Here is a 72,089-nt window from a genome sequence, read left to right as displayed (position 1 = left end):
AGCAGTGTTAGAGAGAGCAGTGTTAGAGAGAGCAGTGTTAGAGCAGTGTTAGAGAGAGCAGTGTTAGAGAGAGCAGTGTTAGAGCAGTGTTAGAGAGAGCAGTGTTAGAGAGAGCAGTGTTAGAGAGAGCAGTGTTAGAGAGAGCAGTGTTAGAGAGAGCAGTGTTAGAGAGAGCAGTGTTAGAGAGAGCAGTGTTAGAGAGAGCAGTGTTAGAGAGAGCAGTGTTAGAGCAGTGTTAGAGCAGTGTTAGAGCAGTGTTAGAGCAGTGTTAGAGCAGTGTTAGAGCAGTGTTAGAGAGGTGTGAGTGATGTGAACGCCAGCAGGTCCGCTCCTTCCCAAGTATGTTGCCGTGTCCTACTGCACTTATAACAAGTAAACTACACATACATGAATAATTAGTTATATATTGTTCTTAATAATGAATAAATGTGAGAATGAACTGCATGGATTTCGTATCACTCCACACCTGTACAAATCACTCCACACCTGTACAAATCACTCTACACCTGTACAAATCACTCTACTCCTGTACAAATCGCTCTACACCTGTACAAATCACTCCACACCTGTACAAATCGCTCCACACCTGTACAAATCACTTCACACCTGTACAAATCACTCTACACCTGTACAAATCACTCTACTCCTGTACAAATCGCTCTACACATGTACAAATCACTCTACTCCTGTACAAATCACTCCACACCTGTACAAATCACTCCACACCTGTACAAATCACTCTACACCTGTACAAATCGCTCTACTCCTGTACAAATCGCTCTACACCTGTACAAATCACTCTACACCTGTACAAATCGCTCTACACCTGTACAAATCACTCTACACCTGTACAAATCGCTCTACACCTGTACAAATCACTCCACACCTGTACAAATCACTCTACACCTGTACAAATCACTCTACACCTGTACAAATCACTCCACACCTGTACAAATCACTCCACACCTGTACAAATCACTCCACACCTGTACAAATCACTCTACTCCTGTACAAATCGCTCTACACCTGTACAAATCACTCTACTCCTGTACAAATCGCTCCACACGCCATGAAAAACGTTTAGAAAATAACTGAGGTTAGGTTAGGTTAGGTTAGGTTACGACTTAAACTGCAACTGGTTGAAAATATACTTAGCGTAATATATGGGTGTCATCCACCTCCCGTAGGCCAGCTGGGTGTCATCCACCTCCCGTAGGCCAGCTGGATGTCATCCATGTTACTGAAGGTTAAGCCTGGCTGTGAGGTGCCCCCCCCCCCCATTACCTTAGCTTGACACACATACATAATCACTACCAACAAGTTCTTACCGGAAGATAACCTTTACCAGTTGTGTCAGCAACCACCCGCCTCCATTATTGTACAAACAACATTCTCCAGGAGGCAGAGTAATTGAGCAACCAGCGGTGCCGCCACACTGTGCAGCTGCGACGTTAGTGAGAGCTGGCACCGCCGCTCTCACCCATCAACAAGCCAACTGCTGCATGCGGCTGCCACACCAACACAGTTAGCTAGTCTCATACTATCCCCGGATGCTTCTATATATTATATACTCTTTCTGAAGTCCCATAAATTACATTGACATATTTATAACATTTCAGAACTCCCTAAGAGTGTGCCAATTAAGACAATGACTGTCAACCGTCTGACTGTCAAAGCAGTCACCCCCTCACCCTTATTTCTCTACACAAAGCTACACAAGAGTAAAGCGTGATTTGTATACCATTTGACAGTACTTACAGAGATCTTGTAAGTACATTACCAAGATTGTCACTTGCTGATGAAGATCTACCTTGAGGTGTTTTCGGGGCTTTGCGTCCCCGTGGCCCGGTCGTCGACCTGGCCTCCTGGTTGCCGGACTGATCAACCAGGCTGTTGGACGCGGCTGCTCACAGCCTGACATATGAATCACAGCCTGGTTGATCAGGTAACCTTTGAAGGCGTTTATCCAGTTCTCTCTTGAACACTGTGAGGGGTCGGCCAGTTATGCCCCTTATGTGTAGTGGAAGCGTGTTGAACAGTCTCGGGCCTCTGATGTTGATAGAGTTCTCTCAGAGTACCTGTTGTACCTCTGCTCTTCAACGGGGGTATTCTGCACATCCTGCCATGTCTTCTGGTCTCATGTGATGTTATTTCTGTGTGCAGGTTTGGGACCAGCCCCTCTAATATTTTCCACGTGTAAATTATTATGTATCTCTCCCGCCTGCGCTCAAGGGAGTACAGTTTTAGGCTCTTTAGTCGGTCCCAATAGTTTAGATGTTTTACTGAGTGGATTCTAGCAGTAAAGGATCTCTGCACGCTCTCCAGGTCAGCAATTTCTCCAGCTTTGAAAGGTGCTGTCATTGTGCAGCAGTACTCCACTCTAGAGAGCACTAGCGTCTTGAAGAGTATCATCATCGGTACAGCATCTCTAGTGTGAAAAGTTCTTGTTATCCAACCTGTCATTTTTTTTTTGCAGTTGTGACGGCTACTTTATTGTGTTCTTTAAAGGTAAGGTCTTCCGACATGAGTACACCCAGATCCTTTACATTGCCTTTTCGTTCTATGTTATGATTTGACTGAGTTTTGTGCGTGGTTTCCGATTTTATATTTTCATTTTTTCCGAAGTGTTGGAGCTGGAACTTCGTTAAACACCATATCATATTCTGTAGCCCATAGAAAGATCTGATTTACATCTGATTGGAGGTTTGCCGTGTCCTCTATGTTGTCTACTCATAAAAATCCTGGTGTCATCTGCTAAGGATGATACAGTGCTATATATTGTGTTCTTGTCTATGTCCGATATGAGGATGAGAAAAAGTACTGGAGCAAGCACAGTACCCTGGGGGACTGAGCTCTTCACGGTTGATGGTCCGGATTTTATTTTGTTGGCAATTACACATTGGGTTCTATTAGTCAGGAAATTATAGATCCATCTGCCTATTTTTCCGGTAATTCCTTTTGCACGCATTTCATGTGCAATAACACCATGGTCACATTTGTCAAAGGTTTTTGCGAAATCTGTGTAAATTACATTAGCGTTTTGTTTGTCTTCCATAGCATCTACTGCCATATCATAGTGGTCCAGCAACTGTGACAGGCAAGAGCGCCCTGTTCTGAACCCATGTTGTCCCGGGTTATGGAGATGCTGTGATTCCATGTATTTTGTGATCTTACTTCTGAGCACTCAAAGACTTTTAGGGTATGTGATGTCAGTGGTATTACTAGCAGGTAGCAGGTAGTTAGTACTACCTTCACAAGGAGATCATACAATATGCCCCGCGTGCTCCACAGTGTGCGTGCTACACCTGCACACGCCTCAACAGTGTGCGTGCTACACCTGCACACGCCTCAACAGTGTGCGTGCTACACCTGCACACGCCTCAACAGTGTGCGTGCTACACCTGCACACGCCTCAACAGTGTGCGTGCTACACCTGCACACGCCTCAACAGTGTGCGTGCTACACCTGCACACGCCTCAACAGTGTGCGTGCTACACCTGCACACGCCTCAACAGTGTGCGTGCTACACCTGCACACGCCTCAACAGTGTGCGTGCTACACCTGCACACGCCTCAACAGAGTGCGTGCTACACCTGCACACGCCTCAACAGAGTGCGTGCTACACCTGCACACGCCTCAACAGTGTGCGTGCTACACCTGCACACGCCTCAACAGTGTGCGTGCTACACCTGCACACGCCTCAACAGTGTGCGTGCTACACCTGCACACGCCTCAACAGTGTGCGTGCTACACCTGCACACGCCAGTGCACCTGGGGACATAAGATAAATGTGCGATAAACGAAACTAGAACAAGAAATATTCACCAAAATATATATGTGTGTGTGTATAGAGCGAGGTATTTACTCACCATTAAGGAGCCGTGAAGGGCGGACGGCCTCGCGGCAGTGATGCTACACACACCGCCGGAGAATATATTTTTAAACATGGTAACTAAAGACGAAATTGTGGTTATGCAAGTGGTAATACATGCGACGAGGGCTGGCCTAGCCCAGCAGGGTCGGTGCAGGGCTGGCCTAGCCCAGCAGGGTCGGAGCAGGGCTGGCCTAGCCCAGCAGGGTCGGAGCAGGGCTGGCCTAGCCCAGCAGGGTCGGAGCAGGGCTGGCCTAGCCCAGCAGGGTCGGTGCAGGGCTGGCCTAGCCCAGCAGGGTCGGTGCAGGGCTGGCCTAGCCCAGCAGGGTCGGTGCAGGGCTGGCCTAGCCCAGCAGGGTCGGTGCAGGGCTGGCCTAGCCCAGCAGGGTCGGTGCAGGGCTGGCCTAGCCCAGCAGGGTCGGTGCAGGGCTGGCCTAGCCCAGCAGGGTCGGTGCAGGGCTGGCCTAGCCCAGCAGGGTCGGTGCAGGGCTGGCCTAGCCCAGCAGGGTCGGTGCAGGGCTGGCCTAGCCCAGCAGGGTCGGTGCAGGGCTGGCCTAGCCCAGCAGGGTCGGTGCAGGGCTGGCCTAGCCCAGCAGGGTCGGTGCAGGGCTGGCCTAGCCCAGCAGGGTCGGAGCAGGGCTGGCCTTGCCCAGCAGGGTCGGAGCAGGGCTGGCCTAGCCCAGCAGGGTCGGTGCAGGGCTGGCCTAGCCCAGCAGGGTCGGTGCAGGGCTGGCCTAGCCCAGCAGGGTCGGAGCAGGGCTGGCCTAGCCCAGCAGGGTCGGAGCAGGGCTGGCCTAGCCCAGCAGGGTCGGAGCAGGGCTGGCCTAGCCCAGCAGGGTCGGAGCAGGGCTGGCCTAGCCCAGCAGGGTCGGAGCAGGGCTGGCCTAGCCCAGCAGGGTCGGTGCAGGGCTGGCCTAGCCCAGCAGGGTCGGTGCAGGGCTGGCCTAGCCCAGCAGGGTCGGTGCAGGGCTGGCCTAGCCCAGCAGGGTCGGAGCAGGGCTGGCCTAGCCCAGCAGGGTCGGTGCAGGGCTGGCCTAGCCCAGCAGGGTCGGAGCAGGGCTGGCCTAGCCCAGCAGGGTCGGAGCAGGGCTGGCCTAGCCCAGCAGGGTCGGTGCAGGGCTGGCCTAGCCCAGCAGGGTCGGAGCAGGGCTGGCCTAACCCAGCACCAGCCTCAGATGTCGCCCCTCACCACACTGGACTCACCAGCCTCACATGTCGCCCCCTCACCACACTGGACTCACCAGCCTCACATGTCGTCCCTCACCACACTGGACTCGCCAGCCTCACATGTCGCCCCCTCACCACACTGGACTCACCAGCCTCACATGTCGTCCCTCACCACACTGGACTCACCAGCCTCACATGTCGCCCCCTCACCACACTGGACTCGCCAGCCTCACATGTCGTCCCTCACCACACTGGACTCACCAGCCTCACATGTCGCCCCTCACCACACTGGACTCACCAGCCTCAGATGTCTTCCCTCACCACACTGGACTCACCAGCCTCACATGTCGCCCCTCACCACACTGGATTCACCAGCCTCAGATGTCGCCCCTCACCACACTGGACTCACCACCCTCAGATGTCGCCCCTCACCACACTGGACTCACCAGCCTCAGATGTCGCCCCTCACCACACTGGACTCACCACCCTCAGATGTCGCCCCTCACCACACTGGACTCACCAGCCTCACATGTCGCCCCTCACCACACTGGACTCACCAGCCTCAGATGTCGCCCCTCACCACACTGGACTCACCAGCCTCACATGTCGCCCCTCACCACACTGGACTCACCAGCCTCACATGTCGCCCCTCACCACACTGGACTCACCAGCCTCACATGTCGCCCCTCACCACACTGGACTCACCAGCCTCACATGTCGCCCCTCACCACACTGGACTCACCAGCCTCACATGTCGTCCCTCACCACACTGGACTCACCAGCCTCACATGTCGCCCCCTCACCACACTGGACTCACCAGCCTCACATGTCGCCCCTCACCACACTGGACTCACCAGCCTCACATGTCGTCCCTCACCACACTGGACTCACCAGCCTCACATGTCGCCCCCTCACCACACTGGACTCACCAGCCTCACATGTCGTCCCTCACCACACAGGACTCACCAGCCTCAGATGTCGCCCCTCACCACACTGGACTCACCAGCCTCACATGTCGCCCCTCACCACACAGGACTCGGGTAGGACCGCACACCCGAGGTGGGACCTCGGGTGTGCGTGATATATTCATTATGTACATTATCAATAAAGTCCTTGACGAACGACAGTGTGTGTGTTCTCTACAGTGCCAAGCAAGTTCCAATCAACCAAATAAGAGCCATTAGTGGTAGGAGCAGTGTTGGGTGCTGTAGGACCCGGACCAGTCCGCGGTCCAGCCGTCAACCACTGTTCTGGGTCAACGTTCTCAGCAGTAAGGCACAATAGTTAGCAGCAAGACCGTTAATACGTCAGTGTGGGGAGAGAATAATTTCCGCACCAGCCATTTTGAATTTCCGGTGCCCGATGCCCGCCCCAAGCCACCTCACCACCCACCACAAGCCGCCTCACCACCCACCACAAGCCGCCTCACCACCCACCACAAGCCGCCTCACCACCCACGAAAAGCCGCCTCACCACCCACGACAAGCCGCCTCACCACCCACCGCAAGCCGCCTCACCACCCACCACAAGCCGCCTCACCACCCACCACAAGCCGCCTCACCACCCACCACAAGCCGCCTCACCACGCACCACAAGCCGCCTCACCACCTCACCACAAGCCGCCTCACCACCCACCACAAGCCGCCTCACCACCCACCACAAGCCGCCTCACCACGCACCACAAGCCGCCTCACCACCTCACCACAAGCCGCCTCACCACCCACCGCAAGCCGCCTCACCACCCACCACAAGCCGCCTCACCACCCACCACAAGCCGCCTCACCACCCACCACAAGCCGCCTCACCACGCACCACAAGCCGCCTCACCACCTCACCACAAGCCGCCTCACCACCCACCACAAGCCGCCTCACCACCCACCACGTGCTGTGTGTGTGTGTTCGTCTGTACTGTTCCAGCTAGGGCTATCGTCGTCAATCGTAGTCCCCAGTTTCAACTGCTCATCGGATTGTGCAGTTTTTGATGAACAATTTGTGGTTGTGTTTGACTAGTGAGGCCACAAGCTCCTCCAACGTTACTGCTCCATCACCCCATCAGTCAAGTTTTTGCCAAAGCTAGTGTCACCTATGCTACCTTCGCCATCATCGTCTCTGCTATATCGTCGACCACCTGACAACATCACTTCTACTGTGGGGTCCACCCAAACTTCGTACCACTGCCACAAGTCGCGCTGCTGTCTCCCCAGATGTAAACAATCTCCACGTGTGCCTCTTTACACACTCCACACCGTTTGTCTTATTTTGGTTACTGTTGATTCTTGTGTCCCGAACTCCCGAGATAAGTAATGGGTAGACAGCTTTTACATTGTTATACAATAACAGTGTTTTAAGGAGAAATAAACTCCATTTAGTGTGTCGTTCACGGCCATTGACTTAGTAAATATTGGAGTTGGTAGCCACTACACACACACACACACACACACACACACACACACACACACAGTAGCCTGGGGCTTCGTAGCCTGGTGGATAGCGCGCAGGACTCGTAATTCTGTGGCGCGGGTTCGATTCCCGCACGAGGCAGAAACAAATGGGCAAAGTTTCTTTCACCCTAAGTGCCCCTGTACCTAGCAGTAAATAGGTACCTGGGAGTTAGTCAGCTGTCACGGGCTGCTTCCTGGGGTGTGTGTGTGTGGTGTGGGGAAAAAAAAAAATAGTAGTTAGTAAACAGTTGATTGACAGTTGAGAGGCGGGCCGAAAGAGCAAAGCTCAACCCCCGCAAAACACAACTAGTAAACACACACACACAGCTTCCATGTGTCATTTCAAAATTTTCTGCTTCAACAGTACAATTAATGCACAATTCCATTGTGCATTAATTGTATTCCTAGAATGTTGTTAGTACATTTGAATTTTAGAGAAGTAAGAAATAATTGTTTTTCCAGCAGTTAAGGACTTGCACAACAGAAATGTGTGTGTTTCTCCAGACCTTACATTGAAGTTTGTTTTCAGTATTGACATTTTTGTTACCATAGCATGTTGACAATTTAAGTGTTACTCACATATACCTGTGTCTAGTTTTTTTTACCAGTTTGTTTTAGTGAATTATTTTTTTTTTAGAAAATTGCAATTACACTTTCCAGTTTTTATAATCTAATTTGTTGTGCCTAGCCTGGTTGAATCACTTACATAACTCCAGTTTCAAGTAAGAGTCAACTAACACAACACCTATACCCCCTATTACACTATTTTACAGGAACTTCTTTTCCATAGCTCATAAAACGGTGGAAAGGGTCCTGAGAGATATTGTTAATAGGAACGTTATCCCTACAGACAAAAATCAGAAGATACAATTGACGATTTACTATAAAACCAAAAAAACTGCCAACCAACTCATGAAAAACTCTCCAGACATAAAGCAGAATGCCTTACAAGAGACCAACGTCGTCTTTGCCTTCAAATGCCCACTTTGGGACTGTAAGCCCTAAAGAACTCAATATATAGGCAAGACAACAACATCTCTTTTCATGCGATTAACAATGCATAAGCAACAGGGCTCCATTAAGGAACTTATAATCTCTTCCTACAACCAGACCATCACCAAAGAAGTCTTGACAAACAACACAGAAATCATCGATAGATACAGAGATAGCAGGCGGCTTGATATCTGCGAGGCACTACACATCAAAAAGTCAACACCAGCAATCAACAGCCAAATAATGCACAACTATATTCTATCCACTTCAAGACTCCGTACCAATATAGAAGCATCAAGAGGAAGTATGGGCCAATAGGCCCTTTGTAGTTACTTCCATTCTTCCCTCTCATTTATCCAATTAATACCCATTGTTCCGAGTTCTGTCTTGTGTTGGTCAAAAGTTTGTTCATCTTATCCAAAACTGTTGCAACATATCGCCTCACCCAAATGCGAGTATATAAGACAAGCTGTTTAGCGTTAGAATAAGTAAAACTCTTAAGTGTTTTCATGTTACAAGTTGTGTGTGTATAAACTAAAGTCTTTGAAAATGTGATAAGTTATTACGAAACACGTTCAAGCATCGCGTCAGACTAGAAATAAAAATGAATTTTGGAGAATTAATTTTCAATTACCATCGATAGTAAAAAGACACATAAGAAATATTGAGAAAATTCGTGTTAGAATTATTAGTCTTACTTTTTCGGTCATATTTAACAACATATGTTTACAAAAAAGACTGCTACCAAAATATACTATATGTGTGTGTATATATATATATATTATATATATATATATATATATATATATATATATATATATATATATATATATATATATATATATATATATATAATATACCTCCAATATAGAAGCATCAAGAAATATGGACCAATAGGCTTTCTACAATCACTTCTATTCAATACCCATTATTTCGTGTTCTGTCTTGTGTTGATGAAATTAATACCCTATTAAATACCACCTCACCCCATCCACCTCACTCAAATGTAGATATAAATAAATCGGAGATGTGTAAGTTCTATTCAGTTGTGTATGTGTAAACTAAAGTCTTTGGAAATGTAATAAGTTTTACGAAACGCGCTCAAGTGTCGCGTCAGACTAGAAATAAAAATGAATTTTGGAGAATTGATTTTTGAATTACCACCAACAGTGAAAAGAAATGTACGAAAGATTGAGAAAATTCGTGTTAGAATTATTAATCTTACTTTTTCGATCATATTTAATAATATATGTCTACAGGAAAGACTGCTACCAAAATATACTAATATATATATATATATATATATATATATATATATATATATATATATATATATATATATATATATATATATATATATATATAATGTACATGTATGTATGAGAATGTGTACATGTATATATAACATTAATAATTTAGTAACTAGCAACAATTTTTTATTTGCTTAGCTAAACGAACTAGAAGGTTCAGTTCCTGAACCGATTATGCGCTTCTGTAACCCTTTACACCACCGCCCACGGGATGGTTATGGGGTGCATAATAAAGAAAGAAATTGAAATTGAATTGGCAATACTTTGAGTTGTATTGTTTATGTCTGATACTAGACATGCATATGTTCTTCATGCTCTGGTTCAGATTACCAGGATTTTTATTACCATAATTTTCTAATGAGTAAATTATGTTCTTATTTTACTGCACATGCCAAGTGGTGTTAGTATTAACGCACACCTGATCCATCCTTTAATGTTGAATCTGCACTTTCACATGTAAGCTATTATTGTATGCCACCAACGTTCTTTCAGTATCACTGAAACTAGCTAGATAGAGATCGTCGACAAGGGATGTCGACTTGGTAGCGTGTCCGAGCGGTGTTAGCCCTCAAATTGTAGACGGGTGGTATATAACCAATCACAGAGGCAGTTAGACCCATGATGCCACATGCCATAGAGCCGGCACTGGGCGCTCTCAAGTAGGCATCGGTATTCTCATAGACCAGAGCTAGGTAGGACCTCGGGTGTGCTGGATATTTACATTACGTATCTTTATCAATAAAGCCCTTGGACAACAACAATGTGTATTCTCTTCAGTCCCAAGCAAGTTCCAATCAACAACCAAACAAACAGTAATATTTGGATGCATAATGTCTATGTATCTCTGGCCCACATACCTGCTTGATGGGGGTTCTGGGATTCTTTTACTCCTCAAGCCCGGCACAAGGTCAAACTTGTGAGTTTGGTCCACCAGGCTGTTGCTTGAAATGGTCACAGGCCCCACATATCCTCCAAAACCTGGTTGGTCCGCACTCGTACGATCCCTTCTCATACTAATGCGCGTACCAAGCCTTGTTTGGTCCCGCTTTGTGGGCCAAATACTTTGATTTCCTCCCTCTGGATTCTACACCTGACGATCCCCCCTCCCCATCCGGCCCGTTGGCGTCGTTAGGGGGGCTTAATGGACGGCTGCTGGAGTGTGATGCTCCGTGGGACAGTCCTCTGTCTTTTGGTGGCCGTGCACTCCTGCTGCTGTCTTCTCTAGTTGTGCCGGATCGCTTTTCCTTTTGTTTCGTTTTTCTCCCCCCTCTTCTCCTATCTGCTTGTCTTTTCCTGCCGACCTTTTGCTTGATTTGGTTATTCCTTTAGACTACTTCTATTTTGACGCCCGGGTGCTTGGGGAGGCGTACTCTTGCACCCGTAGAACTGTAGTACCCGACGTCTCGAGTGAGGGAAACCTTTTATTGTCAATCCCCCTTTCGTCGCTGAACCCGATCTCGACGGACTGACAGTTCTTAAGGTGGCGTTTGTGGGGCGTATACTCACGACACATTCCTAGGGGGCCCCGGCATGATCGGCGATAGCTTCCTGTTGGGTGTCCTGCCTCTAATTGTGGCTCCATGGTGGGTATGGGGGCACATTCGTGGATGAATTTCTTTCTCTTCATCTGTATATAGTTGAATGTTTCTGTTGTACCCTCTCAGGCTCTTGGGGTAGGCGACCAAGCCCCCGAGTCGGCCTGTATTGGAAGACCGGGCTCTGTAGCCCCAGCTGCATTGGGCCCCGACCTTGCTCCTCCTCTGACAGTCCTGAATTCTTCCCCCAGCTTCCCTCCCTCCTCTGTGGTTGGGTCGAGCTTCACGCCCCCAGTGGTGACCACTTCGTCCCCTGATGCGGCTAAGTCTCTCGTTGTGACTACTGGGCCTTTTGACCCCTCTCTCTCTCTGGGGGTTCTCAACGCCGTCGGTGCCACGGCCGCACTCGCTCGTTTCCTTCCTGTACTGATGCGCATCAAGCCTTATTTGGTCCTGCTTCGTGGGCCAAATACTTTGATCGCCTCCCTCTTGATTCTGCGCCGCCTGACGATTTCTCCCTCCATCGGCATCTCGTTGAGTCCGTGGATGCGTCTGTTACTTTCAACCCCACTCGTCTTGGTACACGTGTCGTTGCTGCTCCTTCTCAGGATGCAGCTTCCCACTTGGCTGCCTTATCCTGCCTTGGCGAGATCCCTGTTCGGGTCTCAAAGAACACTCGGTTGAATGCTAGTGTTGGCACTATTCTCCTCCCGCCCCATGTTGCGACCGGTGTTCGGAATCTGCAGGACTGCCACGATGACATTCGGCATATCCTTGATGTCCAAGGTCATTCTGTCGCCCAGGTAGACTCGTTTACTCATCCCCCTCGTGGTCATCGCCGTCAACCCCTTCGAGTTGTGAAGATCACCTTTGATGGTAGGACCCCTTCCTTCCTCTGTCATTCTTGCTGGTGCCAGGTGCTCTGTCCACGAGTATATTCCTTCCCCTCGGCTCTGTAACAAGTGCTGGAGGTTTGGGCATGGTGCCCTCTGCTGCTCTGGGACTGTCTCTCTCTGTCCTTTGTGTGGGGCTGAAGGTCACTCTTAAGTCGGAGTGCACTTCTCCCCAAGCTCGCTGCCTCAACTGCGGTGAGGCCCATCCTACCTTCTCCCGTGCGTGTGTCCATTACAAGCTTGAGGCAGCTGTCCTCAACCTGAAGCACCGGGAGTGTTTATCTTTTCCCGAGGCAAGGCACCAAGTTCGCCGGCTCCCACCTTATGCTAACGTCTCTTATGCTCGCGTGTTGCGCTCTTCCTCTCCTCGTCCTTCCCACCTTCCTCAGACTCACAACCGTTTCCGGGCCTTTTTACCCCTGATACGCCCACTGCCCCCTCCTCTGTTCCTTTGAGTTCAGTCCCAAAGGGTCCCCTTCCTGGTCCTCTGTCTGGGGTTCCCCTTCTTTCTACCCTGTCTGTCATGTCTCCTGTGTCTTCCTCGTCTCCCTCTGATCCTCCTTCCCATCCTTCTCCTTCATCTATTGACTCTCCCCGCCGCCTGTCGATGCAGGCGGATGTCCATCCCTCTCCTAACGGCCATCGTGTGTGCTCTCGTTCAGCTTCTCCTGTTGAGATGCTGGAATCCGTTGCCCAGTACATAGTTGCTGGGACACCGGTCTCTTTACGTCAGAAGCATAAGACTGGCTCCTCTCTTTCGTCCTCCCCAGCGGGTAAGAAGGCTTCGCTTTCTTCCTCGGCCCATACTACTGGCTCTATTGCTCCTTCCCCTCCCATTTCAGTGGTTGCGCCCCCTGTTCCTGCTATAGAGGTTTCTTTGGCCCCTGCTTCCCTCTCGGTTGCTGCCATTGCTGAGGTGCGCTCGCCTCTTTCTACTCCCCCTCTTCCTGCTCCTTGACTGCTCCTCTCTGTTGTCTCCTCCTCTTCCTCCTCCTCCTCTGGATCCCGCCCACCCACCTCTGGTCTGTTCTCCCGCTTCCTTTTCTCCATCTTTGCTCAGTTTACCCATGCCCCTAACCCTGACTTTGCTGACCCTGATATTCTTTAACGTGCTATGTTGCTCTTTCGCCTTTGTTTCTTCCTTGTTCTCTGTTGTTGTCCTTTCTCTTCTCGTTGATGTCTATTCTTCAATGGAACGTTTGAGGTTATTACGCCAATTTCCTCGAACTCCAACTTCTAATTTCGCGGTTTTCGCCCCTTTGTGTCTGTCTCCAAGAGCCAATGCTTGGTGCTCGTCCTGGTCGTTTTCGTGGCTATTCCTTTCTCTCCCCTCCCCCCCCCCAGTCGTTGCTGGGGCTCCTAATTCTTCTGCTCTCTTGATTCGCGCTGATGTTCCCTTTGTCCCCTTACTTTTTCCTTCGCCTCTCCATTGTTCTGCTGCTCGTATCTTTGTGGGGAAATGGTACACAGTTTGTTCCATTTATCTCCCCCCAAGTGTCCCGCTTTCTCTTACTGATTTGAAACACCACCTAGACTCCTTGCCGGAGCCTGTGCTCCTGCTGGGTGATTTCGATTGTCGTCATTATCTTTGGGGTGATGTTCCGACGAATACCCGAGGTCGCCTTCTTGAGCCGTTTATCCTCTCTTCTTCCCTGTCTCTTCTGAATTCTGGTGAGCCCACTCACTTGGACTCTCAGACTCGCACCCTTTCCTGTCTTGATCTTTCTCTCTGCTCTTCTTCTCTTTACTTAGATTTCATGTGGCAGGTTCTTGATGACCTCCATGGCAGTGATCATTTCCCCAGACTTGTTTCCTTTTTCTCTTTTCGCCCTTCCCTCTCCTTCCCTAGGTGGCAGTTTGCTAAGGCGGACTGGAACCTATTTACCCTCAGTGCTGCTCTCTCTGACCTCTCCCTTCTGCCTCTCCCTCGTGCTCTCCTCCTTTTTTATGACACTATCTTCGACGCTGCCCTCCGCTCTATTCCTCGCTCTTCCTCTCGGGGTCCGTGGAAGTGTGTTCCCTGGTGGAATGCGGATTGTGCTCGGGCTGTCCGCTGTAAGTGTGCAGCCTAGAAGAGGCACCGCCGTCGGCAGACGGCCGATTCTTTTCTTTCGGAAAGCAAGTGCGGTGGCCCGTAGGGCCATCCGTACGGCTAAGTGTGAATGTTGGGCATCTTATGTCTCCACAATTACGTCCGAAACTCCTCTGCCACAGATCTGGAAGCGTATCCGCAAGATAGCGGGTAAGTTCGTTCCCGATGTTTCACCGGTCCTTTACCTCCATGGTACTCTTGTGGCGGACTCATTGCAGGTCGCTTCCGAACTGGGTTCCCACTTTTCTTCTGTTAGCTCTGGTCTTCATCTTCCCCAATCTTTCCTTCTTCGTAAACCTGTCCTTGAGTCTCGTCCTTTAGAATTCTACACTCGTCTTCGGCTTCCCTATAATGATCCCTTCTCTCTCTTTGAACTTCGTTCTGCCCTGGCCCTCTGCGGTTCTACGGCAGCGGGCTTCGATGATATTCATTATGAGATGCTTCGCCATCTCCCTCCGTGCACGTCTCAGTATGTATTTACTGAGTCTGTGTAATCGGATCTGGGAGCCGTCGTCAGTCCCTGAGGACTGGCTCGATGCCGTTGTCCTCCCTGTTCGCAAACCGGGGTCTCTGAGTACTTCCCCTAAGGACTTTCGCCCTATTGCCCTCACAAGTTGTCTGCAAACTCTTTGAACGTATGGTTAACGTTCGTCTGATGTGGTTCCTGGAACACCATCACCTCCTCTCCCCTGCTCAATTTGGTTTCTGCAAGTGCCGCAGCACGACAGATGTCGTGGTGAACGTGGAGGTCTATATTCGTACTGCTTTTGCTGCGAAGACCTCCGTTGTTGCCGACCTTTTTGACCTGGAAAAGGCTTACGACACCACTTGGCGATATCATATTCTATCTCAACTTCATTCTTTTGGCCTTCGTGGTCATCTCCCTCTCTCTCTCCGCAGCTTCCTCTCTCGTCGTTCCTTTCAGGTGCGCCTTGGTACCGCTCTCTCTGCCTCTTTTCAGCAATACGAAGGTGTGCCCCAGGGTAGTGTTCTGAGCACTACTCTTTTTCTGGTTGCCCTCAATGGTTTTCTTTCCTCTCTTCCTTCAGGTGTCTTCTCTGCTCTCTATGTCGATGATCTTACCCTTTGCTGCCAGGGTGATGGTTCGCCTCTCCTTCAACGCCGGCTTCAACTTGCAATTGATGCCGTGTCGTCTTGGGCCACCGATCATGGCTTCACGTTCTCACTTCTAAGACTTGTGCCATGACTTTTACTCGAAAACGGGTCGTTCTTCGTCCCTCTTTGTCACTTTATGGTCATCCCCTTGAGTACAAAGTTTCTGCGAAGCTTTTGGGATTATTCCTTGACACTCGTTTGTCTTGGTCTCCCCATATCTCTTACCTCCGTGTTGAGTGCTCTAAGGCCCTTACCCTCCTTTGGGTATTGTCCCATACTTCTTGGGGGGCAGATAGGCGCACTCTCCTTGCTTTATATTCCTCTCTCGTCCTGTCTAAGCTCGATTATGGTTGCCCTGCTTACTCGTCTGCTTCTCCTCCTACTCTTCGCTGTCTTGATGCTTTGCACCATACTGGGTTGCGTCTCAGTTCTGGTGCCTTTCGTTCGACTCCTGTCCTTAGCTTGTATGTTGACACTGGCTTCCTGTCTCTCCAGGACCGCTGTGTTTGCTACTGTCTTTGCTACCTTGCGCGATCCTTACATCCTTCCTCTCGCCTCTGTCGTGCTTTAACTTTTACCCCTCCTACAGTTCCTGTTCCTCTTCACCACCTCCCTCTTTCTGTCCGGTTATCTCGCCTACAGGATTCTCTTTCCGTTCGTATTTCTAATATTTCTCCTCGTGTTGTTCCTTCTTTGCCCCCATGGAGAGTCCCCCTTCCGCGGTTTTGTACGTCCTTGACCCGCGTCACTAAAGCTTTTACCCCTCCTATGGTTCTAAAACGCCTTTCCTTGAGCACTTTTCTTCTAACTCCCGCTCCGTTTCTGTCTTCACCGATGGGTCTAAGTCTGCGGACGGTGTTGGCTACTCTGTTGTTTTTCCTGATCGCACTTGTGTGTGTCGCTTAGCTCTGGAGACTAGCATCTTTACAGCGGAGCTTTATGCTATTCTCTCTGCTCTTCGTCTCCTGCTTTCTCGTTGTCAGTGTTCCTTTGTAGTTGTTGTTGACTCTCGTAGTGCCCTCATTGCTCTCGGGTCCTTTAATCCGGTTCATCCAGTAGTTGTCGAGATCCAGCAGGTAGGATGCTTTATCCTGTCTTGGCAAGACATCTGTTCAGGTCTCCAAGAACACTCAGTTGAATGCCAGTGTTGGCACTGGCATTCAACCGAGTGTTCTTGATGTGTTCTTGGTATGGTTCCTGTTCTCCCACCCCATGTTGCAACCGGTGTTAGGAATGTACAAGACTGCCACGAAGATATTCGGCATATCCTCGAAGCCCAGGGCCATTCTGTCCTCCAGGCAGACACGTTTACTCGTCCCCCTCGTGGTCGTCGCCGTCATCCCCTTCGGGTTGTGAAAATTACCTTTGATGATAGGACCCTTCTGCCCTGTCATTCTTGCTGGTGCCAGGTGCTCCGTCCAGGAGTACACTCCCTCTCCTCGGCTCTGTAATAAGTGCTGGAAGTTTGGGCATGGTCCCCTCTGATGTTCCAGTACTCTCTGTTCCATGTGTGGAGACGAAGATCACTCTTAAGTCGGAGTGCACTTCTCCTCGGGCTCGCTGCCTAAATTGCAGTGAAGCCTACCCTACCTTCTCCCGCACGTGTGCACATTTCAAACATGAGTCAGCCGTTCTCACCTTGAAGCACCGGGAATGTTTGTGTTTTCCTGAGGCGAGGCGCCAAGTTCGCCGTCTCACCCCTTTCGCTGGGGTCTCTTATGCTTGTGTGTTACGCTCTTCCTCTCCTCGTTCTTCCCACCTTCCTCAGTCTCTCAACCGTTTCCAGGCCTTAGACCCAGACATACCCAAAACGCCCTCCCCCTCTGTTCCTTTAAGTTATGTCGTCAAGGGTCCCCCTCATGGTTCTCTGTCTGGGTTTCCCATTCTTTCTACCTAGTCTGTCATGTCTCCTGTGTCTTCTTCCTTGTCTCCCTCCGATCCTCCTTCCCCATCCCTCAACTCTCCACGCTGCCTGTCTGTGCTGGCTGATGTACAACACTCTCCCAGCGGTCATCGTGTTGTTTGCTCTCGTTCTTCTCCTGTTGAGAGGCTTGAATCTGTTGCCCAGTACGTTGTTGCTGGGACGCCTGTCTCTTTGAGTCAGAAGCGAAAGCCTGACTCATCTCCTTCCTCCTCCTCTAGCGGGTAAGAAGGCTTCGCTTTCTTCCTTGCCCCCTATCTCTGACACTCGCTCCATCCCCTCTCGTTTCGGTAGTCACGCCCCCTGTTCCTGCTATGGAGGTTTCTTTGGCCCCCGCTTCCCTCTCGGTTGCTGCCCTTGCTGAGGTGCGCTCCCTGGTTTCTGTCCCTCCTGCTGCTGTTCTTGACCCTCAGCTGTCCCCCCCCCCTCCTCCAGACCCTGCTCGTCCGTCTCTGGTCAGTCCTCCCACTCCCTTCCCTCCATCCTTACTCATCCCTCCTAACCCTGGCTTCGCTGACTCTCATCCTGATCCTGCGCTTCTTTAACATGCTGTGTTCCTCTTTCACCTTTAATTCTTTATTGTTCTCTGTTGCTGTAATATCTCTTCTTGTCGATGTCTATTCTTCAATGGAAATTCGGATATTATGCCAGTTTCCATGAACTCCAATTTCTGATTTCACAGTTTTCGCCCCTTTGTGTCTGTCTCCAGGAGCCGATGCTTGGTGTTTGTCATAGTCGTTTCCGTGGGTATTCCTTTCTCCCCCCCCCCTCCTGACTTTTGCTGGGGCCCCTTCCTCTTCTGCTCTCTTGATTCATTCTGATGTTTCCTTAGTCCCTCTACTTTTCCATCGCCTCTCCAATATTCTGCTGCACATGTCTTTGTGTGTAAATGGTACACGGTTTGTTCCATTTATCTTCCCCCCCCCCCCCAAATGTCCTATTTTCTCTTCTTGATCTTCCCCCATCTATTCTGAATCCAGATGAGCCCACTCATTTGGACTCTCGGACTCGCGCCCTTTCCTGTCTTGATCTTTCTCTCTGCTTGTCATCTCTCTACTTGGATTTCACACGGCGGGTTCTTGATGACCTGCATGGCAGTGACCATTTCCCCATCCTTGTTACCTTTTTTTTCTTTTCGCCCTCCCCTCTCTTTCCCTAGGTGGCAGTTCAACTCCTTTGAACGTATGGTTAACATTCGCCTGATGTGGTTCTTAGAACACTATCACCACCTCTCCCTTTCTCAATTTGGTTTTCGCGAGTGCCACAGCACAACAGATGTCCTTGTGAACTTGGTCTATATTCATACTGGTTTTGTTGCGAAGACCTCCGTTGTTCCCATCCTTTTTGACCTGGAAAAGGCTTACGACACCACCTGGCGATATCATATTCTGTCCCAACTTCATTCTTTTGGCCTTCGTGGTAATCTCCCTCTCTTTCTCTAAAGCTTCCTCTCTCGTCGTTCCTTTCGAGTGAGGCTTGGTGCCACTCTCTCTGCCTCTTTTCAGCAATGCGAGGGTGTGCCCCAAGGTAGTGTTCTGAGCACTACTTTTTCTATTTTCCCTCAATGGTCTTCTTTCATCTCTTCCTTCTGGCGTCTTCTCTGCTCTCTATGTTGACGATCTTACCCTTTGCTGTCAGGGTGATGATTCGCCTCTCCTTCAACATTGGCTTCAACTTGTGATTGATGCCGTGGCTTCAGGTTCTCTACGTTAAAGACTTGAGCTTTGACTTTTACTCGAAAGCATGTCGTTCTTCGTCCCTCTTTGTCACTTTATGGTCATCCCCTTGTGTATAAGGATTCCACTAAGCTTTTGGAGTTAGTCTTTGACACTCATTTGTTTTGGTCGCCCCCATATCTCTTGCCTCCGAGTTGAATGCTCTAATTCCCTTACCCTCCTTAAGGTTTTGTCCCATACTTTTGGGGAGCGGATAGGCGCGCACTCCTCGCTCTACATTCCTCTCTCTCTTGTCCTGTCTAAACTCAATTATGGTTGCCCTGCTTACTTGTCTGCTTTTCCTGCTACTCTTCGCTATCTTGATGCTTTGCACCATACTAGGTTGCGCCTCGGCTCTGGTGCCTTTCGTTCAACTCCCGCCCTCAGCTTGTATGTTGACACTGGCTTTCTATCTCTCCAGGACCACCATAATTGCTACTGTCTTCACTATCTTGCGTGATCCTTGCAACATCCTTCCTCTCGCCTTTGTCGTGCTTTAACTTTTAACCCTCCTGTAGTTCCTGTTCCTCTTCACCTCCTCCCTCTTTCTGTCCGGTTATCTTGCTTTCAGGATTGTCATTCAGTTCGTATTTTTAATATTTCTCCTCGTATTGTTCCTTTCTTACCCCTATGGAGAGTCCCCATTCGGAAGTTTTGTTCATCCTTGACCCGCATCACTAAAACTTTTACCCTCCTACGGTTTGAAACGCCTTTTCCTTGAGCACTTTTCTTCGCAATCCTGCTCCATTTCCATCTTCAACGATGGGTCTAAGTTTGCGTACAGTGTAGGCTAATCTGTTGTTTTTCCTGACTGCACTTATATCAAATCAAATCAAAGTCAAATCAAATGTTTATTTAGGTAAGGTACATACATACAAGAGATTTTACAAAGAGTGATGGATTTATAGATTGGGCTAGTACATACAATGCCTAAACCACTATTACGCAAAGCGTTTCGGGCATGAAAAACTTAAATGACTAAAGCTTAATACTAATTGAACATAAAGAGTAAAATGAAAACATGGAATGAAAACATAGCTGAAAAAGCAGTACAAATACAATTCTGTCGATAAACAGCGCTCTTTAAAAAAAACAGACATTGGTTGACAATAGAGCGGTAAGGTAGGTTACAGGGAATTTATTAGGTATAGCTTCGTTTTTATCTTAAACTGGTTGAGACCTTCCCAACCATGTCTTTAACATGGTTGGGAAGGTCATTCCACAATCTGGGTCCCTTGATTTGTAGAGCATTTCTAGTTTGATTAAGTCGTACTCTAGGAATATCAAAACTGTATTTATTTCTGGTGTGGTGCTCATGGGTTCTGTTACAACCTTCTATGAAGCTTTTGAGGTCAGGATTGGCATTACAGTTTAGCGTTTTATATATGTATAATACACATGAGAGAATGTGCAGTGACTTAATGTCTAACATATTCAGAGATTTGTGTAGGGGTACCGAGTGATGTCTGGGGCCAGAGTTGGATATTGTCCTAATAGCAGCTTTGTGTTGAGTAATTAGAGGACGTAAATGATTTTGGGTAGTAGAACCCCAAGCACAAATACCATAGTTGAGATATGGATAGATAAGGGAGTAATAGAGAGTCACCAGGGCAGGGCGGGGTACATAATATCTGATCTTAGAAAGAATGCCAACAGTTTTTGAAACTTTTTTTGATATGTTTAGAATGTGTCCCTGGAAATTCAGCTTGTGGTCAATGAGAATGCCAAGGAATTTACCATCTAATTTGTTACAAATTTGGGTATTGTTTATTTTGAGATTTATTTGATTAGAGGATTTATTTCCAAACAGAATATAGAAAGTTTTGTCAATGTTAAGGGTGAGTTTGTTGGCAGTTAGCCAAAGATGGACTTTATTTAGCTCAGTATTTACTGTGGCATTTAAAGCAAGGGGGTCAGGACTGGAGTAAATGAAGGTTGTGTCGTCAGCAAATAGAATTGGTTTGAGGTGTTGGGAGGCATTTGGAAGGTCATTAATGTAGATGAGAAAAAGGAGAGGGCCAAGTATGCTGCCCTGAGGAACACCAATGTTAATGGGTAGGGTGGGAGAAATTGAATTATTCACAGAAACATACTGGAGCCTGTCAGTAAGGTAGGATTTGAGGTATTGCAGGGAGTGTCCTCTGACTCCATAATGATGTAATTTAAGAAGAAGGTTTTGGTGGTTGACAGTGTCAAAAGCCTTACGCAGGTCCACAAATAACCCAACAGGGAACTCATTTTTATCAAGAGCTGTATGAATCGAGTTAAGCATACTAATAAGTGCATCGTTAGTGCTATTTTTGGGTCTGAAGCCATATTGGCAAGGGCTAAGTATATCGTGTTTGGCTATATGTGTCGCCTACCTCCGCAGACTAGCATCTTCACAGCAGAACTTTATGCTATTCTCTATGCTCTTCGTCTCCTGCTTTCTCATTGTGAATCTTTGTAGTTGTCGTTGATTCTTGTAGTGCGCTCATGACTCTCGGGTCCTTTAATCCGGTACATCCAGTGGTCGTCGAGATTTAGCATTGCTGTTTCTTATTTCTAGTAAATTTAAGTCAGTTAAGTTTTGCTGGGTTCCCATCCATAGTGATGTTTCTTTGAGTGTGCGGCAGCATACTGCACACTTTTTTATTATGTGAGATGTTAATGCAACTGGCCTATAATTGTTTGCCGAAGCTTTACTCCCCCCCCCCTTGTGCAGAGGAGCTATATCTGCAGATCTAAGTGCTGCTGGTATCTCCCCTGTATCCAGGCTCTTTCTCCATATTGCGCTGAGTGCTTTACTGGTACTTTACGTTTCTTTATGAATATTGAATTTCACATGTAGAGTCATAATGTTTATATATCTCTGACCAACATAGGTTCACAGCGGGTCACTCCTGCCTTGCACAAGGGGCTCAAGCATTATTACAGTACATTGTGCTCTCTTCCACTGCTTTAGATGTGCAAGTTTTCGATAAATTGCCAAGAGAGAGACGCCTGATCATCAATTTCCCGAATTCATTTAACAAAACGTATGGTTTATTGGGACAACTTAAAACCCCCCTAAATCTTACGAGTCAAGAAGGTGTGTCAGAATGTGCAAATAGTTCAAGAGTATGGGAGCAATAAGTTCTCTTATAAGACAGTTTTGTAACATTAGCCTTCCACTCCCCATAACTCAGGCGATTTTCATGAAGTTTGAAATGAATTGCAGACGAGTTTACCGTACAGTTTACTCCCGCCGTTTACCCGAGCATTTTCATGATTGATCAATTTAAAAAGAATTCATTTGGATTACAGTGTTGAAGATGGTAGGGAAGATGAATACAGCTAGCTGTCTGTGGTGATATAGTATATATTGGGAAAATAATATGAAAGAAAATATGTAAGAAAAGGGGAGGACAGGGGGGGGGGGGAATGAGGAAGATGCGGGGGAGAAGGGGGATGATGATGATGGGAGAGGATGGGTGAAATGGGGGAAGGAGGGGAGGGGAGAAGTGAAGTAAGACCCAAGTAAGACCCGGGTGCCGTCGGGTACCCAACTGTAGTACACATGAGAACGGTCTTAAGCGACAAAACTCCCACACAGGGAATAGCTCAACTGACAGCTGAAGCTTACAAGGTCTGCTTGAAGCACGCGCCTGTGAGGAGGGGCAGAAAGAGGACCACTCTAGAAAGAGAACACAGACGACTGTACAGGAGAAGGAAAAAATCAAGGAAATACTTAAGCAGACATAACTATTACAAGTTTGGAAAATAAACCTAAACAGGGAGAGTGAAGAAATAGAGCAGATGCTGAATCAATTATACGAGTCTGAGCAAATGGAATTGGAACAGAAAGGTATACAAGAGATAAAGAAAAAATACAAACTATTTTGTTACATAATAAAATCCAAAACCTCGACCAGTATTGGACCGTTAATTACAAGCGAAGGTACGTACACAGAGGACAACAACTAAATTAGTGAAATTCTAAGAAGCCAGTATGAGGCTATGTTTAGCACACCAATAAACAACATGAAAGTTGATGACCCAGACAGCTTCTTTATGAATGACATTCAAGCTGCAGATAATATAACGGATATTAACACGAACTCGGAAGACTTTGAAAGAGAAATTGACAATATGCCCATGCACTCAGCTCCTGGGCCTGACTCATGGAATTCAATATTCATAAAGAAATGTAAAGTACCAGTTGCCTGAGCCCTCAGTGTAATATAGAGAGAGAGCCTGGATACAGGGGAGATACCAGCAGCACTTAAATCTGCAGATATAGCTCCGCTGCACAAGGGGGGTAGTAAAGCTTTGGCCAATAATTATACACCAATTGCACTAACATCACACATAATAAAAGTGTTTGAAAGAGTGATTAGGAATCAAATTTCTAGTTTTATGCAAAATAATGAACTTCACAACCCAGGACAACATGGATTTAGAGCGTGAAGATCCTGTCAGTCACAGTTACTCAACCACTATGACAAAATCACAAAAGCTATAGAAGAAAAGCAAAATGCAGATGTTGTATACACAGACTTTGAAAAGGCATTTGACAAATGTGACCATGGGGTGATAGCTCATAAATTGAGATCAATAGGAATAACGGGGAAAGTGGGGCGTTGAATTTTATACTTTGTCAAACAGAATGCAGAGAGGGAGAGAGAGACAGCCTTGCACCGCTGCTATTTCCCATTCTTATCGCGATATAAACAAAAACACAAGTCACAGCTTCGTGTCGTCTTTTGCAGATGATACAATAAACAGCATGAAAATTTCTTCTTAGAAGACCTTGAAAAACGGCGGGCAGATGAGGTTAAAGTGTTCGATTGCGCAACTGAAAATACCATGATGTTTAACAGGTATAAGTTACAGTACTGTGAAGATCTGGTGGCAGTACTGTGCAGGCTGGTGGCAGTACTGTGCAGGCTGGTGGCAGTACTGTGCAGGCTGGTGGCAGTACTGTGAAGGTCTGGTGGCAGTACTGTGCAGGCTGGTGGCAGTACTGTGCAGGCTGGTGGCAGTACTGTGAAGGTCTGGTGGCAGTACTGTGCAGGCTGGTGGCAGTACTGTGCAGGCTGGTGGCAGTACTGTGAAGGTCTGGTGGCAGTACTGTGCAGGCTGGTGGCAGTACTGTGCAGGCTGGTGGCAGTACTGTGCAGGCTGGTGGCAGTACTGTGCAGGCTGGTGGCAGTACTGTGCAGGCTGGTGGCAGTACTGTGCAGGCTGGTGGCAGTACTGTGCTGGCTGGTGGCGGTACCGTGCTGGCTGGTGGCGGTACCGTGAAGGCTGGTGGCAGTACTGTGCAGCCTGGCACCGTGGGGTGGGCAACACTATACCTCACCTCGTGACGTCACACGAGGTCTGCACTGTTTGGGCGCCTCGTGTGACGTCACTGATTGACGTCATGTAGTGGTGATAAGACGCAGTTTAGGGGCGGCGTGGTGGGCTGGTCCAGAGGTGGGCTGGTCCAGAGGTGGGCTGGTCCAGAGGTGGGCTGGTCCAGAGGTGGGCTGGTCCAGAGGTGGGCTGGTCCAGAGGTGGGCTGGTCCAGAGGTGGGCTGGTCCAGAAGTGGGCTGGTCCAGAGGTGGGCTGGTCCAGAAGTGGGCTGGTCCAGAGGTGGGCTGGTCCAGAGGTGGGCTGGTCCAGAGGTGGGCTGGTCCAGAGGTGGGCTGGTCCAGAGGTGGGCTGGTCCAGAGGTGGGCTGGTCCAGAGGTGGGCTGGTCCAGAGGTGGGCTGGTCCAGAGGTGGCCTGGGCTAGAGGTGGGCTGGTCCAGAGGTGGGCTGGTCCAGAGGTGGGCTGGTCCAGAGGTGGGCTGGGCCAGAGGTGGGCTGGGCCAGAGGTGGGCTGGTCCAGAGGTGGGCTGGTCCAGAGGTGGGCTGGGCCAGAGGTGGGCTGGGCCAGAAGTGGACTGGGCCAGAGGTGGGCTGGGCCAGAGGTGGGCTGGGCCAGACAACAACAACACACCAGGGGGGACAACAACAACAACACACCAGGGGGGACAACAACAACAACAACACACCAGGGGGGACAACAACAACAACAACACACCAGGGGGGACAACAACAACACACCAGGGGGGACAACAACAACACACCAGGGGGGACAACAACAACAACACACCAGGGGGGACAACAACAACAACACACCAGGGGGGACAAGAACAACAACAACACACCAGGGGGGACATCAACAACAACACACCAGGGGGGACAACAACAACACACCAGGGGGGACAACAACACACCAGGGGGGACAACAACAACAACACACCAGGGGGGACAACAACAACAACACACCAGGGGGGGACAACAACAATAACAACAACACACCAGGGGGGACAACAACAACAGCAACACACCAGGGGGGACAACAACAACACACCAGGGGGAGAACAACAACAACACACCAGGGGGGAGAACAACAACAACACACCAGGGGGGAGAACAACAACAACACACCAGGGGGGACAACAACAACACACCAGGGGGGACAACAACAACAACACACCAGGGGGGACAACAACAACAACACACCAGGGGGGACAACAACAACACACCAGGGGGGACAACAATAACAACACACCAGGGGGGACAACAATAACAACACACCAGGGGGGACAACAACAACAACACACCAGGGGGGGACAACAACAACAACACACCAGGGGGGGACAACAACAACAACACACCAGGGGGGGACAACAACAACAACACACCAGGGGGGGACAACAACAACAACACACCAGGGGGGGACAACAACAACACACCAGGGGGGACAACAACAACAACACACCAGGGGGGGACAACAACAACAACACACCAGGGGGGGACAACAACAACAACACACCAGGGGGGGACAACAACAACACACCAGGGGGGGACAACAACAACAACACACCAGGGGGACAACAACAATACACCAGGGGGGAACAACAACAACACACCAGGGGGGACAACAACAACACACCAGGGGGGACAACAACAACACACCAGGGGGGACAACAACAACACACCAGGGGAACAACAACAACAACACACCAGGGGGGACAGCAACAACAGCAACACACCAGGGGGGACAACAACAGCAACACACCAGGGGGGACAACAACAACACACCAGGGGGGACAACAGCAACACACCAGGGGGGACAACAACAACAACAACAACACACCATGGGGGAGAACAACAACAACACACCAGGGGGGACAACAACAACACACCAGGGGGGACAACAACAACAACACACCAGGGGGGACAACAACAACAACAACAACACACCAGGGGGGAGAACAACAACACACCAGGGGGGGACAACAACAACACACCAGGGGGGACAACAACAACAACACACCAGGGGGGACAACAACAACAACACACCAAGGGGGGACAACAACAATAACAACAACACACCAGGGGGGACAACAACAACAGCAACACACCAGGGGGGACAACAACAACAACAACAACACACCAGGGGGAGAACAACAACAACACACCAGGGGGGAGAACAACAACAACACACCAGGGGGGGACAACAACAACACACCAGGGGGGACAACAACAACAACACACCAGGGGGGACAACAACAACAACACACCAGGGGGGACAACAACAACACACCAGGGGGGACAACAACAACAACACACCATGGGGGACAACAACAACAACACACCAGGGGGGACAACAACAACAACACACCATGGGGGACAACAACAACAACACACCATGGGGGACAACAACAACAACACACCAGGGGGGACAACAACAACACACCAGGGGGGGACAACAACAACAACACACCAGGGGGGACAACAACAACAACAACACACCAGGGGGGAGAACAACAACACACCAGGGGGGACAACAACAACAACACACCAGGGGGGACAACAACAACAACACACCAGGGGGGGACAACAACAACACACCAGGGGGGGACAACAACAACACACCAGGGGGGGGACAACAACAACAACAACAACACACCAGGGGGGACAACAACAACAACAACAACAACAACACACCAGGGGGGAGAACAACAACAACACACCAGGGGGGGACATCAACAACAACACACCAGGGGGGACAACAACAACAACAACACACCAGGGGGGAGAACAACAACACACCAGGGGGGACAACAACAACACACCAGGGGGGGACAACAACAACACACCAGGGGGGACAACAACAACAACAACAACAACAACACACCAGGGGGGGACAACAACAACAACACACCAGGGGGGACAACAACAACAGCAACACACCAGGGGGGACAACAACAACAACAACAACACACCAGGGGGAGAACAACAACAACACACCAGGGGGGACAACAACAACAACACACCAGGGGGGACAACAACAACAACACACCAGGGGGGACAACAACAACAACACACCAGGGGGGACAACAACAACAACACACCAGGGGGGACAACAACAACACACCAGGGGGGACAACAACAACACACCAGGGTGGGACAACAACAACAACAACACACCAGGGGGGACAACAACAACAACAACACACCAGGGGGGACAACAACAACAACAACAACACACCAGGGGGGAGAACAACAACAACAACAACACACCAGGGGGGAGAACAACAACAACACACCAGGGGGGGACATCAACAACAACAACAACAACAACACACCAGGGGGGGACAACAACAACAACACACCAGGGGGGACAACAACAACAACAACAACAACACACCAGGGGGGGACAACAACAACAACACACCAGGGGGGACAACAACAACAGCAACACACCAGGGGGACAACAACAACAGCAACACACCAGGGGGAGAACAACAACAACACACCAGGGGGGAGAACAACAACAACACACCAGGGGGGACAACAACAACAGCAACACACCAGGGGGGACAACAACAACAGCAACACACCAGGGGGGACAACAACAACAGCAACACACCAGGGGGGACAACAACAACACACCAGGGGAGACAACAACAACAGCAACACACCAGGGGGGACAACAACAACAACACACCAGGGGGGACAACAACAACAACAACAACACACCAGGGGGGAGAACAACAACAACACACCAGGGGGGACAACAACAACACCCCAGGGGGGACAACAACAACACACCAGGGGGAACAACAACAACAACACACCATGGGGGAGAACAACAACAACACACCAGAGGGGACAACAACAACAACACACCAGGGGGGACAACAAGAACAGCAACACACCAGGGGGGACAACAACAACAACAACAACACACCAGGGGGGAGAACAACAACACACCAGGGGGGACAACAACAACACACCAGGGGGGACAACAACAACAACAACAACACACCAGGGGGGACAACAACAACAACACACCAGGGGGGACAACAACAACACACCAGGGGGGACAACAACAACACACCAGGGGGGGGACAACAACAACACACCAGGGGGGACAACAACAACAACACACCAGGGGGGACAACAACAACAACACACCAGGGGGGGAAACAACAACAACAACACACCAGGGGGGACAACAACAACAACAACACACCAGGGGGGGACAACAACAACAACAACACACCAGGGGGGGACAACAACAACAGCAACACACCAGGGGGGACAACAACAACAACACACCAGGGGGGACAACAACAACACACCAGGGGGGGGACAACAACAACAACAACACACCAGGGGGGACAACAACAACACACCAGGGGGGGACAACAACAACAACAACACACCAGGGGGGACAACAACAACAACACACCAGGGGGGGGACAACAACAACACACCAGGGGGGGACACCAACAACACACCAGGGGGGGAAACAACAACAACAACACACCAGGGGGGGACAACAACAACAACACACCAGGGGGACGACAACAACAAACCAGGGGGGACAACAACAACAACAACACACCAGGGGGGACAACAACAACAACAACACACCAGGGGGGACAACAACAACAACAACACACCAGGGGGGACAACAACAACAACAACACACCAGGGGGGGACAACAACAACAACAACAACACCACACCAGGGGGGACAACAACAACAACAACACCAGGGGGGAAACAACAACAACAACAACACACCAGGGGGGAAACAACAACAACAACAACACACCAGGGGGGACAACAACAACACCACACCAGGGGGGACAACAACAACAACACACCAGGGGGGAAACAACAACAACAACACACCAGGGGGGACAACAACAACAACAACACACCAGGGGGGACAACAACAACAACAACAACATACCAGGGGGGACAACAACAACACACCAGGGGGGAAACAACAACAACAACACACCAGGGGGGGAAAACAACAACAACAACATACCAGGGGGGACAACAACAACACACCAGGGGGGACAACAACAACAACACACCAGGGGGGACAACAACAACACACCAGGGGGGAAACAACAACACCACACCAGGGGGGGAAAACAACAACAACACACCAGGGGGGACAACAACAACACACCAGGGGGGAAACAACAACAACAACACACCAGGGGGGGACAACAACAACAACACACCAGGGGGGACAACAACAACACACCAGGGGGGAAACAACAACAACAACACACCAGGGGGGGACAACAACAACAACACACCAGGGGGGAAAACAACAACAACATACCAGGGGGGACAACAACAACACACCAGGGGGGGACAACAACAACAACACACCAGGGGGGACAACAACAACACACCAGGGGGAAACAACAACAACAACACACCAGGGGGGACAACAACAACAACACACCAGGGGGGGACAACAACAACAACACACCAGGGGGGGACAACAACAACAACACACCAGGGGGGGACAACAACAACAACACACCAGGGGGGACAACAACAACACACCAGGGGGGACAACAACAACACACCAGGGGGGGACAACAACAACAACACACCAGGGGGGGACAACAACAACAACACACCAGGGGGGGACAACAACAACACACCAGGGGGAAACAACAACAACAACAACACACCAGGGGGGAAACAACAACAACACACCAGGGGGGGACAACAACAACAACACACCAGGGGGGGACAACAACAACAACACACCAGGGGGGACAACAACAACAACAACACACCAGGGGGGAAACAACAACAACACACCAGGGGGGGACAACAACAACAACACACCAGGGGGGACAACAACAACAACAACACACCAGGGGGGAGAACAACAACACACCAGGGGGGACAACAACAACAACACACCAGGGGGGACAACAACAACAACACACCAGGGGGGGACAACAACAACACACCAGGGGGGGACAACAACAACACACCAGGGGGGGGACAACAACAACAACAACAACACACCAGGGGGACAACAACAACAACAACAACAACAACACACCAGGGGGGAGAACAACAACAACACACCAGGGGGGGACATCAACAACAACACACCAGGGGGGACAACAACAACAACAACAACACACCAGGGGGGAGAACAACAACACACCAGGGGGGACAACAACAACACACCAGGGGGGGACAACAACAACAACACACCAGGGGGGACAACAACAACAGCAACACACCAGGGGGGACAACAACAACAACACACCAGGGGGAGAACAACAACAACACACCAGGGGGGACAACAACAACAACACACCAGGGGGGACAACAACAACAACACACCAGGGGGGACAACAACAACAACACACCAGGGGGGACAACAACAACAACACACCAGGGGGGACAACAACAACACACCAGGGGGGACAACAACAACACACCAGGGGGGACAACAACAACACACCAGGGGGGACAACAACAACACACCAGGGGGGGACAACAACAACAACAACACACCAGGGGGGACAACAACAACAACAACACACCAGGGGGGACAACAACAACAACAACAACACACCAGGGGGGAGAACAACAACAACAACAACAACAACACACCAGGGGGGAGAACAACAACAACACACCAGGGGGGGACATCAACAACAACAACAACAACACACCAGGGGGGGACAACAACAACAACACACCAGGGGGGACAACAACAACAACACACCAGGGGGGACAACAACAACAACAACAACAACACACCAGGGGGGACAACAACAACAACACACCAGGGGGGACAACAACAACAGCAACACACCAGGGGGACAACAACAACAGCAACACACCAGGGGGAGAACAACAACAACACACCAGGGGGGAGAACAACAACAACACACCAGGGGGGACAACAACAACAGCAACACACCAGGGGGGACAACAACAACAGCAACACACCAGGGGGGACAACAACAACAGCAACACACCAGGGGGGACAACAACAACACACCAGGGGAGACAACAACAACAGCAACACACCAGGGGGGACAACAACAGCAACACACCAGGGGGGACAACAACAACAACACACCAGGGGGGACAACAACAACAACAACAACACACCAGGGGGGAGAACAACAACAACACACCAGGGGGGACAACAACAACACCCCAGGGGGGACAACAACAACACACCAGGGGGAACAACAACAACAACACACCATGGGGGAGAACAACAACAACACACCAGAGGGGACAACAACAACAACACACCAGGGGGGACAACAAGAACAGCAACACACCAGGGGGGACAACAACAACAACAACAACACACCAGGGGGAGAACAACAACACACCAGGGGGGACAACAACAACAACAACACACCAGGGGGGACAACAACAACAACAACACACCAGGGGGGACAACAACAACAACAACAACACACCAGGGGGGACAACAACAACAACACACCAGGGGGGACAACAACAACACACCAGGGGGGACAACAACAACACACCAGGGGGGACAACAACAACAACACACCAGGGGGGACAACAACAACAACACACCAGGGGGGGAAACAACAACAACAACACACCAGGGGGGGGACAACAACAACAACAACAACACACCAGGGGGGGACAACAACAACAGCAACACACCAGGGGGGACAACAACAACAACACACCAGGGGGGACAACAACAACACACCAGGGGGGGGACAACAACAACAACAACACACCAGGGGGGACAACAACAACACACCAGGGGGGGACAACAACAACAACAACACACCAGGGGGGACAACAACAACAACACACCAGGGGGGGGACAACAACAACACACCAGGGGGGGACAACAACAACACACCAGGGGGGGAAACAACAACAACAACACACCAGGGGGGACAACAACAACACACCAGGGGGGGACACCAACAACACACCAGGGGGGGAAACAACAACAACAACACACCAGGGGGGACAACAACAACAACACACCAGGGGGGACGACAACAACAAACCAGGGGGGACAACAACAACAACAACACACCAGGGGGGACAACAACAACAACAACACACCAGGGGGGACAACAACAACAACAACACACCAGGGGGGGACAACAACAACAACAACAACACCACACCAGGGGGGACAACAACAACAACAACACCAGGGGGGAAACAACAACAACAACAACACACCAGGGGGGAAACAACAACAACAACAACACACCAGGGGGGACAACAACAACAACACACCAGGGGGGACAACAACAACACACCAGGGGGGACAACAACAACAACACACCAGGGGGGACAACAACAACAACACACCAGGGGGGAAACAACAACAACAACACACCAGGGGGGACAACAACAACACACCAGGGGGGGACAACAACAACACCACACCAGGGGGGACAACAACAACACCACACCAGGGTGGAGAACAACAACAACACACCAGGGGGGGACAACAACAACAACACACCAGGGGGGAAACAACAACAACACACCAGGGGGGACAACAACAACAACAACACACCAGGGGGGACAACAACAACAACAACAACATACCAGGGGGGACAACAACAACACACCAGGGGGGAAACAACAACAACAACACACCAGGGGGGGAAAACAACAACAACAACATACCAGGGGGGACAACAACAACACACCAGGGGGGACAACAACAACAACACACCAGGGGGGACAACAACAACACACCAGGGGGGAAACAACAACACCACACCAGGGGGGGAAAACAACAACAACACACCAGGGGGGACAACAACAACACACCAGGGGGGAAACAACAACAACACACCAGGGGGGGACAACAACAACACACCAGGGGGGACAACAACAACACACCAGGGGGGAAACAACAACAACAACACACCAGGGGGGGACAACAACAACAACACACCAGGGGGGAAAACAACAACAACATACCAGGGGGGACAACAACAACACACCAGGGGGGGACAACAACAACAACACACCAGGGGGGACAACAACAACACACCAGGGGGAAACAACAACAACAACACACCAGGGGGGACAACAACAACAACACACCAGGGGGGACAACAACAACAACACACCAGGGGGGGACAACAACAACAACACACCAGGGGGGGACAACAACAACAACACACCAGGGGGGACAACAACAACACACCAGGGGGGACAACAACACACCAGGGGGGGACAACAACAACAACACACCAGGGGGGGACAACAACAACAACACACCAGGGGGGGACAACAACAACACACCAGGGGGAAACAACAACAACAACACACCAGGGGGGAAACAACAACAACACACCAGGGGGGGACAACAACAACAACACACCAGGGGGGGACAACAACAACAACACACCAGGGGGGACAACAACAACAACAACACACCAGGGGGGACAACAACAACAACAACACACCAGGGGGGAGAACAACAACAACACACCAGGGGGGAGAACAACAACAACACACCAGGGGGGAGAACAACAACAACACACCAGGGGGGACAACAACAACAACACACCAGGGGGGACAACAACAACACACCAGGGGGGACAACAACAACACACCAGGGGGGGACAACAACAACAACACACCAGGGGGGACAACAACAACAACAACACACCAGGGGGGGACAACAACAACAACACACCAGGGGGAAACAACAACAACAACACACCAGGGGGGGACAACAACAACAACAACATACCAGGGGGGACAACAACAACAACACACCAGGGGGGGACAACAACAACAACACACCAGGGGGGACAACAACAACAACAACAACACACCAGGGGGGACAACAACAACACACCAGGGGGGACAACAACAACACACCAGGGGGGGACAACAACAACACACCAGGGGGGACAACAACAACACACCAGGGGGGGACAACAACAACAACACACCAGGGTTGACAACAACAACAACACACCAGGGGGACAACATCAACAACAACAACACACCAGGGGAGAGACACACCAGGGAGGAAACAACAACAACACACCAGGGGGGACAACATCAACAACAACAATACACCAGGGACGACAACAACAACAACAACAACACACCAGGGGGGACAACAACAACAACAACACACCAGGGGGGACAACAACAACAACAACACACCAGGGGGGACAACAACAACAACAACACACCAGGGGGGGACAACAACAACACACCAGGGGGGACAACAACAACACACCAGGGGGGACAACAACAACAACAACACACCAGGGGGGACAACAACAACACACCAGGGGGGACAACAACAACAACAACACACCAGGGGGGGACAATAACAACACACCAGGGGGGAACAACAACAACACACCAGGGGGGACAACAACAACAACAACACACCAGGGGGGACAACAACAACACACCAGGGGGGACAACAACAACACACCAGGGGGGACAACAACAACACACCAGGGGGGGAACAACAACAACACACCAGGGGGGAACAACAACAACACACCAGGGGGGACAACATCAACAACAACAACACACCAGGGGGACAACAACAACAACACACCAGGGGGACAACAACAACAACACACCAGGGGGGGACAACAACAACAACACACCAGGGGGGACAACAACAACACACCAGGGGGGGACAACAACAACAACACACCAGGGGGGACAACAACAACACACCAGGGGGGACGACAACAACAACACACCAGGGGTGACAACAACAACACACCAGGGGTGACAACAACAACACACCAGGGGTGACAACAACAACACACCAGGGGGGGACAACAACACCACACCAGGGGGGACAACAACACCACACCAGGGGGGACAACAACACCACACCAGGGGGGACAACAACAACACACCAGGGGGGGACAACAACAACAACACACCAGGGGGGGACAACAACAACAACACACCAGGGGGGGACAACAACAACAACACACCAGGGGGGGACAACAACAACAACACACCAGGGGGGGACAACAACAACAACACACCAGGGGGGGACAACAACAACAACACACCAGGGGGGACAACAACAACAACACACCAGGGGGGACAACAACAACAACACACCAGGGGGGGACAACAACAACAACAACACACCAGGGGGGACAACAACAACAACACACCAGGGGGGGACAACAACAACAACAACACACCAGGGGGGGACAACAACAACAACACACCAGGGGGGACAACAACAACAACAACACACCAGGGGGGACAACAACAACACACCAGGGGGGGGACAATAAGGGTGGCGGCTGTGTGATGGAGGTCATCTTTATGTTTACATGTTACTGTCACATAATCACTTCCCTCTCTTGTATTAACGTAGTTGTGCTGGCGGGAGTTAAGCTCTGCTCTCTCGGCCCGCCTCTCAACCGTCAATCAACTGTTTCTACTACTTTTTTTCTTACACACACACACACACATACACACACACACATGCCACACACATGCCACACACATGCCACACACATGCCACACACATGCCACACTCATGCCACACTCATGCCACACACATGCCACACACATGCCACACACATGCCACACACATGCCACACACATGCCACACACATGCCACACTCATGCCACACTCATGCCACACACACAGACAGACACACCAGGGGGGGACAACAAGAAGAGGCTAGTGAAAAAGCTGGAGATGCAGGCTGGAGTGAAAGGGAAGATACTCCATTGGATAAGGGAGTACCTAAGCAACAGGAGACAACGAGTCAGTGTGAGGGGTGAGGTCTCAGATTGGCGAGACGTTACGAGTGGAGTACCGCAGGGGTCAGTCCTTGGACCTATACTGTTTTTGATATATGTAAATAATCTCCCAGAGGGTATAGAATCGTTTCTCTCAATGTTTGCCGATAATGCTAAAATTATGAGGAGGATTGAAACTGAGGACGATAGTAGGAGGCTACAAGATGACCTAGACAGACTGAGTGAATGGTCCAACAAATGGCTGTTGAAGTTCAACCCGAGTAAATGCAAAGTAATGAAACTAGGCAGTGGAAATAGGCCAGGCACAGGATACAGAAAAGGAGATGAAGTACTTAATGAAACGGACAGAGAGAAAGATCTAGGAGTTGATATCTCACCAAACCTGTCTCCTGAAGCCCACATAAAGAGAATAACGTCTGCGCCATATGCGAGGCTGGCTAACATCAGAACAGCGTGTAAGGAATCATTCAGAATCTTGTACACCACATATGTAAGACCAATCCCTGAGTATTCGGCCCCAGCATGGAGCCCGTACCTTGTCAAGCACAAGACGAAGCTGGAAAAAGTCCAAAGATATGCCACTAGACTAGTCCCAGAACTAAGAGGCATGAGTTACGAGGAAAGGCTGCGGGAAATGCACTTTAAGATACTGGAAGACAGAAGAGTAAGGGAGACATGATCACAACCTACAAAATCCTCAGAGGAATCGACCGGGTAAACAAGGATAAACTATTCAACACTGGTGGGACGCGAACAAGGGGACACAGGTGGAAACTGAGAACCCACATGAGCCACAGAGACGTTAGAAAGAACTTTTTCATAGTCAGAGTAGTTAACGGATGGAATGCATTAGGCAGTGATGTGGTGGAGGCTGACTCCATACACAGTTTCAAATGTAGATATGATAGAGCCCAATAGGCTCAGGAATCTGTACACCAGTTGATTGACAGTTGAGAGGCGGGACCAAAGAGCCAAAGCTCAACCCCCGCAAGCACAAATAGGCGAGTACAAATAGGTGAGTACACGAGTACACACACACACACACCCACCCACCCACCCACCCACCAGGAAGCAGCCCGTGACATCTGACTAACTCTCAGGTACTGCTAGGTAACAGGGGGGGCATAGAATGAAAGAAACTCTGCACATCGTTTCTCGCCGGCGCCCGGGATTGAACCCGGGACCACAGGATCACGTGTCCAGCGTGCTGTGCGCTCGGCCCCCTGAGGCCACCCTGTACCTACCCTGCAGGTATTGTCCCCTTGTTCAATGGTCCAGTGGAGGGGGGGGGGGTGGAGAGTGAGAGGAAGAAAGGTTGGTAAGGGGAAGTATACAGTAAGAGGTGGCGTAGGTAAAGAGGGGGGGGGGATGGGAAGCAATAAACAAACAAGTAACCCCTGGTATGGTATGCACAAAGAAAACAGAGCGCCTTTAAGTATAGAAAACGGGGTGTGTTCTTGGCTCAACAACTGGGTGCTGCCAAGCTAAACAGTTCCACTGGTGCTTCCCAGCCCTTCACCACACACTTCCCTCATCTGCACTCCACTAACTAATCTCTTATCTACATTTTGTGTACATATATATTTATATATATATATATATATATATATATATATATATATATATATATATATATATATATATATGTATATATATATATATATATATATATATATATATATATATATATATATATATATATATATATATATATATATATATATATTGGTAGCAGTCTTTCCTGTAGACATATATTTATTAAATATGACCGAAAAAGTAACATTAATAATTCTAACACGAATTTTCTCAATATTTCTTATGTTTCTTTTCACTGTCGATGGTAATTGAAAAATCAATTCTCCAAAATTCATTTTTATTTCTAGTCTGATGCGACACTTGAACGCGTTTCGTAATAACTTATTACATTTTCAAAGACTTTAGTTTACAAACACACAACTATAACCTGCAAACACTAAACAGAGTTTAAACAGCTTTCATTTTATACCTGTATTTGGGTGAGGTGATATGTTACAACAGTTTTGGATGAGGTGAAAACAAACTTTCAACACAAGACAGAACACGAAACAATGGGTATAAAATTGGGTAAGTTAAAGGGAAGAATGGAAGTAACTGCAAAGGGCCTATTGGCCCATATTTCTTGATGCTTCTATATTGGTGCGGAGTCTTGAAGTGGGTAGAATATAGTTGTGCATTAATTGGCTGTTGATTGGTGTTGACTTCTTAATGTGTAGTGCCTCGCAGATATCAAGCCGCCTGCTATTGCTGTATCTATCAATGATTTCCGTGTTTTTTTTTAAGACTTCTCTGGTGATGGTCTGGTTGTGGGAAGAGATTATATGTTCCTTAATGGAGCCCTGTTGCTTATGCATCGTTAATCGCCTGGAAAGAGATGTTGTTGTCTTGCCTATATATTGAGTTCTTTGAGGCTTACAGTCCCCAAGTGGGCATTTGAAGACATAGACGACATTGGTCTCTTTTAAAGCGTTCTACTTTGTGTCTGGAGAGTTTCTCATGAGTAGGTTGGCCGTTTTCTTGGTTTTATAGTAAATAGTCAATTGTATCTTCTGATTTTTGTCTGTAGGGATAACGTTTCTATTAACAATATCTTTCAGGACCCTTTCCTCCGTTTTATGAGCTGTGGAAAAGAAGTTCCTGTAAAATAGTCTAATAGGGGGTACGGGTGTTGTGTTAGTTGTCTCTTCAGAGGTTGCATGGCGTTTCACCTTCCTCCTTATGATGTCTTCAACGAAACCATTGGAGAAGCCGTTGTTGACTAGGACCTGCCTTACCCTACAGAGTTCTTCATCGACTTCCTTCCATCCTGAGCTGTGGCTGAGAGCACGGTCGACATAAGCATTAACAACACTCCTCTTGTACCTGTCTGGGCAGTCACTGTTGGCATTGAGGCACATTCCTTAGTGTAGACTGCAGTGTGGAAACCTCCGCTCCTTTCCGTGACTGTTACATCTAGAAAGGGCAGCTTCCCATCCTTCTCCATCTCGTAAGTGAAACGCAACACAGAATTCCACTCAAATGCCTCCTTCAGCTCCTGCAGATGTCTGAAATCAGGTACCTGTGTAAAAATGTCGTCAACATACCTGCAGTATATGGACGATTTCAAGTTCATGTCGACTGAGACCTTTTGTTCGATGGTACCCATGTAGAAGTTCGCAAACAGGACACCTAGGGGAGAACCCATGGCGACCCCATCTACTTGCTTATACATGTGCCCATCAGGGCTCAAGAAGGGTGCCTCTTTAGTGCAAGCTTGGAGTAGTTTCCTTAGAATGTTTTCTGGTATGTCAAAAGGAGTACAAGCCAGATCACGATACATTCTGTCCGCTTAGAGAGGTTCTTGTTTTTGTTATTAATACACCCAGGAATGGCAGACTGTTATTTTCACTATTTTCATGGGTTAAACGGAGTACTGACTCTATAGATGTTCTCTCTAGAGTTCTCTCTAGATGGCTTTTTAGATCAATTAGTTCATCTGTGTCTTTTACTATGACGAATATATCATCTACATAACGGCAGTATACCGTTGGTTTTTGCCTACCACTAAAGACTCTATCTTCGATGGTTCCCATGTTAAAATTAGCGAATAACACTCCTAAGGGAAAACCCATTGCTACTCCGTCTATTTGTAGATACACGTTACCTTGCGGACTGATGAAAGGAGCTGCCTTTGTCAGTAAACCTCCAGCCGGAGGAGGAGGAGCAGGGCAGGATGTACTCGTCCTGCTTTTTGACACAGGCCTAGGCCTAAGTGTTTGTGTTTAGTGCGCCAAATAGGTCAGCTGCAGCGCCACCAAGTCAACGCCCCTCCTGCCAACTGTGGTAGGCCGAGGATGTGTGGAGTGGCCAGAAATCAAAGCAGTAGTAACTTATGTGGCGAGATTTATGATCACTGAGGGAAGCAGTATGTGGAGGAGGGGTCACCAGCTACTACCTGGCTGCCCCAGGCACCACTTGTGTGTAAAATAGTCCTTGTGCCCTCCCTACCCAAGGTTGCAGTTTGTGTGCGACTGTCGTGTTTACACGATCGAGAGCCTGCCAGGACACCCATATACTGTATAGTGCCCCTACTCTACATGTGAGAACTGCGACCTAGAACTGCCTTGAAAGTCTCTATATGTGCATGTGTGTGCAGGGTAGAGTGCAGTGTTTAAGGCACCATCCAAGAACACACATGAAATGAGCCGCAGCAAATAGATGGATCGTAAATTGACATAGTTGGACGCGACAACAAGAGAAAATGGCTAGTGTACACGGAGACCATAATGACCCCCTCCCCTAAATGGGCCCACCTCTCCACCAGGGGCCCTCCGGCGTGCGTCCCCCCACCCGGGGGGCACTCCGGCGGGCGTCCCCCCACCCGCGGGCCCTCCAGCGGGCGTCCCCCCACCCGGGGGCCCTCCGGCGGGCGTCCCCCCACCCGCGGGCCCTCCGGCGGGCGTCCCCCCACCCGGGGGCCTTCCGGCGGGCGTCCCCCCACCCGCGGGCCCTCCGGCGGGCGTCCCCCCACCCGGGGACCCTCCGGCGGGGGTCCCCCCACCTAGGGCAGCGGAGGATGATAATGATGACGGCTTCCAACTAGTCCAACACAGAGGAAGTGTGAGACGGGACAAGCGACAGGGTGAGCAGCAGCATCATCATCAACAACAACAATGACAAGACGAAGACAGTGAGTGGCACACCCTAATCTTTCCTGCACTGGGATTGACAGCAGCAGATAAGTACAGATGGATTGTTGAGGCCGCACGCGCCCACAGAGCGGTGTATCGCATGATACAGAGCAGGTGTGTAGGTGGCAATTTTTTTTAATTTTAATTTTGCCCCGAGGGGCGAGTTTATTGGGCAGCGCCACTCATCTTGTGAGTGGACACACCGCCATAGCAGCATGTACAACACTCCCCAATAAGAAGAAAACCTGCTGGGTTGTTCATCCTGTCACTTGTACCCAGACACAGCTGGGACTTGCTTAACTGTCTCAAGTGAACAGCTCCTCAAACAAGAAGATTAACATCTATCAACCCTTAAAGCTTACATTATCTTGCGGGTGGAAAATGGGGAAATCTTTTAAGAATAGTATCAGTATTTGACAAATAGTGTTTTACTAACTCAAACAATGTGGGATTTATTATTCTACACATATTCCTAATGTCTCTCAGGTGTTCACATTCACGTAGATAGTGGTCAAGGCGGTGTCCATCACTCTCACCACAGATTTTGCAACTTCGCTGATCAACTGTTGTTTCCATTCCATATCTCCATGGGTATTTGTATCCAAGACGGATTCTCGCTATTACTGACTCTCCCTCGTCGTCCTCCTCTTCGGCCATAATGATTGGGATTGCCAGCTGCAACCATGTTGTACCATCGTACAGATTCACTGGTTTGTGCTTCTATCCTCCTTTCCTCAGTTACCTTGTCACAGTGATGTGGCCTGACAATACCTCTAATTTGTAGTTGAGTCTTGTGTATGAAGTATTCAATATGGTCTCCTTCAGCGCCTTCAGCAGCCAGCACATCTGCTCGTTCATTCCCACATATTCCAACATGGGAGGGGATCCACAGAAACTTGATGACTCTTCCCTGATTGGTAAGTGCTCTCACAGCTCTCTTAATTTCAGCGACTATTGCAAGATTTTCTGCCCAATTTTTACTTAGGCTTTGCAGTGCTGCTTTTGAATCGGTGCAAATCACTGCACCATTAGTGTTCCGTTCAAGAAACCTTAACGCCATAACAATGACAGTTAGTTCTGCTTGGGTTGAAGAGGCATAGTTCTCAATACGTGCTTTTTCTTCATTTCTGCGTTGGAAAGTATTATCCTTGATTACCGTGTATGCTGCACCAGCCCTTCCATTGACAGGATTAGATGACCCGTCAATGTAGATTTGATCTAGTTCATCTCCGGCTTCTTTATAAATTTCCTCGAGATACTTGTGCTTCATTTCTTGTGGTATCATCTTGGATTTTTTCATTGCCATTTCATTGATGATGATCTTGCATGAGTCATCCTCCCAGGGAGGTAACCTCTCTACAGGCAGGAGCTCACGGGCTTGCTCAAGCAGGTGAAGCTCTTCGAGGTAGCAGACTGATCTGTGATGCCATTTTTTGCTTCTCCTGTTTCCCCCCTGAAAGTAGCACAGAGCTCAGTTTTTTCTTAGCAATATCATTGTAATGGGGCTCTCTGGCTATCCTAATTGCAAGCTTAGCATTCAGTTCCTGAATTCTGCTTTTAACACTAGGAAGGGACAACTCCTCTTGTAGATTAGACGTTTTGACAGTTCTTCGAACTCCAAGAATGATAGTCATGGCTTCATTTTGAATGCTTTCAAACCTTTTTATATCGCTTTGGGAGTAGGTGCACAGAACTGGTGCGGCATAGTCTATGATGGAGCGCACATAGGCTGTGTACATCATTTTAAGCACAGCAATAGAGGCTCCATGTCCATTCCAGGTCATAGCTCTCAGTGCCCTGACTCGACTTTTGCATGTTCCTATGAGTTGATTGAGCTCCTCTTTCTTCCCCTTGTTAGAGCCGACAGTGACACCACGATACCGATAGTGGTCAACCCATTCAAGTGTTACACCATTAATTTGCAGTTCTTCATTTGCTCTCCGCTTGTGATGGGAGTATGCCTTCGTCTTGTTTGTGGAAAGAGTGAAACAGAGCTCAATACATTTCATTCCGAGGAGTTCAATGGACTGTTCAATTTTTCCCAAGGTGGGAGCTTGTATTAGGACATCATCTGCATATCCCACTTGTTGTGTTCCTTCCAGAAAATCAATATTTGCAATGGCGTTCATAAGTACATTTAATAGTGTAGGGCTTAAGACTCCGCCTTGGGGGGTCCCGAGTTCCATATTCATTGTTCTGGAGACTGCTCCATTGAAGCAAACTTTGGCTTTCCTCCCTGTGAGGTAGTCTTCAACCCATTTCGTATGTCTCCCCTTTACACCCATGCATGCAAGCTCGTCCAGGATTACAATCCCCTGTGCTTTGTCGAAGGCTCCTTTGATGTCAACAAATACAGAGTACCTAGCCGTGTCATTAGCCAAGTAATTAACTATACAATTTGCTGTGCTCCGTCCTTTAACAAATCCATTGACCCCTCCCCTAACCTGCCTATTTTGTGCAACAGTCGGTTTAGGATGATCCTTTCAAGCATCTTGCAAGTGAATGACACGAGACTGATAGGTCTGTAATTACCAGGGTCATTGGGCTTCGGTATGGGAACAATTATTGTGTGTTTCCATTGTGTGGGCAGCACTCCACTTAGGAATGACTTGTTAAACAGGTGGAGTAGTGGATTCCCAGACACTTCACACAGTGCATTGAGTATATCGTAGGTGACGCCATCTTCACCAGGTGCTGTACTTTTACCTGTTTTCATAGCGCCGCTTACTTCCTGGGCTGTGATTGGTTCCCCATATTCGTCACTAGACAGTGCTCTTGTTATCCTAATTCTTCTGTCATCATGTCGCAGGAGCTGTTCCCTGCTTACTTCTGCAGGGAGGGAGGAGGAGGATGCTGCATCACTCCACTTGTGAATTAGTTCCTCAGCCTTACCCTGGGGGTCTTTGTGAGCCGCAGGCCGGGCTCTGCCCCCCAAAGCTATCTGAATTTTTGCCCACACTTGTCTTGCAGATGTTTCCCGTCCAGAAGCAGTCTCCGTGGTGTAGTGGTAAGACACTCGCCTGGCGTTCCGCGAGCGCTATGTCATGGGTTCGTATCCTGGCCGGGGAGGATTTACTGGGCGCAATTCCTTAACTGTAGCCTCTGTTTAACGCAACAGTAAAATGTGTACTTGGATGAAAAAACGATTCTTCGCGGCAGGGGATCGTATTCCAGGGACCATAGGATTAAGGACTTGCCCGAAACGCTACGCGTACTAGTGGCTGTACAAGAATGTAACAACTCTTGTATATATCTCAAAAAAAAAAAAGAGCTTGTGAATTCAAGCCATTGTCTTTCCCACTCTTTAATCTTCTCTTCCCTGGCTACTTGACACACAGTTTTAAACAACTCTTGGTTACTTTCAGCGGGATGTCTCCGGTACTCTCTACTCATGTCTCGCACATTTGCGTTAAGCATCTTTATGTAATCATTCTCATACCATTTTATTTTCTTCCTCTGAGGGTTACTTCGCCCAGGCGTATGGCGCGGAACTCTTAGACAGCTCTCAATTTGATGATTAAGGTCATCAACAAATGTGTCAATGTCTTGTGGGATTTGGTATTCCGTGAACCAGCCACTCATCCTGTTTATGAAGTGCGGCCTCATATCTGGTCCGAGTGATAACCTTTTTCTATTATTCGTCTCTTTCCTTCTCTTGCTCATGTCGACGGTGGTAATCAGTGCCCAATGGTCACTACATAAACTGTGCACAATGTGTGTACTGGCATCCGTGTCCTGTGCATTCAGCAGGAGAGCATAGTCTAGTCTTCCTCCTCTGAGGTGAGTTGGCTGTTCATCACCCAGGACCCTAAGGTTTTCACTTCCCCTGACAACGAGTGACAGTTTCCGTCCATTGACATTGGGCTGATGACAGTTGGCACCAAAGTGTGGGTGTCTGGCATTCAGGTCACCGACCAGCAGGGTAGGTTCTTCATTAACAAACTCAGGCAGTGCGTCAAGGTCAAGTTTACTCTGTGGGACATATAGGTTGATTATATGTAGGGCATTATTGTTTAAGTAAAGGGTTACTCCCAGTGATTCAAACTCATCCCCCATGTGCAGGTCATCAATAATCTGTGCGGGAATGTTGTTATTTACAAAAGTGATGAGACCCCGTTTTCTTTCCCCAGAGGGCAGGGAGAACTTGCGATAACCGCTGAACCTTGGGTTGAAGTCATCACCTACCATCGTCTCCTGTAGCACTATGACATCAGTTTGGTGTTCACGAGCGTATTGTATGATGTCATTAATTCTATTGCGAACGCCATTGCAGTTCCATTGTAGGATAGTGAGACTTTCTTCAGCGTGGTTATCCATCGTGGAGGTGTTGGTCATCAGATGTACTGTGTGCGGTGTTGTTGCTGGTGAGAGTGTGTTCACTGGTGGTGTTGTATGTGGTGTTGCACCACCGTCATGTGCTGGGGGTACTGTTTGTATGGGTGCCAGTGGTCAATGGTGTTGTGTACACTGGTGGTGGTGTTGTGTTCACTGGTGTTGAGATGTTCACTGGTGTAGATGTATTCAGTGCTATGGGCAGCAATAGCACTGAATCTGCTGCTGTGTTAGCGCATGGATGCATGGGCACAGTGCCCTGAAGTACTTCAGAGACCAGTCTTGAGTATCAAGGTAAGAATGTTAAATTGTTAGAAGCAAACCCACAGACAAGACAAACTAAAATTATAATCAAGAACCACATTACTCATTTTGACGTGGAATTTCTCAAGGACTTTAAAGAGATTGTTTGGGTCGGGCACAACACTGGACCAGGGGGTCAGGCCAAAAATCCAGCAATCGCTCTGTGGAAGGGAGAACTGCCCCCCAGTCATTAAAATACCAGGCATGAGGCCGTGCAAAGTGGAGAGGTATATTGGCAGCCCGTCCTTATGTGGCAACTGTCAACGGTGGGATCACAGAACGTGGCAATGTGATCGCCCAGTTAGGTGTGGGTGTTGCAGTGGCTCTCACGACACCAAGCAGTGCCTAGCTAAGCTTGCACCGGGTGGGGGTGGCGGGGTAACACCTAAATGTGCCAACTGCACGCAGCCCCACCATGCTTGGAACAGGTATTGCAGCGCGAGGCCTACTTGACGGGGCTCGAGAACACCGAATCACACCGCAGGTGGACCAGTGAACAGGGGCGGGAATAGCACCGTGAACAGTACCACTGCAAGCCTGGGACCAGCCTGGGACCCAGCCCAGGGTCCAGCTCACAGTAGACCGACAACAGTCTGGGGCAGTGATCACTCAGTGAACAGGGGAACCCAGGGTGGGGAGGGCAATCAGTGATGGGCCATGGGCAGGTGTAGCCAGCCACCACCGCTCCCCCATCCCTGAGGTCTTCCCACCTCTTCCCCCTCCCAGGAACCCACCCACCCACCCACCCACCCCCACCTCAATCTCTACCCACGGTGTCACACCACTACGCAACCCCCAAACCCATATCAATGAATCAGACCCCTCCACTGTCTCCCATCTGCCTCCCCCTCCCCCTCCAGGCACTCCTGACCCCCAGAAGGTCGTCACTCCGGTTTGTGTCAAAGCAATATTAGACCGTATGATACAAACTCATCCAGTCGTCCTCCAAATATTGCAAAAGCAAACAGAACTTGAGAAAGCCCTCTGCCAGATTAAGACGACTCGGGAACAAATCCTCAACATCTTGCAACAGCAGAGTCCATCAAGTGGAGGACCTGCAAGCCAGAGCCTGGTGCAAGATGATGCAACACATACTGCCGAGGTCCGTCAGCAGACACAACCAGCACACCAGCACACCAGTGCACACAGTAACACTAGTGTACACACTAACACCAGTGCACACAGTAACACTAGTGTACACAGTAACACCAGTGTACACAGTAACACCAGTGTACACAGTAACACCAGTGCACACAGTAACACCAGTGCACACAGTAACGCCAGTGTACACAGTAACACCAGTGTACACAGTAACACCAGTGTACACAGTAACACCAGTGCACACAGTAACACCAGTGCACACAGTAACACCAGTGCACACAGTAACGCCAGTGTACACAGTAACACCAGTGTACACAGTAACACCAGTGTACACAGTAACGCCAGTGTACACAGTAACACCAGTGTACACAGTAACACCAGTGCACACAGTAACACCAGTGCACACAGTAACACCAGTGCACACAGTAACGCCAGTGTACACAGTAACACCAGTGCACACAGTAACGCCAGTGTACACAGTAACGCCAGTGTACACAGTAACACCAGTGCACACAGTAACGCCAGTGTACACAGTAACACCAGTGTACACAGTAACACCAGTGCACACAGTAACACCAGTGCACACAGTAACACCAGTGTACACAGTAACACCAGTGCACACAGTAACACCAGTGCACACAGTAACACCAGTGCACACAGTAACACCAGTGCACACAGTAACACCAGTGCACACAGTAACACCAGTGCACACAGTAACACCAGTGTACACAGTAACACCAGTGTACACAGTAACACCAGTGTACACAGTAACACCAGTGTACACAGTAACACCAGTGCACACAGTAACACCAGTGTACACAGTAACACCAGTGTACACAGTAACGCCAGTGTACACACTAACACCAGTGTACACAGTAACACCAGTGCACACAGTAACACCAGTGTACACAGTAACACCAGTGTACACAGTAACACCAGTGTACACAGTAACACCAGTGTACACAGTAACACCAGTGTACACAGTAACACCAGTGTACACAGTTTTTTATTATTATTATTATTATTTTCTACCACAGACGTGGCCACACATTTACAATGCTAACCAGCATATATACATTTTCTTCTGTCCTCCATGGACAGGGTTAGAGAAGTGTTAAACATATAGTTCAAGGGTTTATTGAACACTCAACCACAGAAGGTGAGTCGGTGCTTTTAAAATGCTAAGCTAACCTACATACGTAAATACATAGATACACAGATTTACGTATGCCATACATAAAGTGTTCGATGTGTCTTTTACATAGTGTCATTAATGTGCATTTACAAAGGTGAAATGTAATTCTGATCAGCTTCCATATGTACTTTATACATATACATACACACACACACACATTTATACATACATGTATGCATACATATATACACATGCATTCACATACATTTGTCTCTTTTACTCTGACAGAGTGAGATAGCTGATAGAGAAACTAGTGTGCAATTAAGAGTGCATGTTTTCTCTTTCACAAAGTTGACACATGGTGTACTCGACATTTGGGTTTTGAGAAAGCTGCCAGATACGTCTATATCCCAGGCGTATTCTGGCCACTATAACATCACATTGCCGGGTTCTTGTTCTATTAGTCCCATATGTGAATGTCTCCTCACGATATCTATCATAATATTTAATGCTACAACTTTCAGGTCTTTGAGAATTTGTTAGGTCGGTGAGATCTTCATTAGATATTTGTTTAAGTATTCTCTTTGTCACTGCTAATGAAACACCCATATCAATTTCTACCACTGGTTTTCTGCAGGCTGTCTTTGCAAGCATATCAACAGTGTCATGCCTTGAGATGCCAACATGTGATGGTATCCATAGGAATTTAATTTCAAATCTGTTTTCTTTAGCAGCTAAAACATTCATTCGAATATCACTGACTATTTTCTGGGTGTCACTACTATGTGCGTTCAATGCCTGAAGTGCACTCTACGAGTCACAGTATATAAGTCCACTGCCTTTACACAGTAACACCAGTGTACACAATAACACCAGTGCGCACACAGTAACACCAGTGCGCACACAGTAACACCAGTGCACACACAGTAACACCAGTGCGCACACAGTAACACCAGTGCGCACACAGTAACACCAGTGCGCACACAGTAACACCAGTGCACACACAGTAACACCAGTGCACACTCAGTAGCACCAGTGCGCACACAGTAACACCAGTGCACACTCAGTAGCACCAGTGCGCACACAGTAACACCAGTGCGCACACAGTAACACCAGTGCGCACACAGTAACACCAGTGCGCACACAGTAACACCAGTGCGCACACAGTAACACCAGTGCGCACACAGTAACACCAGTGCGCACACAGTAACACCAGTGCGCACACAGTAACACCAGTGCGCACACAGTAACACCAGTGCGCACACAGTAACACCAGTGCGCACACAGTAACACCAGTGCGCACACAGTAACACCAGTGCGCACACAGTAACACCAGTGCGCACACAGTAACACCAGTGCGCACACAGTAACACCAGTGCGCACACAGTAACACCAGTGCGCACACAGTAACACCAGTGCGCACACAGTAACACCAGTGCGCACACAGTAACACCAGTGCGCACACAGTAACACCAGTGCGCACACAGTAACACCAGTGCGCACACAGTAATACCAGTGCACACACTAACACCAGTGCACACACAGTAATACCAGTGCACACACTAACACCAGTGCACACACAGTAATACCAGTGCACACACTAACACCAGTGCACACACAGTAATACCAGTGCACACACTAACACCAGTGCACACACAGTAATACCAGTGCACACACAGTAACACCAGTGCACACACAGTAACACCAGTGCACACACAGTAACACCAGTGCACACACAGTAACACCAGTGCACACACAGTAACACCAGTGCGCACACAGTAACACCAGTGCACACTCAGTAACACCAGTGCACACACAGTAACACCAGTGCACACACAGTAACACCAGTGCACACACAGTAACACCAGTGCACACACAGTAACACCAGTGCGCACTCAGTAACACCAGTGCGCACACAGTAACACCAGTGCACACACAGTAACACCAGTGCGCACACAGTAACACCAGTCCGCACACAGTAATACCAGTGCACACACAGTAACACCAGTGCACACACAGTAACACCAGTGCACACACAGTAACACCAGTGCGCACACAGTAACACCAGTGCGCACACAGTAACACCAGTGCGCACACAGTAACACCAGTGCGCACACAGTAACACCAGTGCGCACACAGTAACACCAGTGCGCACACAGTAACACCAGTGCACACACAGTAACACCAGTGCACACACAGTAACACCAGTGCGCACACAGTAACACCAGTGCACACTCAGTAACACCAGTGCACACACAGTAACACCAGTGCACACACAGTAACACCAGTGCACACTCAGTAACACCAGTGCACACACAGTAACACCAGTGCGCACACAGTAACACCAGTGCGCACACAGTAACACCAGTGCACACACAGTAACACCAGTGCACACACAGTAACACCAGTGTACACTCAGTAACACCAGTGCACACACAGTAACACCAGTGCGCACACAGTAACACCAGTGCGCACACAGTAACACCAGTGCGCACACAGTAACACCAGTGCGCACACAGTAACACCAGTGCACACTCAGTAACACCAGTGCACACACAGTAACACCAGTGCGCACACAGTAACACCAGTGCACACTCAGTAACACCAGTGCACACACAGTAACACCAGTGCACACACAGTAACACCAGTGCGCACACAGTAACACCAGTGCACACTCGGTAACACCAGTGCACACACAGTAACACCAGTGCACACACAGTAACACCAGTGCACACACAGTAACACCAGTGCACACTCAGTAACACCAGTGCACACTCAGTAACACCAGTGCACACTCAGTAACACCAGTGCACACTCAGTAACACCAGTGCACACTCAGTAACACCAGTGCACACTCAGTAACACCAGTGCACACACAGTAACACCAGTGCACACACAGTAACACCAGTGCACACTCAGTAACACCAGTGCACACTCAGTAACACCAGTGCACACACAGTAACTCGTGTGAACATAATAATTACACAGCACAGTTGACGACAAACAACCTCAAAATGGATAATCACAACGAAGAACATCTCACTATACTACAGTGGAGTTCGCAATAGAATTAATGACATCGTACAGTACGTCCGTGAACACCAAACTGACGTCATAGTGCTACAGGAGACCCTGGCAGGTGATGACTTCAACCCAAGATCAGCAGTTATCGGAAGTTCTCCCTGCCCGCTGGGGAAAGAAAACGGGGTTTCATCATTTTTGTAAATAACAACATTCCCGCACAGATTATTGATGACCATTGATGACCTGCACATGGGGATGAGTTTGAATCACTGGGAGTAACCCTTTACTTAAACAATAATGTCCTACATATAATCAACCTATATGTGCCACAGAGTAAACTTGACCTTGACACACTGCCTGAACTTGTTAATGAAGAACCTACCCTGCTGGTCGGTGACCTGAATGCCAGACACCCACACTTTGGTGCCAACTGTCATCAGCCCAATGTCAATGGACGGAACTTGTCACTCTGTCAGGGGAAGTGAAAATCTTAGAGTCCTGGGTGATGAACAGCCAACTCACCTCAGAGGAGGAAGATTAGACTATGCTCTCCTGCTAAATGCACAGGACACGGATGCCAGTACACACATTGTGCACAGTTTATGTAGTGACCATTGGGCACTGATTACCACCGTCGACATGAGCAAGAGAAGGAAAGAGAAATAAAAGAAAAAGGTTATCACTCGGACCGGATATGAGGCTTGTTACGGCCCTACTGGGGCGTAACCGGGTTCTTCTCTGATGTTATTAGAGTTTGGGAATCCGGCCCCAAGTTAGTAGGGGCTTTCAAGGGATGTGTTCTGTAACGCAAGTTAAATTAAAGGGGGAGGGATACAAATGTTCTGATTTATATATATAATTTTACCACCACCATAAATATATAACAGTTGCACACAGGGGTTATTACTACACGGTTATGTACAAGCTTGTCTTCCTCTGAAGACACAGGATGCTCCACGGTGCTCACGATGAATCCTCTTTGGTTCTCTTGGCGAATCTACCCTGGCCACAGGCCAGCCAAATCACAGTTCCAATGGGTGCTCCGTCATGGAGGCCTTCAACCACAAATCCAGCCTGTAGCTGGCAGGTTCCTATCAGCTCCGCTGTGTAGGCCACTCCACTACCGATAGTAGGGTTGCGAGCCCTAGGCAGGAGCCTCGTGTGATCCCGATGATCACTCTCCTCACTAAGCACCACAGTGGCTAGTCTCTTCCACCAGCCAGCCCCGGATACGACGATTCCTGATACTGCCATGTCACAGGCAGGCTAATACTCTCAGCAGAGTTCGTCCGGGGGTGACTCACAGCTTCTTCAGAGCAAACTCGTGAAGAGACCTTGGCTGCCTTGGGTAGACTGATCCATCATCCAATACAGCAGTCCCAGGTCGGCTCTGTAATCAGACACGTCATTAGTACTGGGACTAGGGAACCTCACTTACAGGCTTAGACACAAACGTCCACCTCTTCATTCCATAGATGGCGTTGCTGTCTAAGCGCCACCTCACCAGAGGTCAGCAGCGGCTATGTTACGAGCTGATTAAGACGGGAATCCAGCACCTGTGGCCGGTATATCCCATCCTCACTAGATGGCGTCGTCCATTTGGAGGGGGTTTCGGGAGCGGACTCACAGATGGCATTGTCGTCACTGCTCCGTGCTCCGACGATGGACTCGGGTCCGTAACAAGGCTGCACTTCATAAACAGGATGAGTGACTGGTTCACGAAATACCAAATCCCAGAAGACATTGACACATTTGTTGATGACCTTAATCACCAAATTGAGAGCTGTCTAAGAGTTCCGCGCCGTACGCCTGGGCGAAGTAACCCTCAGAGGAAGAAAATAAAATGGTATGAGAATGATTACATAAAGATGCTTAACGCAAATGTACGAGACATGAGTAGAGAGTACCGGAGACATCCCGCTGAAAGTAACCAAGAGTTGTTTAAAACTGTGTGTCAAGTAGCCAGGGAAGAGAAGATTAAAGAGCGGGAAAGACAATGGCTTGAGTTCACTAGCTCTATTGGACGGGAAACATCTGCAAGACAAGTGCGGGCAAAAATTCAGATAGCTTTGGGGGGCAGAGCCCGGCCTGCGGCTCACAAAGACCCCCAGGGTAAGGCTGAGGAACTAATTCACAAGTGGAGTGATGCAGCATCCTCCTCCTCCATCCCAGCAGAAATCAGCAGGGAGCAGCTCCTGCGACATGATGACAGAAGAATAAAGATAACAAGAGCACTGTCTAGTGATGACGACTATGGGGAACCAATCACAGCCCAAGAAGTAAGGGGCGCTATGAAAAAGGGTAAAAGTACAGCACACGGTGAAGATGGCGTCACCTACGACATACTCAATGCACTGTGTGAAGTGTCTTGGAGTCCACTACTCCACCTGTTTAACAAATCATTCCTAAGTGGAGTGTTGCCCACACAATGGAAACACGCAATAATTGTTCCCATACCGAAGCCCAATGACCCTGGCAATTACAGACCTATCAGTCTTGTGTCATGCACTTTCAAGATGCTTGAAAGGATTATCCTAAACCGACTGTTGCACAAAATAGGCAGGTTAGGGGAGGGGGTCAATGGATTTGTTAAAGGACGGAGCACAGCAAATTGTATAGTTAATTACTTGGCTAATGACACGGCTAGGCACTCTGTATTTGTTGACATCAAAGGAGCCTTCAACAAAGTGCAGGGGATTGCGATCCTGGATGAGCTTGCATACATAGGTGTAAAGGGAAGATATATGAAATGGGTTGAAGACTACTACACAGGGAGGAAAGCGAAGGTTTGCTTCAATGGAGCAGTCTTCAGAACAATGAATATGGAACTCGGGACCCCCCAAAGGCAGTCTTAAGCCCCACACTATTCAATGTACTTATGAACGCCATTGCAAATATTGATTTTCTAGAAGGAACACAACAAGTGGGATATGCAGATGATGTCCTAATACAAGCTCCCACCTTGGGAAAAATTAAACAGTCTATGGAACTCCTTGGAAGGAAATGTATTGAGCTCGGTTTCACTCTCTCCATAAACATGACGAAGGCATACTCCCATCACAAGCGGGGAGCAAACGAAAACCTGTAATTAATGGTGTAACACTTGAATGGGTTGACCACTATCGGTACCTTAGCGTCACTGTCGGTTCTAACAAGGGGAAGAAAGAGCTCAATCAACTCATAGGAACATACAAAAGTCGACTCAGGACACTGGAAGCTATGACCTGGAATGGACATGGAGCCTCTGTTGCCATGCTTAAAATGATGTACACAGCCTATGTGCGCTCCGTCATAGACTATGCCGCACCAGTTTTGTGCACCTATTCCCAAAACGATATGAAAAGGCTTGAAAGCATTCAAAATGAAGCCATGGCAATCATTCTTGGAGTTCCAAAAACTGCCAGAACGTCTAATCTATGAGAGGAGTTGTCTCTTCCCAGTGTTAAAAACAGAATTAAGGAGCTGAATACTAAGCTTGCAATTAGGATAGCCAGAGATCCCCATTACAATGATATTGCTAAGAAAAAACTGAGTTCTGTGCTACTTTCAGGGGGAAACAGGAGAAGCGAAAAATGGCATCACAGATCAGTCTGCTACCTCGAAGAGCTTCACCTGCTTGAGCAAGCCCGTGAGCTCCTGCCTGTAGAGAGGTTACCTCCCTGGGAGGATGACTCGTGCAAGATTATCATCAATGAAATGGCAACGACAAAATCCAACATGTTACCACAAGAAATGAGGCACAAGTATCTCGAGGAAATTTATAAGGAAGCCGGAGATGAACTAGATCAAATCTACACTGACGGATCATGCGGGGTTTTCTTTTTGTTTATCTGCCTGGTGGGGGGTCTGCCTTCGTTCTTGCCCCTTGTGTCCCTTGTGTTCTGAGTATTTTCTGGTGGTACCCCCTGCTAGGTCTCCCGTGAGTGTACACGTCCCGGGGGTTCAGCTCTTAGAAAGTTGTTTGGTAGCTTTGGGTGCCGGTTAGCAGTACCCTGCCTGGGATTACCTGAGCGCGAGTCCTCTTATAGTAAATGCTCAGGACCCTGGGAAACCCCTGGGGGCGCGCGGGTCCGATGGATGTGACCCCAGAGTCTCCCCTCGCTTCCAGCGAGTTTGAGGGTTGCTCTCGCCCTTTGTCTCTGGATGACTCTGTTTTGCCTCCGTCTGCTGCCTGTGGGGTCAGTGACACCTTCGACCCAGAGTCCTGCGAGTTTGGTTGCTCGTTGTGACTCGGTTACCCAGTTGTGCTGACTAAGCGGGTGCGGGCAGCAGGGGCGTTGCACTTTGAGCCTTGGTGGTGGCAACGCTCTTGTGGTTTACTCCCCGGGAGACCCGGGGCTGCCCCGTTTTGGTTCGTGTTGGGACTTGGAGGGTGTTGGTTGCTTCGGTTCCTTCCATGCCCCCTTGTCTTTCCCCTGGATCCCCCTTCCTGCCTGCATCCAGTTCCTTACCATCTGTAGGTTCGGTGCGGGGCTTGATGGTGTTGAGACTCGGGGAATTCCCCTTCCGGGGCAGTGATGGGGGCATTTGAGCCTGTTTCTCCAGCAGTGTTGTAAGAGTCTGCCAGTGGGCTCCCTTCCTTTGTGTTTTCACGGCTGCCCCGATTTTATGGTAGGGCCAGGGCTTTGGGGGGACGGCTCGGCCCCGGGACCTGTCGTGTAGGTTCCCGGGGCTGGGGGAGGGGCTGACTTGGGGGGCCTTGGCCCCGTAGGACCCCGTGGGGTTTTTTTTATCCCCCTCTAGGCGGGGCTTGTAGTTACGCGGAGTGGGGTCTTTCCTCCCCACTCGCCGTACGTGCTGTTGGGCGTCGGCCCCTCCCCGGGCTCAGATCGTTGGCCTTTGAGTCAGTTGGTTCTGTCCTGTGGGTGGACGTTTCCTCCCACCCTTTTTGGGACGGTGTTTTCATCATGTTTCCCCGTTCTTGGGGTTCTACGTGACTTATGGTCTCGGGTGTGCATGCGCCTTTGTGTGCCTTCGGGACTAGTGTTGGCTTCTGTGTTCTCGAGGGTTCGGGAAGGCTTTCGCTATTTCCCTCGTTATTGGAACGTCTGTCTGCTCCTCGTCCTTGTTGCCGTTTTGGGCTACTAGCAGTTGGGCTGCTTGTGGCCAGTGGCCCAGTTTGGGCTACTTTTGGCCCGGTTGGGCTTCTTGTGAGCCGGTTGGGCTACTTGTGGGCCGGTTGGGCTACTTGTGGGCCGGTTGGGCTACTTGTGGGCCGGTTGGGCTACTTGTGGGCCGGTTGGGCTACTTGTGGGCCGGTTGGGCTACTTGTGGGCCGGTTGGGCTACTTGTGGGCCGGTTGGGCTACTTGTGGGCCGGTTGGGCTACTTGTAGCCCGGTTGGGTACCTTTTTGGGCTCTGTCTTTGCTTCGTTGGCCGGTTTTTATTGTTCCTGCTTACTCTTTTGGCTACTTTTCTAGTGCAGTAGTTCTGGTTGGCGCCTTCCCGCAGAGAGGGTTGTGCGGTTCGGCCAGCGTGTCATGCGCATGTGCCGTGGAGTTTGTTTTGGTCTGGGCGGTGTGTTTCAGTGCTGGTGTTTGGCGCCCTTTTTGCTCAGGTGCTTCGCCTCTCGCTCTTCTTCCTTGCTGCGGTATGTGCCCCTTCGCTCCGGGGGTGTCCTGGTTTCCAGTTGTGGGGAGGCCGCCGAGGTTTTCCCTGTGTCATGGGTGTGGGCCGCCTCCTTCGCCTCTCCCCTGCTCTCCTGCGGGTCCGGCTCTGGCGTCTTCACCTGGCGGTGCTCCCAAGTTCTTCTGGGCACGGTTGAGTCGTGTTACGTTCGTGCCACCGTTCGCCAGGTGAGTTTCTGCGGTCTGGCGTCTTTTGGCCGGGTGCTGGATGCCGTGTTGTTTATATACCTGTCTTTATTTGGGTATATTTTGTACGACTAAGACCGTTCGCACACCAGTGACTGTCCCTTTTTTCAACCCTTCCTGTCCCACTCATGTGCATGTCCAACCCATGCTAGTCATTCAGAGGACCCACCTTTTTTCGTGTTATGAGGTGTGGGGGTTGTGGTGTTGGTTCTGTACTCACCTGGTAAGGCTCCTGGCTGTGCTTGCAGGGTTTGAGCTCTGGCTCTTGGGTCCCGCCTATCTGGTAGAACTTGCGGGATAGTACCAGTGGAGTGCAGTGGTGCTATAAGCACAATAGGGGAACACTGTATAACCGTCAGAGGTCTGCGGTTGTTACACGACCTACTTGGGAGCATACACCTTATTGCTGATACGTCCGTGGACTTCCGGGGCACACTAGCCTGTTTTCGATTAGAAGTTCCGGCCCATCCTGGTTGTGGGGGGGGGGGGTATGTGAGGCCCACCAAGCAGCTGCCTGGTGGGCCTCCCTCTGGCCGGTCTTGCCTGGCCTCGGGCCGGGCTTGGGGTGTATATGAACTCCCAGTACCCCATCCAGCGGGTATCTAGTGGGGTTTGTCCGCCGTCGGTCGCCTGGTGTGCAGGTTTCTGGGCCTGCTGGGTTCTGTCGTGTCTCCATTGGCCCTGCCTGGGGTCTGCCTGCTCCGTTCTGCCTTTGCAGAAGCGAGTTGCTATTTACATGTTGCATGTTGCGGTGGTACCTGTTGCTGCTACTGCACGTGTGCATTGGTACCGTGTTTTGCGGTGGCATGTCCTGGTTCCTGTGTCCGGTTGTGGTGTGGCACTTTACTGCTGTTTTGTGCCTAAGGCTTGCGTATGGGGGTTTGCTTGTAGTTTTTCATTGTCTTCGGTTTTGCCCTCTCATGTGTGGGGGTTTTTTCTGTCCCTGCCTGATTGTCCACCTCTGGTTGTTTTCCTGTGGTTTTTTGGTGCTTCTGCTCTTTCGTCTTGTCTCTCCCCAGTCGTTTTCCTGGCATCTCCTTTGGTCGGTTTTGCCTGCACTTGCTGCGATGTTGGGGGGCGTGGTCGGTTTCCACCGCTTCATTTTCTTGTGCGTTCCCTTGTTTCCTCCTCTGCCGCAGGGGTGTTCTGCGTGTGTTCCTTGGCTTCTTGGGCGTTTTTCAGCCTGTGTCCTGTAGTGTGCTTCTTTGTCTCGGTCTGTTGCAGTTGCTCGTACCCCTTGGTTCGGGTACTGTTTTCTGGCGGCAACCCTTCCGCCTTCTTTGGTTTCCTGGCTTGCCCTGCCGGTTGGTTTTTTGGGGTCTTGCGATGTCTCGCGTCGGACCCGTCATTTCTGAACTTCTGAACTTCTGGCGGGCTTGCTTGCTTTGGGGGAGTTTTTCTGTTCGGCAGATGTTCCATCTCCTTGTGCCGCCTGGGTTTCGGTGGTCGCGCTCGAGATCTTCCCGCGGCTCCGCCTTTTCCTGAGCTCAGAGGGACCTTGTCGGGGCTGCTTACATTCTGCCTCGCGGTCTCGCCTTCGGTTGGTGGTTGGGTGGCTTCGTGGCAGGCGTCCCACCTGCGTACTTCTCTTGGCGGCAGTATGGGGTATTTTGGCGGTCCTTCCTTTTCCTGTCCCTTCTTAGGTGGTTACTCTAGTTAGCGTCGGCTTGGTTTTCTGGTGGGGGTTGGGGGCCGTCGTCTTGCCACATACCGTCGCCTCTTTTCGTGCGGCGCTGGCGGAGCCGCTTCGGCTTGCTTTCGGTCTTGGTGTTGCTTCTGCGCCGTTAGTAAGCTGGGTCGTGCATCGTTTCACCTACGGCCTGTTCGTGCGCCGCTTGCACCATCCTGGTCTCTGGTCAGCGTGCTCTGTCTTCTCCTCGGTTGGTAGTGCCCCTTCGGTTCCGGTTTGTTTTTCGTCGGCTCTTTTTCCTTTTGGCATTTGCCTCTGGGGGTCGAGTCGCTGAGTTTTCTTGCTCCTTCGGTTTAAGCATTTTGGTTGTTCGGTGGCAGCAGTCTCCATCTTTTCTGGCGCGGGGTGGGGCTGCTGCGTTCTGGAGGGGTCCATGGTTTGTTGGTGCTTCGTTGGTCGGGCCGGGGGTGTGTTGTGTATTGTGTTCAGTGGCGGCCCTCCGCTGTTGTTTGCGTGCCACGGCCGGAGCGCGTTTTGCATTGATCCGGTTCTGTTCTTCCCGGTTGATGGTGTCCCGGGTTGTCGGCCGTGTTCTTGCGGCTCAGCTGCCTGTGTTCTTCCCTATGCACGTGGCGTTCGTGGCTTCGCTGCTCTCGCTGCTGTCTGGGCGACGTGTCCTGGCAGTCTTTCGGGCAGGGATCCTTGGTGTTCATACAGGGGGCCTTGCTGCTCATTGTTCCCGGGACTTTTCAGGGCTGTGGCGCCTTGGGTTGGCGTTTGCTGCCGGTTGTCTCACTTCCGTGGGGGGTGTGTGGTGTCCGCCTCCCGGTTCCGTCCCTTTGACCTTCATCTGTGGGTAGTTAGCTCCGGGGAGCCGACGGGGCTCCCCCTAGAAACCCAGCATTGAATGTAATGAAACGCCATTTTCTGGTTAAGACCCGGAGGCTCCCCGGCAACCCTCCCTCCGGTCGGCGGTTTTTCGCGTGTTTTGACATACAGCCTCGGAACTGATGGGTGGATAGCCGGCGTGGGAGGTCTGGGGCTCCCCCTTCCCCCTCCCGGGGAGGGGGGAGCTGCGCAGACAGCGGCGCGGTGACGTGTGACGTTATACTAGTTTCCTTGTTTTCTGTTGGGGAGTTCTGTCCACTAGTTCGGCTTTTGGTAGCAATTTTCACCAGAATAGGGGTTTGTTTTGGAATGCTTACCTTTCTGGATGCTTGACCTGGTGGATGGCAGACATAGAATGTTTCCAACCACACGGGGGTTTCTATAGGCCATTGCTCCCCTTGCCTCTCTGAGGGGGCCAGGTTCTGGCTGTGGTCCCCGGTAGGCCCTAGAATTCCATACACATGACTGATGCCAAAGTCTGACATTAGCATATCAGCCTGGTAAAGCTCCGGGGAGCCTCCGGGTCTCACCCAGAAAATGGCATTTCATTACATTCAACACTGGTTTTTTGCCACATTTCCCTACCCTATTGTGGCTAAAATATTCCACCTACGATTTTTTTGTTATTGTTTCGGTGATCAGGGAACAAAAATGAACACTTCTATAAGACAATTTTTTTTTTTTTTTTTTTTTTTTTTTTGCGCCTGTGGGTGTTAAATCCATTTGGACCCCTAGCGGTTTTAGGGTTAAGCCACTGTAAACAATTTGTTCACTTAGATATATAGATGTTTTAAATATTGGCTGTTAGCTAGGTTAGGCTATTATATGTAAAAATTATTCCAATACAAAATCAAGAAGTTTCTTGTGTATTTGCTATTGAAATATAATCTAGTTTTTAGACTATCTAGGTTCAAAGGACCATAAATGTGGGGAAAAATGCCGGGACGAGAGGAGAGAACTGAGAGGAGAGAACATATGAGAGGAGAACTACTAGGGACTTGTACTGTACTAAATTATAAATTACTGTATGCAAAATTAATTCATCTAAAGTCTTTAGCGAGGGTCATAAATCCTAGCTCCTCTTTTCCTAATGACAGACTGTGGGTTGTAAGGGGCAGGTGGAGTCCTGGTGAATGAATGGAGAAGTTCATTGAAGATCCGCAATCCACCTGTAGACAAGTTCCTCGCATCAGCTTGTATTGTTAATACAGGGATAAGATTTAATAATTCAGTTCTATAACTGAACACTGGTTCCGTTTAAATCGGGAATTTAAACATGTACACAGTCCAGCCTAGCACAATAACTATAACAGCCAATATATTCTTATACTATAAACACAATATTTTATTCTAGAAGTATGATATTAAATGACCTTATATGTCGTCTAAGTACTATAAACTCAGTTCAAGAGATTATATTCAATTAGATAAACTTGTATAATAAATTAAAGATAACTAAGCAAGCAATTGTTAACTTAATTTATATGGTAAGGTATATATATAGATATATTCAATTTATATGAAGAGATTCAGTTACGCTCGACTGGTACTCTTCCCAGACTAGGAACACTCACGAGGTCATGAATTTCACAAGTGTCTGGGGACTCTGAAGAGATTCAGAACCTCGTGAGTGTCCTTAGTCTGGGAAGAGTTCCAGTCGAGCATAACTGAATCTCTTTACATAAAATAAATATATAAATATAAATATATATATATATATATATATATATATATATATATATATATATATATATATATATATATATATATATATATATATATACTTGAACATTTAAATTAAACTAATAATTGCTTGCTTAGTTATCTTTAATTTATACAATCACTTGAGCAAATTGATCAGCACATTGTGCCGTATTTGTTCCTGCCAGAGTGGGGAAGTGTTTGGTCCTGCCAGAGTGGGGAAGTATTTGGTCCTGCCAGAGTGGGGAAGTATTTGGTCCTGCCAGAGTGGGGAAGTATTTGGTCCTGCCAGAGTGGGGAAGTATTTGGTCCTGCCAGAGTGGGGAAGTATTTGGTCCTGCCAGAGTGGGGAAGTATTTGGTCCTGCCAGAGTGGGGAAGTATTTGGTCCTGCCAGAGTGGGGAAGTATTTGGTCCTGCCAGAGTGGGGAAGTATTTGGTCCTGCCAGAGTGGGGAAGTATTTGGTCCTGCCAGAGTGGGGAAGTATTTGGTCCTCCCAGAGTGGGGAAGTATTTGGTCCTGCCAGGGTGGGGAAGTACACTCACTCTTCCTCCTCTCTCTCCACAACCTTAATTTACCTTCAAATTACTTCACGTTTGAAAGAAGGGAGCTGTGAGAGGTGGTTGTGGCAGTGCTTGTGGTTCACTGTGAGAGGTGGTTGTGGCGGTGCTTGTGGTTCACTGTGAGAGGTGGTTGTGGCGGTGCTGCTTGTGGTTCACTGTGAGAGGTGGTTGTGGCGGTGCTGCTTGTGGTTCACTGTGAGAGGTGGTTGTGGCAGTGCTGCTTGTGGTTCACTGTGAGAGGTGGTTGTGGCAGTGCTGCTTGTGGTTCACTGTGAGAGGTGGTTGTGGCGGCGCTTGTGGTTCACTGTGAGAGGTGGTTGTGGCAGTGCTTGTGGTTCACTGTGAGAGGTGGTTATGGCGGTGCTGCTTGTGGTTCACTGTGAGAGGTGGTTGTGGCGGTGCTTGTGGTTCACTGTGAGAGGTGGTTGTGGCGGTGCTGCTTGTGGTTCACTGTGAGAGGTGGTTGGGGCAGTGCTTGTGGTTCACTGTGAGAGGTGGTTGTGGCGGTGCTTGTGGTTCACTGTGAGAGGTGGTTGTGGCGGTGCTGCTTGTGGTTCACTGTGAGAGGTGGTTGTGGCGGTGCTGCTTGTGGTTCACTGTGAGAGGTGGTTGTGGCGGTGCTGCTTGTGGTTCACTGTGACAGGTGGTTGTGGCGGTGCTTGTGGTTCACTGTGAGAGGTGGTTGTGGCGGTGCTTGTGGTTCACTGTGAGAGGTGGTTGGGGCAGTGCTTGTGGTTCACTGTGAGAGGTGGTTGTGGCGGTGCTTGTGGTTCACTGTGACAGGTGGTTGTGGCAGTGCTTGTGGTTCACTGTGAGAGGTGGTTGTGGCGGTGCTTGTGGTTCACTGTGAGAGGTGGTTGTGGCAGTGCTTGTGGTTCACTGTGAGAGGTGGTTGTGGCGGTGCTGCTTGTGGTTCACTGTGAGAGGTGGTTGTGGCAGTGCTGCTTGTGGTTCACTGTGAGAGGTGGTTGTGGCAGTGCTGCTTGTGGTTCACTGTGAGAGGTGGTTGTGGCGGCGCTTGTGGTTCACTGTGAGAGGTGGTTGTGGCAGTGCTTGTGGTTCACTGTGGGAGGTGGTTGTGGCGGTGCTGCTTGTGGTTCACTGTGAGAGGTGGTTGTGGCGGTGCTGCTTGTGGTTCACTGTGAGAGGTGGTTGTGGCAGTGCTGCTTGTCGTTCACTGTGAGAGATGGTTGTGGCGGTGCCTCTTGTGGTTCACTGTGAGAAGTGGTTGTGGCAGTGCTTGTGGTTCACTGTGAGAGGTGGTTGTGGCGGTGCCTCTTGTGGTTCACTGTGAGAGGTGGTTGTGGCGGTGCTGCTTGTGGTTCACTGTGAGAGGTGGTTGTGGCGGTGCCTCTTGTGGTTCACTGTGAGAGGTGGTTGTGGCAGTGCTTGTGGTTCACTGTGAGAGGTGGTTGTGGCGGTGCCTCTTGTGGTTCACTGTGAGAGGTGGTTGTGGCAGTGCTTGTGGTTCACTGTGAGAGGTGGTTGTGGCAGTGCTTGTGGTTCACTGTGAGAGGTGGTTGGGGCAGTGCTGCTTGTGGTTCACTGTGAGAGGTGGTTGTGGCGGTGCTTGTGGTTCACTGTGAGAGGTGGTTGTGGCGGTGCTGCTTGTGGTTCACTGTGAGAGGTGGTTGTGGCGGTGCTTGTGGTTCACTGTGAGAGGTGGTTGTGGCGGTGCTTGTGGTTCACTGTGAGAGGTGGTTGTGGCGGTGCCTCTTGTGGTTCACTGTGAGAGGTGGTTGTGGCAGTGCTTGTGGTTCACTGTGAGAGGTGGTTGGGGCAGTGCTTGTGGTTCACTGTGAGAGGTGGTTGGGGCAGTGCTGCTTGTGGTTCACTGTGAGAGGTGGTTATGGCGGTGCTTGTGGTTCACTGTGAGAGGTGGTTGTGGCGGTGCTGCTTGTGGTTCACTGTGAGGGGTGGTTGTGGCAGTGCTTGTGGTTCACTGTGAGAGGTGGTTGGGGCAGTGCTGCTTGTGGTTCACTGTGAGAGGTGGTTGTGGCGGTGCTTGTGGTTCACTGTGAGAGGTGGTTGTGGCGGTGCTGCTTGTGGTTCACTGTGAGAGGTGGTTGTGGCGGTGCTTGTGGTTCACTGTGAGAGGTGGTTGTGGCGGTGCCTCTTGTGGTTCACTGTGAGAGGTGGTTGTGGCAGTGCTTGTGGTTCACTGTGAGAGGTGGTTGGGGCAGTGCTTGTGGTTCACTGTGAGAGGTGGTTGTGGCAGTGCTTGTGGTTCACTGTGAGAGGTGGTTGTGGCGGTGCTGCTTGTGGTTCACTGTGAGAGGTGGTTGTGGCGGTGCCTCTTGTGGTTCACTGTGAGAGGTGGTTGTGGCAGTGCTTGTGGTTCACTGTGAGAGGTGGTTGTGGCAGTGCTTGTGGTTCACTGTGAGAGGTGGTTGGGGCAGTGCTGCTTGTGGTTCACTGTGAGAGGTGGTTGTGGCGGTGCTTGTGGTTCACTGTGAGAGGTGGTTGTGGCGGTGCTGCTTGTGGTTCACTGTGAGAGGTGGTTGTGGCGGTGCTTGTGGTTCACTGTGAGAGGTGGTTGTGGCGGTGCCTCTTGTGGTTCACTGTGAGAGGTGGTTGTGGCAGTGCTTGTGGTTCACTGTGAGAGGTGGTTGGGGCAGTGCTTGTGGTTCACTGTGAGAGGTGGTTGTGGCAGTGCTTGTGGTTCACTGTGAGAGGTGGTTGTGGCGGTGCTGCTTTTGGTTCACTGTGAGAGGTGGTTGTGGCGGTGCTGCTTGTGGTTCGCTGTGAGAGGTGGTTGTGGCGGTGCTGCTTGTGGTTCACTGTGAGAGGTGGTTATGGCGGTGCTGCTTGTGGTTCACTGTGAGAGGTGGTTGTGGCAGTGCTTGTGGTTCACTGTGAGAGGTGGTTGTGGCAGTGCTTGTGGTTCACTGTGAGAGGTGGTTGTGGCGGTGCTTGTGGTTCACTGTGAGAGGTGGTTGTGGCGGTGCTTGTGGTTCACTGTGAGAGGTGGTTGTGGCAGTGCTGCTTGTGGTTCACTGTGAGAGGTGGTTGTGGCAGTGCTGCTTGTGGTTCACTGTGAGAGGTGGTTGTGGCGGTGCCTCTTGTGGTTCACTGTGAGAGGTGGTTGTGGCAGTGCTGCTTTTGGTTCACTGTGAGAGGTGGTTGGGGCGGTGCTGCTTGTGGTTCACTGTGAGAGGTGGTTGTGGCGGTGCTGCTTGTGGTTCACTGTGAGAGGTGGTTGTGGCGGTGCTGCTTGTGGTTCACTGTGAGAGGTGGTTGTGGCGGTGCTGCTTGTGGTTCACTGTGAGAGGTGGTTGTGGCAGTGCTTGTGGTTCACTGTGAGAGGTGGTTGTGGCGGTGCTGCTTGTGGTTCACTGTGAGAGGTGGTTATGGCGGTGCTGCTTGTGGTTCACTGTGAGAGGTGGTTGTGGCAGTGCTTGTGGTTCACTGTGAGAGGTGGTTGTGGCGGTGCTGCTTGTGGTTCACTGTGAGAGGTGGTTATGGCGGTGCTGCTTGTGGTTCACTGTGAGAGGTGGTTGTGGTGGTGCTGCTTGTGGTTCACTGTGAGAGGTGGTTGTGGTGGTGCTGCTTGTGGTTCACTGTGAGAGGTGGTTGTGGCAGTGCTTGTGGTTCACTGTGAGAGGTGGTTGTGGCAGTGCTTGTGGTTCACTGTGAGAGGTGGTTGTGGCAGTGCTTGTGGTTCACTGTGAGAGGTGGTTGTGGCGGTGCTGCTTGTGGTTCACTGTGAGAGGTGGTTGTGGCAGTGCTTGTGGTTCACTGTGAGAGGTGGTTGTGGCGGTGCTTGTGGTTCACTGTGAGAGGTGGTTGTGGCGGTGCTGCTTGTGGTTCACTGTGAGAGGTGGTTGTGGCGGTGCTGCTTGTGGTTCACTGTGAGAGGTGGTTGTGGCAGTGCTGCTTGTGGTTCACTGTGAGAGGTGGTTGTGGCGGCGCTTGTGGTTCACTGTGAGAGGTGGTTGTGGCAGTGCTTGTGGTTCACTGTGAGAGGTGGTTGTGGCGGTGCTGCTTGTGGTTCACTGTGAGAGGTGGTTGTGGCGGTGCTTGTGGTTCACTGTGAGAGGTGGTTGTGGCGGTGCTGCTTGTGGTTCACTGTGAGAGGTGGTTGGGGCAGTGCTTGTGGTTCACTGTGAGAGGTGGTTGTGGCAGTGCTGCTTGTGGTTCACTGTGAGAGGTGGTTGTGGCAGTGCTTGTGGTTCACTGTGAGAGTTGGTTGTGGCGGTGCTTGTGGTTCACTGTGAGAGGTGGTTGTGGCGGTGCTGCTTGTGGTTCACTGTGAGAGGTGGTTGGGGCGGTGCTGCTTGTGGTTCACTGTGAGAGGTGGTTGTGGCGGTGCTGCTTGTGGTTCACTGTGAGAGGTGGTTGTGGCGGTGCTGCTTGTGGTTCACTGTGAGAGGTGGTTGTGGCAGTGCTTGTGGTTCACTGTGAGAGGTGGTTGTGGCGGTGCTGCTTGTGGTTCACTGTGAGAGGTGGTTATGGCGGTGCTGCTTGTGGTTCACTGTGAGAGGTGGTTGTGGCAGTGCTTGGGGTTCACTGTGAGAGGTGGTTGTGGCGGTGCTGCTTGTGGTTCACTGTGAGAGGTGGTTATGGCGGTGCTGCTTGTGGTTCACTGTGAGAGGTGGTTGTGGTGGTGCTGCTTGTGGTGGTGCTGCTTGTGGTTCACTGTGAGAGGTGGTTGTGGCAGTGCTTGTGGTTCACTGTGAGAGGTGGTTGTGGCAGTGCTTGTGGTTCACTGTGAGAGGTGGTTGTGGCAGTGCTTGTGGTTCACTGTGAGAGGTGGTTGTGGCAGTGCTTGTGGTTCACTGTGAGAGGTGGTTGTGGCGGTGCTGCTTGTGGTTCACTGTGAGAGGTGGTTGTGGCAGTGCTTGTGGATCACTGTGAGAGGTGGTTGTGGCGGTGCTTGTGGATCACTGTGAGAGGTGGTTGTGGCGGTGCTGCTTGTGGTTCACTGTGAGAGGTGGTTGTGGCGGTGCTGCTTGTGGTTCACTGTGAGAGGTGGTTGTGGCAGTGCTTGTGGTTCACTGTGAGAGGTAGTTGTGGCAGTGCTTGTGGTTCACTGTGAGAGGTGGTTGTGGCGGTGCTGCTTGTGGTTCACTGTGAGAGGTGGTTGTGGCGGTGCTTGTGGTTCACTGAGAGGTGGTTGTGGCAGTGCTTGTGGTTCACTGTGAGAGGTGGTTGTGGCGGTGCTTGTGGTTCACTGTGAGAGGTGGTTGTGGCAGTGCTTGTGGTTCACTGTGAGAGGTGGTTGGGGCAGTGCTTGTGGTTCACTGTGAGAGGTGGTTGTGGCGGTGCTGCGTGTGGTTCACTTTGAGAGGTGGTTGGGGCAGTGCTTGTGGTTCACTGTGAGAGGTGGTTGTGGCAGTGCTTGTGGTTCACTGTGAGAGGTGGTTGGGGCAGTGCTTGTGGTTCACTGTGAGAGGTGGTTGTGGCGGTGCTGCTTGTGGTTCACTGTGAGAGGTGGTTGTGGCAGTGCTGCTTGTGGTTCACTGTGAGAGGTGGTTGTGGCGGTGCTGCTTGTAGTTCACTGTGAGAGGTGGTTGTGGCAGTGCTTGTGGTTCACTGTGAGAGGTGGTTGTGGCAGTGCTTGTGGTTCACTGTGAGAGGTGGTTGGGGCAGTGCTGCTTGTGGTTCACTGAGAGGTGGTTGTGGCGGTGCTTGTGGTTCACTGTGAGAGGTGGTTGGGGCAGTGCTTGTGGTTCACTGTGAGAGGTGGTTGGGGCAGTGCTTGTGGTTCACTGTGAGAGGTGGTTGTGGCAGTGCTTGTGGTTCACTGTGAGAGGTGGTTGTGGCGGTGCTGCTTGTGGTTCACTGTGAGAGGTGGTTGTGGCAGTGCTGCTTGTGGTTCACTGAGAGGTGGTTGTGGCGGTGCTTGTGATTCACTGTGAGTGGTGGTTGTGGCGGTGCTTGTGGTTCACTGTGAGAGGTGGTTGTGGCGGTGCTTGTGGTTCACTGTGAGAGGTGGTTGTGGCGGTGCTTGTGGTTCACTGTGAGAGGTGGTTGTGGCGGTGCTTGTGGTTCACTGTGAGAGGTGGTTGTGGCGGTGCTTGTGGTTCACTGTGAGAGGTGGTTGTGGCGGTGCTTGTGGTTCACTGTGAGAGGTGGTTGTGGCAGTGCTTGTGGTTCACTGTGAGAGGTGGTTGTGGCGGTGCTTGTGGTTCACTGTGAGAGGTGGTTGGGGCAGTGCTTGTGGTTCACTGAGAGGTGGTTGGGGCAGTGCTGCTTGTGGTTCACTGAGAGGTGGTTGTGGCAGTGCTTGTGGTTCACTGTGAGGCGGTTGTGGCTTTGCTTGTGGTTCACTGTGAGAGGTGGTTGTGGCGGTACTTGTGGTTCACTGTGAGAGGTGGTTGTGGCAGTGCTTGTGGTTCACTGTGAGAGGTGGTTGTGGCGGTGCTAGTGGTTCACTGAGAGGTGGTTGTGGCGGTGCTTGTGGTTCACTGTGAGAGGTGGTTGTGGCGGTGGTTGTGGTTCACTGTGAGAGGTGGTTGGGGCAGTGCTTGTGGTTCACTGTGAGAGGTGGTTGTGGCGGTGCTGCTTGTGGTTCACTGTGAGAGGTGGTTGTGGCGGTGCTTGTGGTTCACTGTGAGAGGTGGTTGGGGCAGTGCTTGTGGTTCACTGTGAGAGGTGGTTGTGGCGGTGCTTGTGGTTCACTGTGAGAGGTGGTTGTGGCAGTGCTAGTGGTTCACTGTGAGAGGTGGTTGGGGCAGTGCTGCTTGTGGTTCACTATGAGAGGTGGTTGGGGCAGTGCTGCTTGTGGTTCACTGTGAGAGGTGGTTGTGGCGGTGCTTGTGGTTCACTGTGAGAGGTGGTTGGGGCAGTGCTGCTTGTGGTTCACTGTGAGAGGTGGTTGTGGCAGTGCTTGTGGTTCACTGTGAGAGGTGGTTGGGGCAGTGCTTGTGGTTCACTGTGAGAGGTGGTTGTGGCGGTGCTTGTGGTTCACTGTGAGAGGTGGTTGGGGCAGTGCTTGTGGTTCACTGTGAGAGGTGGTTGTGGCGGTGCTTGTGGTTCACTGTGAGAGGTGGTTGGGGCAGTGCTTGTGGTTCACTGTGAGAGGTGGTTGGGGCAGTGCTTGTGGTTCACTGTGAGAGGTGGTTGTGGCGGTGCTTGTGGTTCACTGTGAGAGGTGGTTGGGGCAGTGCTTGTGGTTCACTGTGAGAGGTGGTTGTGGCGGTGCTTGTGGTTCAATGTGAGAGGTGGTTGGGGCAGTGCTTGTGGTTCACTGTGAGAGGTGGTTGGGGCAGTGCTTGTGGTTCACTGTGAGAGGTGGTTGTGGCGGTGCTTGTGGTTCACTGTGAGAGGTGGTTGGGGCAGTGCTTGTGGTTCACTGTGAGAGGTGGTTGTGGCGGTGCTTGTGGTTCACTGTGAGAGGTGGTTGGGGCAGTGCTTGTGGTTCACTGTGAGAGGTGGTTGGGGCAGTGCTGCTTGTGGTTCACTGTGAGAGGTGGTTGGGGCGGTGCTGCTTGTGGTTCACTGTGAGAGGTGGTTGTGGCAGTGCTGCTTGTGGTTCACTGTGAGGTGGTTGGGGCAGTGCTTGTGGTTCACTGTATGAGGTGGTTGGGGCAGTGCTGCTTGTGGTTCACTGTGAGAGGTGGTTGGGGCAGTTCTGCTTGTGGTTCACTGTGAGAGGTGGTTGTGGCGGTGCTTGTGGTTCACTGTGAGAGGTGGTTGTGGCAGTGCTTGTGGTTCACTGTGAGAGGTGGTTGGGGCGGTGCTGCTTGTGGTTCACTGTGAGAGGTGGTTGTGGCAGTGCTTGTGGTTCACTGTGAGAGGTGGTTGTGGCAGTGCTTGTGGTTCACTGTGAGAGGTGGTTGTGGCGGTGCCTCTTGTGGTTCACTGTGAGAGGTGGTTGGGGCAGTGCTTGTGGTTCACTGTGAGGTGGTTGGGGCAGTGCTTGTGGTTCACTGTGAGAGGTGGTTGTGGCAGTGCTTGTGGTTCACTGTGAGAGGTGGTTGGGGCAGTGCTGCTTGTGGTTCACTGTGAGAGGTGGTTGGGGCAGTGCTGCTTGTGGTTCACTGTGAGAGGTGGTTGGGGCAGTGCTGCTTGTGGTTCACTGTGAGAGGTGGTTGGGGCGGTGCTGCTTGTGGTTCACTGTGAGAGGTGGTTGTGGCAGTGCTGCTTGTGGTTCACTGTGAGGTGGTTGGGGCAGTGCTTGTGGTTCACTGTGAGAGGTGGTTGGGGCAGTGCTGCTTGTGGTTCACTGTGAGAGGTGGTTGGGGCAGTGCTGCTTGTGGTTCACTGTGAGAGGTGGTTGTGGCGGTGCTTGTGGTTCACTGTGAGAGGTGGTTGTGGCAGTGCTTGTGGTTCACTGTGAGAGGTGGTTGGGGCGGTGCTGCTTGTGGTTCACTGTGAGAGGTGGTTGTGGCAGTGCTGCTTGTGGTTCACTGTGAGGTGGTTGGGGCAGTGCTTGTGGTTCACTGTGAGAGGTGGTTGGGGCAGTGCTGCTTGTGGTTCACTGTGAGAGGTGGTTGGGGCAGTGCTGCTTGTGGTTCACTGTGAGAGGTGGTTGGGGCAGTGCTGCTTGTGGTTCACTGTGAGAGGTGGTTGGTGCAGTGCTGCTTGTGGTTCACTGTGAGAGGTGGTTGGGGCAGTGCTGCTTGTGGTTCACTGTGAGAGGTGGTTGGGGCAGTGCTGCTTGTGGTTCACTGTGAGAGGTGGTTGGGGCAGTGCTGCTTGTGGTTCAATGTGAGAGGTGGTTGTGGCGGTGCTTGTGGTTCACTGTGAGAGGTGGTTGTGGCAGTGCTTGTGGTTCACTGTGAGAGGTGGTTGTGGCGGTGCTTGTGGTTCACTGTGAGAGGTGGTTGTGGCGGTGCTTGTGATTCACTGTGAGAGGTGGTTGTGACGGAGCTGCTTGTGGTTCACTGTGAGAGGTGGTTGGGGCAGTGCTTGTGGTTCACTATGAAAGGTGGTTGTGGCGGTGCTGCTTGTGGTTCACTGTGAGAGGTGGTTGTGGCGGTGCTTGTCGTTCACTGTGAGAGGTGGTTGTGGCAGTGCTTGTGGTTCACTGTGAGAGGTGGTTGTGGCGGTGCTGCTTGTGGTTCACTGTGAGAGGTGGTTGTGGCAGTGCTTGTGGTTCACTGTGAGAGGTGGTTGTGGCGGTGCTTGTGGTTCACTGTGAGAGGTGGTTGTGGCGGTGCTGCTTGTGGTTCACTGTGAGAGGTGGTTGTGGCGGTGCTGCTTGTGGTTCACTGTGAGAGGTGGTTGTGGCAGTGCTTGTGGTTCACTGTGAGAGGTAGTTGTGGCAGTGCTTGTGGTTCACTGTGAGAGGTGGTTGTGGCGGTGCTGCTTGTGGTTCACTGTGAGAGGTGGTTGTGGCAGTGCTTGTGGTTCACTGTGAGAGGTGGTTGTGGCAGTGCTTGTGTTTCACTGTGAGAGGTGGTTGGGGCAGTGCTTGTGGTTAACTGTGAGAGGTGGTTGGGGCAGTGCTTGTGGTTCACTGTGAGAGGTGGTTGTGGCGGTGCTGCTTGTGGTTCACTGTGAGAGGTGGTTGTGGCAGTGCTGCTTGTGGTTCACTGTGAGAGGTGGTTGTGGCGGTGCTGCTTGTAGTTCACTGTGGGAGGTGGTTGTGGCAGTGCTTGTGGTTCACTGTGAGAGTTGGTTGTTGCAGTGCTTGTGGTTCACTGTGAGAGGTGGTTGGGGCAGTGCTGCTTGTGGTTCACTGAGAGGTGGTTGTGGCGGTGCTTGTGGTTCACTGTGAGAGGTGGTTGGGGCAGTGCTTGTGGTTCACTGTGAGAGGTGGTTGGGGCAGTGCTTGTGGTTCACTGTGAGAGGTGGTTGTGGCAGTGCTTGTGGTTCACTGTGAGAGGTGGTTGTGGCGGTGCTGCTTGTGGTTCACTGTGAGAGGTGGTTGTGGCAGTGCTGCTTGTGGTTCACTGAGAGGTGGTTGTGGCAGTGCTTGTGGTTCACTGTGAGAGGTGGTTGTGGCGGTGCTTGTGGTTCACTGTGAGAGGTGGTTGTGGCGGTGCTTGTGGTTCACTGTGAGAGGTGGTTGTGGCGGTGCTTGTGGTTCACTGTGAGAGGTGGTTGTGGCGGTGCTTGTGGTTCACTGAGAGAGGTGGTTGTGGCGGTGCTTGTGGTTCACTGTGAGGGGTGGTTGTGGCGGTGCTTGTGGTTCACTGTGAGAGGTGGTTGTGGCAGTGCTTGTGGTTCACTGTGAGAGGTGGTTGTGGCGGTGCTTGTGGTTCACTGTGAGAGATGGTTGTGGCAGTGCTTGTGGTTCACTGTGAGAGGTGGTTGTGGCGGTGCTTGTGGTTCACTGAGAGGTGGTTGGGGCAGTGCTTGTGGTTCACTGTGAGAGGTGGTTGGGGCAGTGCTGCTTGTGGTTCACTGAGAGGTGGTTGTGGCAGTGCTTGTGGTTCACTGTGAGAGGTGGTTGTGGCGGTGCTTGTGGTTCACTGTGAGAGGTGGTTGTGGCGGTGCTTGTGGTTCACTGTGAGAGGTGGTTGTGGCAGTGCTTGTGGTTCACTGTGAGAGGTGGTTGTGGCGGTGCTTGTGGGTCACTGAGAGGTGGTTGTGGTGGTGCTTGTGGTTCACTGTGAGAGGTGGTTGTGGCGGTGCTTGTGGTTCACTGTGAGAGGTGGTTGGGGCAGTGCTTGTGGTTCACTGTGAGAGGTGGTTGTGGCGGTGCTGCTTGTGGTTCACTGTGAGAGGTGGTTGTGGCGGTGCTTGTGGTTCACTGTGAGAGGTGGTTGGGGCAGTGCTGCTTGTGGTTCACTGTGAGAGGTGGTTGTGGCAGTGCTTGTGGTTCACTGTGAGAGGTG

The 72,089-nt window shown here is 50.4% G+C and overlaps 2 protein-coding genes across 2 annotated transcripts; one reads left to right on the top strand and one right to left on the bottom strand.

Annotated features, from left to right (window-relative positions):
* The first annotated feature begins 3,271 nt into the window (after positions 1-3,271).
* LOC138364440 (basic salivary proline-rich protein 1-like) lies at positions 3,272-7,170 on the top strand. Its single transcript, XM_069324075.1, has 3 exons — positions 3,272-3,708; positions 3,980-5,019; positions 7,049-7,170. The coding sequence occupies exons 1-3, from the start codon at positions 3,272-3,274 to the stop codon at positions 7,168-7,170; spliced, it is 1,599 nt and encodes a 532-aa protein (XP_069180176.1).
* Positions 7,171-24,438: 17,268 nt separating this feature from the next.
* LOC138364439 (proline-rich protein 36-like) lies at positions 24,439-58,421 on the bottom strand. Its single transcript, XM_069324074.1, has 2 exons — positions 58,395-58,421; positions 24,439-24,978 (listed from the first exon to the last, which is right to left on the bottom strand). Exons 1-2 carry the CDS (start codon positions 58,419-58,421, stop codon positions 24,439-24,441), a joined length of 567 nt encoding a protein of 188 aa, XP_069180175.1.
* Between the last annotated feature and the right edge of the window lie 13,668 nt (positions 58,422-72,089).

This window comes from Procambarus clarkii, chromosome 13, assembly GCF_040958095.1.
Source record: "Procambarus clarkii isolate CNS0578487 chromosome 13, FALCON_Pclarkii_2.0, whole genome shotgun sequence".
Classification (NCBI taxonomy): domain Eukaryota; kingdom Metazoa; phylum Arthropoda; class Malacostraca; order Decapoda; family Cambaridae; genus Procambarus; species Procambarus clarkii.
Note: the sequence above shows the minus strand (reverse complement) of the source record. Positions and strands in the feature narration are given on the sequence as shown.

Excerpts from the sequence above, each read along its gene's own strand:
- LOC138364440 (XM_069324075.1), top strand. The coding sequence starts at position 3,272 with ATGCCCCGCGTGCTCCACAGTGTGCGTGCTACACCTGCACACGCCTCA. Across the intron at positions 3,709-3,979 it reads CCTGCACACGCCTCAACAGT|TGGTAATACATGCGACGAGG; the intron begins GTGCGTGCTACA and ends TGGTTATGCAAG. Across the intron at positions 5,020-7,048 it reads CCCAGCAGGGTCGGAGCAGG|TGAGGCCACAAGCTCCTCCA; the intron begins GCTGGCCTAACC and ends GTGTTTGACTAG.
- LOC138364439 (XM_069324074.1), bottom strand. The coding sequence starts at position 58,421 with ATGGTGCAAGCGGCGCACGAACAGGCC. Across the intron at positions 24,979-58,394 it reads AAGCGGCGCACGAACAGGCC|CCCACCTCTGGCCCAGCCCA; the intron begins GTAGGTGAAACG and ends TGTCTGGCCCAG.